The following is a 70,177-nucleotide window of genomic DNA, read 5'->3' as shown; positions in this document are numbered from 1 at the left end:
GAGCGGGAATGTGGTGTGCTCAGGGGAGGAGGTGGGGAACAGGCAGAGCCGGGGTGGAGATTTGTTGCAGAAGTTGGAATGGGGCAGGGAGTGGGCGGAGTTGGTGCGGGGACTTTGGGGAAGGGGTTGGAATGGGGGCAGGGAAGGGGTGGGAAGAGGCAGGGCAGGATGGGGCCTCATGGAAGGAGTGGAGGGGGGGTGGGGCCAGAGGCAGAGGGAGGGGGTCAAGCACTCATGGGAAAGAGGGGAAGTCGGCCTTATGGGTGGGGGTGCCTAAATTAACTGGGTTATGCCTTGAACCCACAGAAGGTTAAAGGTGAGGTGCCCTAGAGTGTGTGGATAACAAGAGAGACTAGCTTTTAAGCTTACACAGAACTCTTCCTGAGGTCTGGGAAAGGTCCCAGAGTGTCACAAGGTGGAACAGATTCATAAGCATAAGGATCATTTTTCTGTCAGTTCATTCAAAAGTGTAGTGATTGTTGGTGGGGCATTTAGTGCACAGGATGAGGTACACCACATGTTGTGACAGGCATGTGCAGGGCCCATGGATTTTGAAAGGTGTGTTGTGGGGGGGTGTTGATCATCATATCAGGGGCACTACATCTACATGTTTTGCATCTGTTGTTATGATAGGCGCTGGTACCACTTTGAGTTGGTGTGCCCTGGTCTGTGGGGAGCTTGCTTCTGATGATGAACTTAGTGAAGCTGGGGGGTTGTTTGAAACCCAGAAGAGAGGGATTGGGAAAAATTTCTTTCAGAACATGGCTACCATCCAGTGTGGGTTGTAACTGTTTAATGCTACACCATATGAGTTCCAGTGTGGGATGATAGGTGACAAGAAGTGGTGTGTCAGTGGGGTTTGTTTCTACATGGGAATTACTTCTCTGGGGTTTGGTGAAGGCAGTTTTAAGTGTGTTAAGGTGTGTAGCCTGGACTTTCTCCAAGGAACATATTCTGTGGTATCTGAGTGCCTGGCTGTAACTAACAGATTTCCTGGTATGTTTGGGGTGGTTACTGGATCTGTGGAGGTAGGTGTGGTGACCCATGTGTTTCTTGTATATAGTTGTGTGTAGGGTTCCATTGCTAAAGCTGATCATGGTGCCTAGGTATGGGAGTTCTCTAGAGAGAGTCTGATGGGTGGTGGTTGTTGAAGTTGTGGTGGAAAGCTATGAGGAAGTTTAAGTTGTCTGTCCAGAGGATATAAATATCATTGATGTATCTCAGGTGTATCATTGGGTTTCGTGGTGCATTTGTCTGGATATTCTTCCTCAAGGTGGCCCATGAAGAAGCTGCAATATTGGGAGCCATCCTAATACCCATGGTTGTGCCCATGGTTTGGACAAAGTGTTTGTTGTTGAATGTAAAATGGTTATGGATGAGGATGAAACGGATGAGTCTGGCACTGTGTTTGGGGTGGTATCTGAGGGGTATCTATTGTCTTTAGATAGTTGAGGCAGGCAGCGATGCCGTCATTGTGAGGGCTGTTGGTGTATAGGGAGGTGACATGCATGGTAGCGAGGATGGTGTTCTGAGGAAGGTTATTAATGTTGCAGAGTTTCTGGAGGAAGCCAGTTGTGTCCTGGAGGAAGCCAGCCCTTTGTGTGGTGAGTGGTCCGAGGATGGTTCTATGAGTCCCCATATTCCTTCTGCAAGGGTTCCATGGCCAGATATGATGGATCTGCCTGGGGTCCCTTGTCTGTAGAAGGTCTCTGGGATGGGTTCGTGGGGATGAGGTTGTCGAGTTTCTCTTGGAGTTGTTTAGGGAAGGATTCAATGATATCCCTTAAATTCCTGGGTGGACTGTGGTGTGGGGTCTCTGAGTTCTTTATAGTAGGCAGTGTCGGAGAGTTGTCGGTTGGCCTCATTTGATGTAGTCTTCATGGTTGAGGACTATGATAGAGACAATCACTATGCTCTCAAATGAACTCAAACAGAAAAATGATAAAACACCCTATCACCTGTAGGCCAACACTTTTCACAGAACGATCATTCCATATCTGACCTCTCAGTCTTTGTCCTCAAAGGAAACCTGCACACCTGCCAAAGTTGAGCCTGGGAGTTTAAATTCATAACTCTGCTAGACACTATAAATCATGGACTGAATAGAGAGATACTGGATTTATGGCTTATTACAAGAACCTATAATCCACTAACCTCCTCCGTCCTATGACTGCAGAGGCGCTAATTTCACCATGAATGGTTTCTTGCAACATGTGTTAACTTCTTATGCTCAACAATCTGTTCCACCTTGTGTTTAGCTGTGACACTCATACCTCTCCCAAACCTGAAGAGCTCTGTGTAAGCTTGAATGAATGCTTGTCTCCCTCACCAGCAGAAGCTGGTCCAATAAAATGTATCGCCACACCCACCTTGTCTCGCTAATATCCTGGGACTGACACAGCTACAACACTGCAAACAACATTTAATTTTGTCACAAACAACTTGTATTTGCTGAATCAGTGATTCTTGGCTACAGTCCGGAAGCTGCTGTTCACTGACATTCCTACCAACCGCCCTGTGGGGTGTGAGTGCTCACAAACAGCGCATGAAGAAGGGGCAGGCTCGACAGCCAGGTTCTAACTCAGGGTCTGTCTACACTTAAAGTGTTACAGTAGCACAGCAGGAGCTGTGTCTGCACTGCTGGAGCACTTCAGTATAGACACTCATGGCAGCAGTTAGAGTGGGTCTCCCATCGCCAAGGTTAATTTACCTCCCCAAGAGCTGGTAGCTAGGTCAATGGAAGAATTTTTCTTTTGACTTAGTACAGTCCACACCGGGGGTTAGGTCGGCATAGCAATATCTCTCCGGGGTGTGGACTGTTCACACCTCAGAGAAACATAGCTATGCCAATGTCAGCTTGTAGTGTAGAGCAGCCCTCAGTGAGCTGTACACAAAGAGGGCTGTTCAAAGCAGAGAGTCTGGGCAGGAGCCTGGGACTCAGGAGGAGACCTGGAGTCCATTCCCTTCTCTGCCACAGACTTTCTGTGTGACCTTGGGCAAGTCACTTAGCCTCTCTGGGCCTCAGTTCTTGAATCTTTGCCCTGCCCTGGTGCATTGAGGATGTGAGGGTAAATGTGTTAGGTTATGACGCGCCCAGATTCCATGGTAAAGGAGGCTGACTAAGTATTGTTGCCCCTTGGCCCAAGAAGTGAGGGGCCTTGCTAGGTTGTTTCCATCAGGGGGAGAAGCTGATGACGAGTCAGGTATTTCTTTGGCACAATCCCATTTATTCACCAAGCACATCTTCAAATGTTGCTCTTCCTGAAAACAGCAGGAACAAACAGCTGCAGGCAGTTTCCTAGCTCATACTTCCCAACCCTGCCTTTCCAGCCAGTCCTGTGCCCCTAGCAAGCTCTGTCTGTGCTCCCGCTCAGAGCCATGCTCACGGCTGTGTCTCTCCCACACACCCCAACAAGCAATCCCCTAGCCACAGGATTTGCAACCAGGCCCATGGAAACCCTCAGACCATATGGCTTAGTCCTGCTCAGGCTTCGTCCTGGGGCTGACTGCCTTGGGTGGTAGCATCAATTGTCTCCAGTTATCTCAGTTCCTGAGGAGGCTTAACTGCTCTTTCCTGTTATCTTGAAGCAGCGTGGTTGGCCCACCCCTCAGCTTTAACCAGGTCCTTGGGGCTGGTGGCTGAATTTATTTGGCCATCACAGTTAAATAAATAATGTCCTGGTTACTAACTTTGCTGGCTTCTGTGTGCAGATTATTATTTTTATGACAAGTTTTTTAAATTGTGCCTTACGTGTGTAGTTATGTATGCCTGGTATTTTAAAATACCAATGTTGCCTTGGTTACCAGCGTCTACGGCTCTCTAGTGAAATGTGCACTGAAGATTCACCAGACAGGCTTGGCTGTCCCTAGCAGGGTTAGTATTGATTAAAGGGGGTTCCACAGTGTGGGACTGAAAAAGCCACCCAGCCATCCTAAAACCTGGCTGTACTGATGGGGTTATCAGCACAGACGTCAGTGTGTTCCCAGGCACCTCTGGCCAAGAGGAATGCAGCCTAGCCTGCGATCCTGGCCTAGCAGCCATCTGGCAATAAACATACTGGGGAAGTGGGTCTCAACCTTCACCCTGACTCAGAGTCAGCCATTTGCCCAGCCCCCTCACCTTTGCCCTCAGAGTCAAACACATGTGACTGAGTCCAAGGCTACCCCTATAGAATGGAGGGGGTGTGCATGGGGGGGGTGCAGTGGGACGCTGGCAGAGAATGCTCAGCCCTGAAGAAGCAGGGCATGCGGGGAGTGGGGGGAATAAGATTTGCTTTTCTCTAGGCTATAAGATTTTCAGCACCTCCTCCCCACCCCAACTGCCTTTTGTGACACCCTGATAACTATGGAACTTTCTCCTCAAGGGACACCGCTCTTTTCCTGTTGTGAGCATGGTCTTAAGGCTCAGCACCCATTCCTGCAGCTGCACCTGACACAGCAGCTTGCTTCTCCCCGTCTGGGCCACTGGTTTTTCGTTTCATAGAGGCACAGAGTTTGAGCCCAGGCGGGACCATGAAGCCATAAGCTAGGACAACCTCCTATATAGCACAGGCCATTCTGTTAAATAAACTGTCCTTTTGTTACTATTGACACATCTACATGCCTTGTGCTAAGTGGGGTGTTGAACTGAGGTGAAACCAGGGTGCACTGCTTTCCTGGCAGCAAGGGTGTCCAGAAGACAAGGGACTGGACACTCAAGTGTAACAAAGGGGGTGTGTAAATTGCTAGTCTGAAGCAAGACAGAGCAGGGCTAGCAGAGCCCTTGTGCTGCCAGGGGCTGGCAGAATTGGGAGGCACTAGGTGTGGGCACAGATAAGGCTGGAACCTGGAGGCAGTGATGCACCCCAGGGAACCCTGAAATGTGTCACCTTTCCGAAAGGCAGCCAGTTTGGATCTGAAGACATCAAGAAATGGAGAAGTCCATCATGTTTCTTGGAAGCTTGATCCAATGGTGCCTTATTTCTAACCTGAATTGTCTGGTTTCAGCTTCCAACCATCGGTTCTTGTTCTGCCTTTCTCCACTAGATTAACAAGCCCATTAGTACCCACCATTTTCTCCCTGTGAAGATATTGATGCAGCATAGTTAAGCCACCTCTCTACCCTCATTTAAATTCACTGACTAGATTAAGCTCTTTAAGTTTTTCACTGTCAGGGCAATTTTTCCAACCCTTGAATACTTTTTGTGATTCATCTCTACATCCTCTCAAATTTGTCAATATTCTTTTTAAAACTTGCACATGAGAACTGGACACAGTGTTCAGTATCGTTCTCACCAACACCATACAGAAAGATCACATCTCTTCCCTGCTCCTCCACACCTCTCTTCTATTTATACACCCAAGGATAGTACTAGCCCCTTTTCTGACAGCATCGCTCAGGGCACTCATGTTGGGTGGCTTGTCCACTAGGATCCCTGGATCCTTTTCACAGTCACCGCTGCCCAGGATACAGTCCCCCAGTCTCTAAGAATGGCCTTCATTCCTTGTTACTAGATGTATTACTTTGCTTTTAGCTGTACTCATCGGTTCCAAGGTCAGAAAGGACCATTGTGATCATCTAGTCTGACCTCCTGTGTGACACAGGCCAGAGAGCTGCCCCACAATAATCCCTAGACAAGAGCTTTTAGAAAAAAATCCAATCTTGACTTTAAAATTGTCAGTGATGGTGAGTCCACCTGAGCCCTGGGTAAGTTGTTCCAGTGGTTAATTACCCTCCTTGTTAAAAATGTATGCCTTATTTCCAGCCTGAATTGGTCTAGCTTCAACTTCCAGCCATTGGATCGTGTTAGACCTTTCTCTGCTAGACTGAAGAGCCCATTGCTAAATATTTGTTCCCCATGTAGGCAGAGGCAGATTAGGAGTTTGTGGGACCCTGGGCCACAGCAAGTAGAACCCCTCCCCACCCCTTCCACCTGCAGTCCCCTATGCCCCACAGCACTCCTGCCGGGGAGCTGGGTCAAGGTGCGGGGGTGCCCATTTTTCGGAAGGCCTTCCAATTGGCTGGGGCCCCTGGGCATGGGCCCCGTTGGCCCAGTGGTTAATCCGCGACTGCATGTAGGTATTATAGACTGATCAAGTCACCCCTTAACCTTCTCTTTGTTAAGCTAAACAGACAGAGCTCCTTGAGTCTATCACTATAAGGCAGGTTTTCTAATCCTTTTGTCCGTCTCATGGCTCTTCTCTGACCCCTCCCCAATTGATCAACATCCTGTATTGAAGCAGGGCTAATGGTCTATAATTATCCAGGCTGTCCTTTTCAGATGTTGGCATAATATTCGCCCTCTTCCAGCCATTTGGCATTGTCAGGTCACTTCCCTGTGCACTGGATTCATGCACCCTTCATGGCTCGGGTGTTGCCCTATTTATAAACACAAGGTATTTAACAGGTGTAGAATTGCCAGTGCCAGCTGGTCAGAAAATGTAGAACATACAATGAATATTGGTCATTTGCATGATGCTAGCAGGTGTTGTGGGAGATACCAACATGGGGGATATTTTACCACCCAGATCCGTGTCCCCGGGAACCATAGGTTGGTGCGGGGAGCAGCTCCCCCAAGAAATGCTCCCAGAGCTGACCTTATGAGCACCCAGCACCTCCCAAGTGGGTGAACTTGGTGATAGTCACTGTTCTGCGGTTTGCTTCAGTCATTCCAAGCTCAAGGGTCAGAACATGGTGGCCCTGGTTCTGGGTCTGGCTACTTATCACCAGGCTAGACAAAAGGTGTAGCGGTGAGGCTGCATAGCCAGCTTTGGATGCAGCCTGGCTGGCTCAAGAGAGTGAGCATGTCACCCTCTAGTGGCTGCTGCCCCCCCCCCAAGGGGTTACAGCTCAGTACCAGCGGTGTGGTGGTTGGGAGGGAGCTGGTGAGGCACCTGTCTGAGGCACCAGTGTGCTGGAGGAGCCAGCAAAGCCCATGGTGCTGGTTTTTCCTGCTCGACTCAGCACCCTTAAATCCTCCCCTAATGTCAGCAGTCACAGTAGCTGCACCATGGCTGTTAGCCAATGGCCATCAGTGGTGAGCCCTGGCCAAATGGAGAGGTATTGGAGTCATTCTTGCTGTGCTCTGGACCATGTAGCTAGTGTGATGCTGTCTGACTGGGTTTTTAGCATTCCAGGAGGAAGGCTGCACTGGTTTAAACAGGACTCCTGGAAATGCTTTCATTCATAGGATTTTGTAAGTCACCAGCAACCCCCTCTGCCCCCTGGGGGATTTCAGCCACACCTGTATTTTGGAGCAAAGTCTAATTGAGAAACAATAGCAAACACCAAACCAGATCTGGAGCACCCCCCTGCCACACCCTGCCGAAGGACAAGCCAACAGAGCATGTGTGAAGAAGTGGGGATTTTCCTTTATGTTGCATGTGAGCCTACGTGAGTCTTACTGTTTTGCATCAATGCATTGCTATGCATGCCTCAGTTTACCTGTGTATTGCACCAGTCTAGTTGGTGGGAATAAGGGTGTGTGACTTTTGCAGGGGCTGCTCCAACTGCCTGCATGGATGCTATGGCCTCCCCTTCATAACCTGAGACCCAGGAGGGGGATTCTTGGCCCAGGAAGCAAGACAAAGGCCGGAGGAGGAGCAACAGACAGGGCAGGGGCCAGGCAGCTGGAAGCGAGTGTCTCAGCTGGCTTGGGGCACAGAGGGAGGTCCAGAGCCCTGGCTCTGGGCTCCCCTCCCCCTAAGATGGACTTGGCTGAAAGTCACTGGTTTCTGTGCTAACAGGTTCTGTTCTATGCTGTGTTCCTATCAATTTATAAATCTTCTGTTTTACTGGCTGGCTGAGAGTCACGTCTGACTGCAGAATTGGGGTGCAGGGCCCTCTGACTTCCCCAGGAGCCCCACCCAGGTGAACTCGCTGCAGGAAGCGCACGGTGTGGAAGGGGATGCTGAATGCTCTGAGGTCAGATCCAGGAAGGGCGAAGCTGTGTAAGCTTCTTGCCCTGGTGACAGTATGCTCAAAGAGAGGAGGCATGGTCCCCGCAGAGTCCTGGCTGGCTTCATGCAGAGTAGTTCCAGAGCATCATCTCAGGTGACTCCTTGACAGCATGAATGGAGGATTCAGGTGCATGCATAGACCAGTCAGCTTTGGCGTACCTCGTACCACCCCCTGCCTGCCAATGGGTACCGGAAGGCTTCCCTGGATTTTTAACTGGCATCTATTCAGCTCAGGTATGAGAGAGGGTAATGCCGCGTGCCAAGCAGAGTGACCTGAAGGGCACTTGACAGAATTATTTGCATTGCTGTGACACCGCCGAGCTGTCTCCACTGCCCTGGGGCGAGGTAGGCAGGGGCTTCCTTCTCCAGAGGCTTTTGTTTATTAAAACACAGCTCAAGTGACCCCAGCCCAGGAACCAAGCAAACCTGCATATACCTGAATCCCAATAGCCTGGATCCTGCAGAACCCCCACAGCCCTAACCGGTGTTGCAACCCCCCCTGGAGAATCACCTTCACCCTCCTGCTAACACATGAAATCATAGGCAGAGAGCCACAAACACAGATCCCCAGCTGGGCGCATGCCCCCACCCCCGGCCCTGGGAGCAGTGAGCACCCATCACAGAGGACTCTGCCCATGGTGTCAGCGGGAGATGGGGGTTCACCCACTCACTCAGCATGGCCACACCTGCCCAGAGGCCTGGGTCACACACACCAGCCCACACCCCATCACTGCCCCTCAGTGCCCCAGGGACACATTCCCCCCCATGTAGCCTCTACTCCTGCCCACCCTGGTCCTCACATACTGCCAGGGCCAGCCTGAGAGCAGGCTCTGGCTCCTGAGCCAGCCCACCCTGAGCCACTGCACCCCTCTAACATGCTCCATAGCCAGCATGCTAATCCCACGTTGGTGGGGCCAGAGGCAGCAGCACCGCAGCAGCCTGGCCCAGGCCAGCTTGGTGCCAGGGTGCCTGGGTGGAACATTCAGCATTGCAGATCCACTGGACTCGGCCGCAGCACTCGCCCTGCCCTGGGGAGCGAGAGCTGGGCATGCAGGGGGCTAGCATCCCTGGGAGAGCAGAAACTGGAGCCAGGAAGCAAAGGATGAACGACAAGGAGGTCAGGCCAAAGCATCCCGCCACCCAGGGCCGGCTCCAGGCACCAGCTTTCCAAGCAGGTTCTTGGGGCGGCAATTACAATGGGGCGGCAGTACGTGCCCCCTGCCGCGGCGGCAATTCGGCGGCAGCTCCGCCACTGTTGTGGCAGCGGCACTTCGGCGGTGACCGCTTGGGGAGGCAAAATTGCTAGAGCTGCCCCTGCCCCCACCCCTTGGGATGCCCCAGCAGAAAACTCAACAAAACTCCCCAAGGACAGAGAGTCCATGGCCCCAAGTGCCTGGGGCCCTTCCCACTGCTACATCCCTTTAGGCAGTGGTAGAGGCATCTGGATGCTGAGCAGTGGTCCCTCTAGTGGCACCAGCCGGGCACTGCTGGGAGACACTGACTGTTCCCTCCCCGGGAGGGGTGAGATCGTTCCCCCCACTCCCAGACCTCCTCCCCTCCCCCTGTTGCTGCACCAGCCACTCTCCCACTCCCGCCCTCAATACTGGCTGTCCCCCAGCACAGCCTGTGCACCTGGCCCCAGGGCAGTGACAAGGGCCAGAGGGGCCCAGCCAAGCAGAGGGCAAGGGGCTCTGTGCAGACACACGCGGGCAGGGTGGGGCCCAGAAAGGCCCAGGGAGCAGCTCCCGAGCATTTGGGCTGGAGCTGGGGGGCAGGGTGTCTCTGAAGAGGTGGGGCTCAGCCACTTCCCAACCTCTCCGGCCAGGGCCAGCTCCAGCAGGTGCTTGGAGCGGCATTCAGAATGGGGCGGCAGTCCGTGTCCCGCAGCGGCAATTCGGCGGCAGCTCCACTGCTCTTCCCGCAGCAGCAGCTTTTGGGCGGCAGCTCCACCGCTCTTCCGGGCGCGGCGGCAATTTGGCAGCAGCTCTGCCGCTGTTGTGGTGGTGGCAATTCAGTGGCGACTGCTTGGGGTGGCAAAATTGGTAGAGCCGCCCCGTCTCCGGCTGCAGCGGGAATGCTGTGGGCACCTAGCTCCCCCGAGCAGGCCTTGGACCTTCCAGGCGGCCACGCAGGGACTAACCTCCCAGGAGCAGGAGCACCCAGAAAGCAAGGGTGTACCTTGCCTTCCGCCCCCCTCCTGGCAGGATGTGTCTTTGCTGTGCTCCCAGCTGGGAATGAACCCTGATCCTGCAGCTAGGAGTCTGGCTCCACAGCCAGCTTGGGCATAGCTCGGCCACAGCTCCCTCCCACGGGCAGTACACTCTCAGCCGCAGCAGCCCCAGCCACCATCTTCCCTAGCGTTCCCGTGGCCCCACTGGACTCTGTTTGCTTGACAGGGGCCTTTTCACCCTCTCCACTGCAGGGGGCTGGTGACTCTGCCAGAATTCACATGCCAGGCCTGCGTTGGTGGCTGGCTCCTGTGATGGAGAGCAGAGGCCACACACGAGGTCAGCAGGAAGAGGGTTAACCCTGCTGCTGGGAGAAGTGGACAGTCCCCATCTGCAGGGTTCAGTGCAGGGACTGGGGCCAGCCACGGGGGAGTCGGCTGGGTGCATTTCATCCCCCAGGCCCTAGGAGAAGGCTGTGCTAGGAGTCCACGCCCCCCCATGAACCAATGCCAGGCGTCCCGCCCCTGCTGCTTGCTGGCCCTGAGCACTCCCAGGCAGCCTGCAGAGAGTGTCATCCGTCATGCCAATCATGTGGGTCAGACTAATCTCCTCTCAGGTTCTTGGCATCCCGGGGACCTCCCAGCAAAGCAGCCCAGTCTGGGTACCGGCCAAATCCCTGCCCCTTCCCCACGGCCTGCAGGCATCTCTCCTCTTGCACCCCCTCACATTCCAACCCCCAGGTGTTTGTCTAGGGGCCGGGGAGGTGGGGGCAGCCTGGTGCTGGAGTTAGACTGGAGCTTGCTCTGGTCCCCTGTGGCAAGGATTTCCGCAGCCCCTTGGGACCGAGCTCAGTCTTGGTACTGACAGGCCCAGCACACACACCCCATGCTTCTTGGGAGAGCTAGACCAGGGTCGGGAGAGGCCGGGGGGCTGGTGATCAGAGCACTGTGGGTTGGTCCCTGGACAAGGCCTTAGGCTCCAGCTGCGCTGCTCTGGGGACTGAAAGATGGGCTCAGCCTAGTGTGCTGAAACCAGCAGCATGGCTGTTGCAGCACCAGCAAAGGCTTGGGCCAGCCACCTGAGCACAGAGCCACTCTGCTTCCTGGGCTGGTGCGAGCAGGGCTGGCCCTCACTGCTAGTTCTAGTGCGCGTCTGTCTCCCCAGGTGGGGAGGCTGGCACCCCACTGAAGTGCAGGCACCCTTCTGTGTGCAGCAGGTCCCTGGCTGTAGAATGGCCATGAGCCTGCATGCAGTCTGGGGTGTGGGGCACAGACCCAGCGGCGCTGGAGGCTGGCTAAGTGTTTGATGGAGAGCGCATGCCATGCCCAGAGCGGTGGGGGCTGGGTATGGTGCATGGCAGCAGCCCAGCCCTCACGGGGATCCCCATGGCAGGGCTGCCTCTGTCTGGAAAGGGCACCAGCGCCGCCAGCTGCCAGCATTCGGTCTCCCATAGTAGGCAGGAGGTTGCTGGGTGGCGGCGAGGCTGCTGTTACAGGGCAAATGATTTTTAGAACCATCCCCCACCACCAGCCCCATCTTGCCAGGTCCAGCTTCATCCTGGGCTGGGAGGTGTCTGTGCTGCTGAATTTGGGACTATTGCATCTCCCAGGCCCCGTGGAGGGAGATGCTGAGCCGGCTGGGGGAGCGGGGCACAGTGAGAGCTCTGCCGGCAGAGATGCTGCTGCGTAGGGAGGGGAGGCTCACAGCCAGCCCGGCCCAGCCCCTACAGCAAATCAGCAGCACATTGCAAATGTCTGTCAGGCTGCGCAGAGGAAGCCATGAGGAGCAGGGATGCCCGTCCATTGTGCAAGGCTGCAGGACCAGCCACTGGCATACGTGTCGTCACTGTGCCACTGGCTGGCCAGCTTGGGGTGGGTGGGATACTGGTGAGGGAGACAGCTCTCTGCCAGCTTCTTCAGTTTCCCGCTCCGTGAGGGAGGCTCAGGGCTAGTGCTGGGATGGGTCAGTGCCTGACTTTGTACACCCGGCCTTTCGGCGCAGGAGGGCCCAAACAGGGCACTGGTGCCGGGACTCGCACTCACCCCCAGCATGCTGGGATTTACATGGCTCCAGCACATTCTGGCTCCATCTCGCATCTTTGTCTCACTCTCCTTAAGATTCCTGCCATAGTTCTGGCCTTTCCCGGCCCTGAGGCTGCAGGGGCAGGGACTGGCAGATCCCTGGCAGGACTTCTGAGCATTGCAGCCAGACAGGAAAAGGAGGGAGGTCACCAAAGCAAACCCCTCCCAGCTACACTCTGCTCCCTGGACCCTCCTGCCCCAGGAAAGCAGACCCAGGGCACTGCACAGGCCTGAGAAGGAAACTGAGGCAGTGCTGCTAGAGTGGGCACAGCTCTTGCAGCTCCACCCAGCGCCATGTGCCAAGGGGCTGATGGGCAATGGGGCTGGGGCTACCCTGCCCAGGCGCAGTGGCGCTGCCAGCAGTGGTGCTCCCATATCCAGGTGCTCAGCTGGCTGGAAGGGTGGGTGGAAAGGAGAATGGGCACACAGTCTGATGGCCTGGGCTGGAGCCAGAGGCATGGAGCTCAGACTCTCGGGTTCCTATGGTGATGACACCACAGTGTCGTTACCTTGGCATGCACACAGCTCCAGAATTGACCTGATGCTGGCAACCCCCAGCGAGACCCCCCCCAACACCAATTCCAACACCCATCTCCAAGCCCCCTGCCCCAGTGCACCTGACTCACCCAACCCCTTATGGCAAAGTCCCCATCCTCAATCACCCCACACCCCAGTGCAAATGCCCCTCAGCCTGCACTCCACCCCAGGGCACCACCAGTCCCAGCCCTCCCCTGCTGTCAGCACTGCCCATGGCCACAGGGGGAGAGAAGTGGGAGGGGTCAGGCTCAGGGCAGGTCCACAGGACATCACTGGCGCCATGAGCTGTATTGCCAACCCCAAAACAGTTAAAAATCATGTGTCAGGCACCACAAAAATCATGAGATTGTGTAAAACTTGCAGCTGTGGGGGGCTCTGTATTTCCCTTCTGCTATTTGAGCCCTAGGGTGCCCTGGGGTCACATCTGGAAGCTTTCTCCACAGCCACAAGGGATAGAAACTCACTTTTTCTTTAAGTGTGAAGGCTGAAATCATCAGATCCACTTGGCTCCAGGAGCTGGGGCTTTAAGAAAAACAAGAATTATCATGAGACTCATGACACAATCATGAAAGTTGGCAACACTGCAGAAATTCATAAGAAAAGGCAGATGTGGACCAGGTCTTTCAGTCACAGGGCAAAAGCCCCTCTGCCCCATGGCTCCCTCTGGGGCCCCCCAGGGTCTGCTCCTCTGTCCCATGGCTCCTGCTGGGCCCTCCAGGGTTTGCCCCTCTGCCCTACCACTCCTGCTGGATCCCCCATGGTTTGCCCCTCTGCCCCATGGCTCCCACTGGGCCCCCCGCCGGGGTCTGCCACTCTGTCCCAAAGCTCCCGCTCGGCCCCCCGGGTCTGCCCCTCAACTCCTGCTGGATCCCCCAGGGTCTGCCCCTCTGCCCCACAGCTCCTATCAGGTCTGCCCCATGGCTCTTACTGGGCTCCCAGGGCCTGCCCCTCTGCCAGTGAGAAGATGGAAATCGCAGCTCCAAGTCTGGCCAAGAATCAGAGGCTGGGCCCAGGGTTTTCCCTTTGCTGGGTCTCCTGGGCTCTGCCTCTCTGCTGAGTAGGATCAGCCTGATCCCCATTCAACCCACCCCGTCTCTCCACTCCCATCTGCAGCTGGTCTGCCCCAAGCCCCGTGCAGCCGAGGGCCTGCCAGCAAGGGGGCATTTGCTGCAGTTACCAGTCTAGCTCCCCATCGCTCCACGAACCAGCCATCCCAAGGGTCCTGAAGCCATGTGCATCTGACACTCCCCTTCCCCTGAAATACAGCCACCTCTGGAGGGGACCGGGAATTGCAGCCCCTGACAGAGCCCAGAGCAACAGGCCCCTTTCAGACAAACAGCAGAGGTGGCTGCAGTGCCAGACTCAGCTGGGGGCCAGTGAGCCAGGATGCGTTTGCTCTGGCTGGTCCCTGGCCCTACAGAAAGTCCTGAGAGCTTGTGTTCAGAGCCATGCACCTCCAGCCCATCGGTAAGGCAGCAGAGCGCCCCCTGGCATCAGGCTGGGGTGTTAGCACAGTACTGAGAGATAAGGGGTCACCTATTGCAACCCCAAACACTCCCTTCCTAGGGCTGACTCAGTCCTGCCCTCCTGCACTTGCGGGGCTGTGGGGCTAACACTGCAGAGTGGAACTGAGGGGCTGAGCTGCACTGAGCACTGGCCCAGCGGCGGGAGGTGAGTGTGGGACAGCGTGGCCAGCACGGAGCAGACTGTGCAGACCGGTCAGCTGGGCCCAGGCCTTGCCCCGCAGTGAAGGCTCAGCAGGAGGTGGGAGGCGTTCGCCCTGGGTGGGGCTTGCACCCAGGGTGTATGCGCAGCTCTGCACTGGTGCTCACATACTTCACTGTCCCAGTCCCCTGGCAGGCGACAGGGGCCTGGCGGGGCCTTGGGTTTACAGCTGGCATTTCTTGGGGGGGGGGGTTGGCAGGGCTCATATGCTTAGCACCCTGAAAGCTTGGGCTGGGAGAGGCTGAAGGGAGCCGCTCTCAGCTCACTGAGGTTTTACAAGTCGGGATAACTTGTGTTACAGTTACCATAAGGTGGCAGCACAGCCTGGTGGTTAGAGTATGGGAGTGGAAAGCAGGACCACTGGCTCCTATTCCCAGCTTGGCTAGCAGCCTCCTCTGAGATCTACTCCTGGGGGAATTCTGTGCCATTGTGCAATGCAGAGTTTTGCAGAAATTAACATTGTGTGGGCAGAATTTTCTTTCCCCCACAGAAATAGATAGAAGACGGGGAGAGAGCTAGAGGGTTCCTGGCAGCTGCAGTACCCCACATGCCCTGAGGGAAGGAGACAGCGCACAGGAAACTCCATGCAAGCCTGGGACCCAGCGTCAGGCTGTTTCTCCCTCTGGATCCCTGGGCTCTGAGGGTAGGGGGGAGAGTATCTGGGCTGGGGGGGCAAAGCTTGGCTCTGGGGGGTAGGGGGGTGAGTATCTGGGCAAGGGGGAGTGTGGCTGGGGTGTGTTTGTGTGTGTGTGTGTGTATCTGGGCCAGGGAAGCACCACAGCTGGGCTCGGGGGGGGGCGGGGGTAGGGGGGCCCCATGGCTGGGCTCTGCAGGGGGAGAGATTGTGTGTGTCTGGCCCCCAGGGTGAGTTCTGAGGGGGGGAAGCCACCATCCCCAGACGATGGTGCCCCCATGCCCCCTCCCCAGACAACGATGCCCCCCCGCTCCCTCCCATAAAATTGGACCTGTCCCACCCCTCTCCCCAGACTACTGAGCCTCCCCCCTGCCCCTCCCCCAAACTGGACAATTCCTGCCCATCTCCCCAGACTGGCGCCCCCCCATGCCCTCCCCCCTCTCCAGATGAAGGTGCCCCCCGCGCCCTCCCCCAAATTGGACCTGTCCCACTGCCCTCCCCAGATTACAGTGCCCCCCACCCCCTCCCCTAAATTGGACACATTCTGCCCCACTCCCCAGATGATGGTGCCACCCGCCCCAAACAGGATACATCCCCCCCTCCCCAGATGACAGTGCTCCCCTGCCCCCCTCCCCAGACAACGGCGACCCCCCCTTACCCCAAACTGGATCCCTGCCTCCCCTGTTCCCAGCTAACAGCACCCCCTGCCACCCTCCAAACTGGACCTATCCCGCCCCCTTCCCAGACAATGTCCCCTACCCCTCTCCCCAGACGACAGCCCCCTACCCCTCTCCCAAACTGGATGCCTCCCTCCCCCCTCCACAGATGACAGCGCACCTCTGCCCCAAACTGGACCCCCCCCCGAAAACAGTACCCCCCTGCCAAAAACTGGACATGTCCTGCCCCCATCCCCAGATGATGACACCCCCCACTCTAAAGCTGGACCCATCCTGCCCCCTCCCCAGACATCAATGCCCCCCCCCCGCAAACTTGACTCATTCCGCTCTCTCCTCTGTCTACGGTGCGTCCCCCTCCCCAAACTCAATCCATCCCACCTCCCGACGACTGTGTCCTCCGCACCCTCCCCCAAACTGGACCCATCCCGCTCTCTTCCTCAGAAAACGATGGCGCCCCCCCGCCCCAATCTGGACTCTTCCTGCTCCCCTCCGCAGATGACGACGGCGCCCCCCTCACCCCAATCTTGACACTTCCCACCCCCATCCCCAGATGATGGCCCAACACACGTCTTCCCCCAAACTGGAACCATCCCACCCCCATGACACGATGGTGCCCAACGCCCCCCTCCTCCAAACGACCCGTACCGCCCACCTCCCCAGACGATGACAGCGCCCACACTCCCTCCCCCAAACTGGACCCATCACAACCCCTCCCCAGACAACGGCGCCCCTGCTCCATACCCCGAACTGGACACTTACCACCTCCCTCCCCAGATGACGATGGCGCCACCCCTCCCTCCGCCAAACTGGACCCGACCCGCTTCCCTCCACAGATGACAGCTCCGCCATCCCCCAAACTCGATCCGTCCTACCCATTTCACCAGATGTCCCCCCGCCCCCCTTTCCCAAACTGGACCCATCCCACCCACTTCCCAAGACAACAGCGCCCCCTCGCCCAAACTGGACCCGCTACACCCACTTCCCCAGACTACAATGCCCCCCCGCCCCTCCCCCAAATTGGACCCCCTCCCACCCCCCCCACCCCAGATGGCGGCGCCCACCCGCACCCTCCCCCAAACTGGACCTGTCCTGCCACCCTCCCTAGACGACGACAGTGCCTCGCCGCTCCAATATGGACACTTCTCTCCACCTCCCCAGACAACAATGGTGCCTCCCCAAAACTGAACCCATCCCGTGCCCCTCCCCAGATGTTGACAGCACCCCATCCCCCAAACTGGACCTGTCCCGCCTCCCTCCCCAGACTATGGCACCCCCTTCCCCCTCCCCCACATTGAATGCGTCTCAGCCCACCCCAGACAACGGTGCGCCCCGCACCCTCCTCCAAACTGGACTTGTCCCGCCCCACTTCCTAGATGATGACGGAGGCCCCACTTCCTTCAGCGAACTGGACCCATCTTGCTCCCCTACACAATGATGATGACACCCCCATACCCCAGGATGGACACTTCCCGCCCCCCTCCCTAGATGACAATGGCAGCCCCCTCCCCCAAACTGGACCGTCCCATCCCTCTCCCCAGACTACCAGGGGTCATGGCCCTTTCCATCATGTCCCTTGATATCTGCCTGAAGGTATCGTAATTCCTATGGCTGGAGCGCAGCTGGGACTGGACAGCTTCCTCCCCCAAACAAGGATGAGGTCCAGCACCTCGCCATTGCTCCATACTGGGGATCGCCTGGTGCAGGAGGCATAGTCACCTGGAAAGATGCACTGAGAGCACTCCACGCCTGGCTGAGCAAACAGGAGGCGGATTTTCAGAATTCCCAGAGAATTTAAAGGGCAGGTCTGCCGGTTGGTCAGCTGGGGCTGGGCAGTAGAGTTCAAAGTGATGACCAGAGTGGCTAGAACAGGCATTGTGGGCCTCTTCTGGAGGTCGATCAGGCACATTAATAGACCAGGGCGTCCACACTGGTGCCGCGGACCTCCACCCAGGGCGCAGCAAGCGTTATGCTTCTTGTGGAGGTGAATTACCAGGGGTGCTCAGCTGCGGAGTCCGGACTCTCTACGTGCCTTGCCAGTGTGGACACCTCAGGGGTTAGGGCATCCGGGGCTGACTTAATGCACTCTAACTTGCAAGTGTAGCCAAGCCCTCATGATTTAGTTATACAGATGCAACTGTGTGTGTGGACACTCTTCCATCAATTTAAATCTGGCATGTATTGGTTTAGGTTGCACATGTAAGGCCTGGTCTTATGCTGAAAAATTAGGTCAACTTAATTATGCCGGTCAGGGGTATGAGAAATCCACACTCATGGAGCCAAACCTGTGCTGAACTAACTCTTGATGTAAGCGCAACTATGTTGACAGAAGAATGCTTCTATCAGTGTAGATGCAACTTCCATCAACCTAGTTCCCCATGCTTGGGTGTGTGTGTTTTCCTACACCAATGGAAAACCCCTTCTCTTGGTGTAGGCTGTGTCTACACTATGGGATTAGGCTGGCATAGCTACAGCGATATCAGTGTAGACAAACCCTGAATTAGCAGGAAAGGTTGAGTAAAGATCTACATAAATATTTGGCACTAGCTGATTTGGCATCAATTTGTTTAAAGATGAGTCTGATCGTTCCACCTAGTTCTGTTCCCAGGTGGAAGATCAACAGCCTCCCAACATCAAGTCCAATCCAAGAGCAGTGTGGAAGCCTGGACAATGGTTGTGTTATGCACATCTCCCCACATCAGCTGTGCCGGGAATCCACTGAATCCCCACTGAAGTCTCCCTACCCCCTTCTGTGAGGTTTTTCACCAGAAGGGGGCAATTTGACCCAAGTAACCCTAGCTGTGACTGCTGCAGGTGGTGGCGGTGCCAGATATACTATAGGGATGGTGGATGCTATATAGATTCCTAGTCTAAGGTGAGATTGTGACTTTGCCACCAGGCCTGAGCAAGGGGCAGCACATCTGAATCTCACTATAGTCCTTGTGGGGAAGCTTGCTCCATAGGGAAGCAATCCCTGTCACAGGCACAGATTACTTCCCACTCCATGCAGGCTCAGTGGTGCTGGTTGGTGCACTGGGGGAGAGCAGAATGAAGGCTCTACCCATGACCTTGCCCACCTGTGCAGGAGGGAAAGGAGCAGCCTCAGAGAGGCTACTGCCTGCAGTAAGGGTAGCCTGTGCAGGGGGCTGAAGCGCTTTACATCCCCTTACTGGCCTGTTCTGAGGGGGAGTCAGAAAATGATTCTTAGATTAACACCTGGGCAGCCCACCTAGGCCCTGCGGGGTGGCAGGGGAGATGATACCCAAACTCAGAAAAGGAGGAGGGCGAAGAAGATGAGGACTGAATGATGGGGATAATGATTGTCCACTCAAAATCAGGATGATGATCCCTTGCTAACAAAGCCCAGCGTCAAAAGAGGTCTGGGCCCACCTAGCAATTCTGGGGCTGCTGTATCGGAAAGGCAGGAGCACAGTTAGGAGATCAGCAGCAGCAAGGGGAAGAAGAAGGGGAGGTGAAACGGGCAGGAGGAGCTGGGTAGCTCACTCTTAGCTTCTGCAGCTATCCAGGCTGCGGGTGAAGATTCACTCATGTGTAGGGTGACCATATGTCCTGTCTGGGCTGGGACAGTCCTTTTTTTAAGCCCTGTCCCGGCTGGCCCAATGTTTTAGGCAAAACTGGGCATTTGTCCCGTTTGCTCTCAGCAGCTGAGCATCAAGTGCCCCCCCTCCGCCGATTGCCCTGCAGGGGCAGGGAGGGAGAGGGGCTCTACCTTCTCTCCCTGTGCCTCCTATTCCCCCCCAAAAAAAACTTTGGCTACAAGGGCTGCTCTCCCTGGCAGCCGGGTGGGGAGCAGGGCAGAGCCGCATCTGTCTGAGAGAGCCTGGCTGGGAGGCAGTGGGGCCTGCTCCCTGCTCCCTGGCTGGGCTCGGCTGGGTGGGGGGGAGAAGAGGGGACTCTAGCTCGCTCGGCCCCAGTCCCCGCAGCATGGCCCGGCCCAGTTGCCGGGGACAGGGGCTGAGCGAGCCAGAAACCTGCTGGCGGGGAGGGAGGGGGACTCTGGTTCACTCAACCCTGTTCCTGGGAACTGGAGCGGCAGTGGGCTGGCCCCCACCCGGGCCCTGCTGCAGATCCAGGGGCCGAGCGAGCTGGGAGCCCCGCTCCCTCCAGCTGGCAGCCGAGCCCAGGCTGCCTCCCAGCCAGGCTCTGTCAGGCAGAAGCGGCTCTGTCCCGCTCCCTGCCCGGCTGCCAGGAGAGTGGGTCAAACTTGCTTGGGAGAGGGGGGAGGCACAGGGAGAGAAAGACAGAACCCCCCGGACCCCTCCCTGCAGGTAACATGGGGCAGGGAGAACGCGGCGGCCTGGGGCTGGGGGGGTCGCTCAGCAGGGGAGACATGTGGGGGGGGGTCACATTTCCTCCCCTTTAGCTTGTGCCCCCCCAGTCATAATTTGGGGGGGAACAGCAGAAATGGGAGCAGTGGCTCCTCCTAGGGCTTCGGCCTCTGGGAGCCCCCAGACCCATCTCCCAGCTTCCCAGAACCCTGGGACTCCATCTCCTCATGCTGCCTCCTCCAGCCCTGCTGCAGCCAGGCCCACTCTGGGAGGAGAGGCGGTGGCTTGGCGAGGACATACATGTATCAAGTGACAATGTGAAGGGGGGGACCCCTCAGGACACAACGCCCCCAGGCACTTGGTGTGGGGACAGGAGGGCTAAATCCCCACAGCCCCCCTACCAAGTCACCTGGTGGGGGGAGATGGGACACTGGGTTCCCACAGGCCCCCTCTGGGGGCACCGGGCGTTGGGGGGGGATGGGGGAGCTGTGTCAAATGTCTCACAAAATTCTAAGTATACTACATCAGTGTTATTACCTTTATCAACCAAAGTTGTAATCACATCAAAAAAAGATATCAAGTTAGTTTGAGCGGATCTATTTTCTATAAACCCATGCTATTGACATTAATCCTATTACCCTCCTTTAATTCTTTATTGATTGAGTTGGATATCTATCATTCCATTGTTTTGCCTGGAATCAGTGCTAGTCTGACAGGCCTACAATTACTTAGGGTGTCCTATTTACCCTTTTAAACTCAACATTTAGCTCAACATTAGCTTTCTTCCAGTTGTCTGGAACTTCCCCTGTGTACTAAGACTTGTCAAAAATCAGCATTAATGGATGAGCAAGCTCCTTGGCCAGCTCTTTTAAAACTCCTAGATGCAAGTTATCTGGATCTGCTGTTTTAAAAGTAGCTGTTGTTAACATTCTCCTTAGTCACTGTTGGAAAAGAAAGTATTTCTCACCATCATATAACATGAATATATTATCTGGCATTTTCCCAAATGGAAAAGAGAAATATTTATTGAACACTTTCGTCTCTTCTACGTTACTATTGTCAGCTCTACCATTTCCACCTAGTAATGGTCAAATACCATTGTTAGGTTTCCTTTTGTTCTCAATATTCTTAAAATGTGTTTTTATTGTTCTTAACTCAGCTGGCCATAGATAATCTCTTTGTGTTCTTTTGCTTCCCTTAGCAATTTTCTACAATTCCTGGTATCTAATTTATATTTTCCCCCAATATGTTACATATTGTATTTTTTTCAGCTGCTTTCACTTTTCCTCCTAGCCAAGTTGTTGTTTGTTTGTTTTCCACCTGTGTAGCCTTCTTTCTTGCTTGGGGACTTTTGGCTTTTTGGACATCTAGTACAATGTTCTTATACAACTCCAAAATAGCATTCACAATTTTCTGATTAAATCCTTTCTCCCAGCTCATTTTACTCATCACAGTTTTCAGCTTTGAGAAACTGGCCCTTTTAAAGCACAAGTGTAGATATAATTATACTGGTTTGGACATTATTCTGTTTGCACATGACAAATGTAATCAAGTCATGATCACGGGCACCTAAGCAATGATCAATAAGCCCAAGATGCTGCTCCTTAATAATAAAATAATAATAAGACCCAACTCTTATCTAGTGCTTTTCATCACTAGACCTCAAAGTGTTTTACAAAGGTCAGTAACATTATCCCCATTTTACCGATAGAGGAACTTAGGCAGAGAACAGGGCAGTGACTTTCCCAAGATCACCCTGCAGGCCAGTGGTTCAGCCAGGAATTCTTCTCCTCTGGTTTCCACCCAAATGCCCCCTGTTACATGATTCCCAAGCAATCAATCACCCCAGGAAAGTGCTCCTTTCCCCCGAGCTCACAACTCACGGCTGACCCCACATGTCTCGAATAGTACGTGAGGCAGAATGTATCTGGTGGGATGGGGCCCCATGTGCCCAGAGGATGTGGCTCTGCTGGTTTCTATCTGGCAGGGTGTCTCTCATGCAACACCAGTTCTGATGCCCCCACAGTCAGTGCATGGAGGGGGTTTCTCTCTATGCGGCTCCAGAGGGTGCCCACTGCTTCGCTCGCTCTTCAGTTGGGTTTCCCAGTGAGGACTCTTGAGTTGGAGACACAATCCCGTCATCATCTGGGATAAAGGGGCTATCTAGGCATGAGCCAACCCTGGAGGTGGGAGACAGGGAAACTCAGAAATAGGAACCACACACAGGAGTGTCACCGATAACCACTTCTCCCAGGGCACGAACCCCAGAGTTGTATGCACAACATCCATCTGCCGAGAGGAGAAGATGGGAGAGGACAGCTAAGAAAGGGAACAGTGAAGGGAAGGTGACAGAGTGGGGATGGGGGAACTGCAGGGGTCTCTCTCTCTTTGGATCCCTAAGATCCTTTCTGACTCAGTCACTAGCCACTGGGTGGGATGCAGGATTCTCCAGGGGCGGTTCTCTGGCCTAGGTGATTGAGGAGACCAGACTGGATGGGTGTAATGGTCCCTTCTGGCCTCAGGACTCTACGTCTATAATTTGTTTTAGGGCTCCAGAAATCTCTGGTACTCAGGGGGCGAATCCCCCCAGGCATGGGTTCGGAGATGTTTTATCCCATCACTCACCTGTGTAGATGCCTCTCAGGATCTTTGGTTTCTCAAGGCCCTGGGCAGCTGGGACAAAGGGCTCCTCTCCTCGCTCCAGACAGGAGATGATTTCAGGCTTGTGAATGGGAATCCCTGCTCATGGGAAACTCAGCAGATAAGCTCGCAGCCTGCCAAATGTCTCAGCATTCATTGTTCCATTATTTTAACCCAGCCACCTTTCCCATGCTCACAAGGACCTGGGATCCGCACAGCGGGGGAAATACCATGGAAGACTTCTGGGGAAGCGAAGTGTCTGCGAGGGGAGTTGACCTCTCCTGTTAAGACACCAGCACCTCTGTTAATGCTGATGGACCCTCTATCTCTAACTCAGAGGGCTAAATGCAATTCCTGCACAGCCACTACTGTCCCTCCCCACTGCCCCTCGACAAGTTATGACTGGGGGGGCACAAGCTAAAGGGGAGGAAATGTGACCCTCCCCCATGTATCCCCTGCTGAGCGACACCCCCAGCCCCAGGCTGCCGTGTTCTCCCTGCCCCATGTTGCCTGCGGGGAGGGGCCCGGGGGTTCTGTCTTTCTCTCCCTGTGCCTCCCCCCTCTCCCAAGTTTGACCCGATCTCCTGGCAGCCGGGCAGGGAGCGGGACAGAGCCGCTTCTGCCTGACAGAGCCTGGCTGGGAGGCAGCCTGGGCTCGGCTGCCAGCTGGAGGGAGCGGGGCTCCCAGCTCTCTCGGCCCCTGGATCTGCAGCAGGGCCCAGGTGGGGGGCAGCCCACTGCCGCTCCAGTTCCCAGGAACAGGGTTGAGTGAACCAGAGTCCCCCTCCCTCCCCGCCAGCAGGTTTCTGGCTCGCTCAGCCCCTGTCTCTGGCAACTGGGCCGGGCCATGCTGCGGGGACTGGGGCTGAGCGAGCTAGAGTCCCCTCTTCTCCCCCCACCCAGCCGAGCCCAGCCAGGGAGCAGGCCCCACTGCCTCCCAGCCAGGCTCTCTCAGACAGATGTGGCTCTGCCCTGCTCCCCACCCGGCTGCCAGGGAGAGCAGCCCTTGTAGCCAAAGTTTTTTTTGGGGGGGGAACAGGAGGCACAGGGAGAGAAGGTAGAGCCCCTCTCCCTCCCTGCCCGTGCAGGGGAATCGGGGGGCGCACTTGACCCCCCCCGCAACCCCCCGCATCACTTCTGGGATGCAGACTTGAGCTGGGAAACGCTTGGACAATAGAATCAAGAGCCAACCTGGCTGCACAGCAACCGGACAGGACAGGGTTACCCCCGAGCGACCAGCTGTGTTAGCGCTGCCGTGTGTACACTGACTCCCTGTAGCAGGGACACTCATTCACTCCCCGTAAAGAGACACAGGCCAGGAGCGCAGAGACCCCCACATCGCTAGACTGGAGGCTGAAACCAGAGGCAAGCCCCACCGAGAAAAGGGGATCTCCGAGTTAAACAGGCTCCAGGTGCTCAAGGCCGTTCCCTGCAAGAATTAACCAGAATTCGCCCATCCATCCATCCCCCATCCATCCATCCATCCATCTCAGAGTGAGCGCTTCCCCTCCCCCATCTCCCCCCCAGCTCTACACTGCAACCCTAAACATTCTCTTAGGGTTTCCATTGCAGTGCCCACCGGGATGTTCAGAAACCCCAGTCCCAGGATACAGGGCACTCTTCTTTGTGACTGGCCCCGTCTGAGGGCCGGGGTATCTCCACCCCACCCTGAGAGGCTTTATGACGCTGGCACAGAGCACGTGTTTATCCCCTACCTCCCCACTCCACCCAAAACCACAGCTAGAGACTTTCTGAATACGGGCAGTAGGCAAGACACCCAGAAGTCTCCTCTTCCAAGCACAGTGCTGTGTTCTGGGGACACATAATGGAGACCCTAATGACTATAATCCACTCTCAAGCTGCATGGCTTCAGCCAGGCACCTGAAGAGGTCAGGAAGGATTTCCCCCCACTGATACTCAACTGTAATCTAGGGAATTTTTCCATCTTCCTCTGAAGCATCAGAGATCTTAGACTTGAAATCAGACGAAGGTTTTTAACCATCAGAGGAGTGAAGTTTTGGAATAGCCTTCCAAGGGAAGCAGTGGGGGCAAAAGATCTATCTGGTTTTAAGATTCTACTTGATAAGTTTATGGAAGAGATGGTATGATGGGATAATGGGATTTTGGTAAGTAATTGATCTTTAAATATTCAGGGTAAATAGGCCAAATCCCCTGAGATGGGATATTAGATGGATGGGATCTGAATTACCCAGGAAAGAATTTTCTGTAGTATCTGGCTGGTGAATCTTGCCCATATGCTCAGGGTTTAGCTGATCGCTATATGTGGGGTCGGGAAGGAATTTTCCTCCAGGGCAGATTGGAGAGGCCCTGGAGGTTTTTCGCCTTCCTCTGTAGCATGGGGCAAGGTCGACTTGAGGGAGGCTTCTCTGCTCCTTGAAGTCTTTAAACCATGATTTAAGGACTTCAATAGTTCAAACATGGGTGAGGTTTTTCATAGGAGTGGGTGGGTCAGATTCTGTGGCCTGCGCTGTGCAGGAGGTCGGACTAGATGATCAGAATGGTCCCTTCTGACCTTAGTATCTATGAATCTGGCCACAGCTGGAGACGGGATCTTGGTTGGGGTGGGCTGGTGGTTTGAGGTGATGCAGAGAATCCTCTCTCTAGATGCCCGGCTGGTCCCTCACTCACAAGCTCAGGGTCATACTGATACCGGATTTGGGGTTGGGAAGGAATCTTCCCCTTGATCAGAGTGGCAGGGACTGTGGAGATTTTTGACCTTCCGCTGCAGTATGGGGCGAGGGTCACCTGCTCGGATCACCCCTAACCAATTCGCTGCCATTGCAGGGGCCTCGGGTGCTGGTGATGCCTGGATTGCTCCTGTTCTCTGTCTCTGATTCACAATAGTATAGTGTCTCAAGGGCTTTAGTTTAACTGAAGTCACAGGGTTCAAAACTGGGATATTGGGGTGACATGTCAGGGCCTGTGACACACAGGAAGTCAGACTGGATGATCTAATGATCCCATCTGCCTGTAAACGCTATGAAACTAGGAAATCTGGCCTGTCCCGTCTCCTGCTGGCGTGGCTGTAGGAGTGGGGGGATGACAGCCTCTCACACAGGTTCTGGGGACTACTGTAGCTGAGCCCTAGGAAGTCTAAGGGATAACAAGAAAACTTGAGGCAAGGCCTGGACTCCCAGCCCTCCCAGCTTCTAACACACGTGCCCTGGAGCGAGGGGAGGGGACCCAGCACCCCCGTCTCCCCCACCAGCACCTCTGGGCCCCTGCAGGTTGCCCCCAGGGATGGAAGGGAACCCAGTGCCCCCAGAGGTTGCCTCTGGGAGGAGGGGTGGAGAGGGGACCCAGCGCCCCATACCCCCCCGTCAGATGTCCCAATTTTATAGGGACAGTCCCAATTTTTGGGTCTTTTTCTTATATAGGCTCCTATTACCCCCCACCCCATCCTGATTTTTCGCATTTGCTGTCTGGTCACCCTACCGAGGGTGGATGACAAGGGGACCCAACATCCCTGTGCCATCCGTCAGGTACCTGGGGGGGATGAGGGGACCAAGCGCACCCGGCCCTCCCGCCGGGTGCCTCGAGGGAGTGGGGATCCAGTGCCCCCATCTCCCCTGCCAGGTGCCTCGGGGGACCCAGCGCACCCATCCCCCCCTTTGCCAGGTGCCCTGGAAGGGGAGGGCACCCAGCGCCCCCATCCACCCCCCACACTGGGTGCCCTGGGGGGGGTAGGGGACACAGCATGCAGTGCCCCATCCCACACTGCTGGGTGCCCTGGTGGGGAAGGGGAGAGGACCCAGCACCTCCATTCCCCCCTGCCAGTTGCCCTGGAGGGGGGGAAGGGTACCCTGAGCCCCTGTCCCCACCCCACACCTGGTGCCCTGGGAGGGAGGGGACCCAGCACCTCCATCTCCCTTCAGGGGCCCTGGCGGGAGGGGAGGGGACCCAGTGCTCTTGTCCCCCTGCTAGGTACCTCAGGGGGAGGAGGGGAACCAGCATCTCCATTGTCCGGTGCCTCAGGGCAGGAGGAGACTTGGAGGGGGGGTGCCAGTCGGGCCGGACCTAGCCCAGTAGTGGGGGGGGGGGTGCAGGATGGGCTCAGTTTTGGGGTGGGGGTGGGACATGCCCAGTTTGGGGGTTGCGATCTGGGGGGGTGCAGGATGGATCCAGTTTGGGGGCTGGGGGGGTGCCGTCGTCTGGAGAGGGGGCGGGATGGTTCCAGTTTGGGGGGAGAGAGTGGGAGGCACTGTTGTATCAGGAGGGCAGACCCCCCCCTTCCCAAAGGAAGGTGGGACACTGAGGTCTCCCTTCCACACAGGGTGAGGGGTTGTGCCGCTCAATCCTCCCTCAGAGCTGGGGAAAGGCCTGGAGGGATGGGGCTGGGGCAGAGGGGGGACCCCACCTTGCAAGGGCCTCCTCTCCCAGGCTGGCCTTTAAGAGAGCCAGTCCTAGAGCATCCTAGAGAGGCTGGGTCACAGCACCCCCTACAGGCTGGCACCAGCACAGGTTACTTTCTTGCCATGACATTGCCCCTCCCTCACCCAACACCTCCCCTGCTGCTAACAGCCAGCGTCACTGCACTGGGGCAGGCTGGAGGCAGCCCGTGGTGACCCAGACGGGCTGTTTCTTGCTGGAGGGCTTTAGATGACACACAGGCTGGCTGGAGACACGAGTCCCTGGTCCAATTTGCCTGGGGCAGGGAGTCCCCCGGGGCCTTCACAGCTAACCTCTGCACTGCTTGAAGCCCCATTGGCGGGAGCACGTCACTCAGTGTTCCCAGCCTATCAGTCTTCCACACGGCGGGGCAGGGCTCCCCAGCTCTGACACTCCCTGGCCTGAGAGCTGGCAGGGAAGGCCCTGGTGCCCGCCCTGCTCCGGGGGAAAGGGAGCTGGTGGGGCAGGCTCTGGTTCCCACCCTGGTCTGGGGGAAAGGGGCAGGACCTTGACCTGACCCCTCTGGAGCTGCCTTAAAGCAGTGGTGTGCCTGCTCCTATCTGCATGTCCTAGGGCACCCCTCAGTCCCCACTGAGCCCAGTGGCCTGGCCAGGGCTGTCTGTGCTTCAGCCAGGTTGCTGTGCTCTCACTTGGCAGCCTGTACAGAGAGCATGAGCCTAGCAGGCATATATGGCCCCCCCGCCATCCGGGGGCAGGATACAAGGGGTTCCCGCGGGCTGGGTTGTAGGGTGCATGGGGGCAGCCAGGGGTCAGCCTGGGAGGGTGTCCCATAGCATTGAACACCGTGCAGCCTTGGTCTCTCTCTGTCCACCAGACACACAGCTGGGCTCTGACCCGAGCTGTGCTGTGTTTGCCTGCACTCAGCCAGGGCGTGGGAGGACCCAAGGCTCAGATTGTCCAGCAGGAGCGGGGCGGAAAAGGTTCCCCATGTGGGAAGCCCAGCAGGGAGTGCTGGAATCTCTGGCCTTTCCTGGCCTGGCTCTCTGCCCGCAGCCCTGCTCCGCTGCGTCTCCAAGGCCGAGCAGATGGGGCCAGCAGGGCTTTTCCAAAGCCCTTGGCTTCTGCACTGTGCTTAAAAGCAACTGAGCTCTGCTTTTCCCTCTGCTCGTGGCTTCCTGTCTGCAGGGGCCAAGGAGCCCCGTCCCACCATGGGGGGAGGCAGGCTCAGTTCCAGTGCCCCAAGACGGGGCAAAGCTTCCCATTCAGAGCATGGTGGGGCACTGCCTGGGCAATGGGGCTGGCATCAGACAGCAGCACCCTCACTAGGCATCACTGGTATAGGCCTGTTGGCAAACTCAGGGCTGTGCAGGGGCACGCAGTGCCAGAGAGACCAACAGGGCCCAGCCAGGGAAGACAGAGGAGTTGGCACATGCCAGAGGGGAGGTCCTTCCAGGTGTGGGTGGCACAGAGAAAGGGCCGCAGGAGGCTGGTGTATGGACCAGGAGTAGGAGTGAGCCACCCTGCGGGAGGCAGAGCCAGAGGTCTGTGGAAGGGAAGAGGAGCGGCTGGAACCCAGTGCAGACAGATGCCCACAGAGACGTGGCCAGAGAAGTGGGCGGAAGGGAGACCTGGCAGCTGCAGTTCGGGGTGGCTAGCGATAGGCCCAAGAGACAGAGACCAGCAGGAGGGTCGTCCAGAGCAGGGAGGGGATCTGAGGACTCAGCCCAGAGGTGATGGCCAAGCCCAGGAGCTAATGACCTGGGAAAGGGGCAGAGTGCGGGAGAACAGAGCCCTGCGGGCACTAAATGAGCCGCTGGGCAATGGTGCCCCTGCCAGGAGAGCACAGTGAGTCACACGCCCAAGAAGAGAGTCAGTGTCAGCAGAGACCCAGCGAAGGAGGCTGGTGGCATGGCCATGAGACAGCCAGGACGCCAGCAGGGCTGGTGAAGCAGCCGGAGTGACACCAGGAAAGGGCAAGGCAGATTGCAGGGGGCTGGGGAGAGATGGACGGGAGCCATGCCCGGGTCAGGGTGCAGGGAGTGTAAATGTATTGCCACAGTGGAACCCCCTGCCAAGGGGCAGCATAATGTGGGCAATGTACCCAGAGGGGCAGGTTTAAATGACTTGCTGCAGCAGAATGCAGATTAGCGGGAGCAGCTCCATGCTGGGGGATGGGGGCTGATCCGATGGGATGGATGCTTGTCTCTGAGGATTGTAGATCAAAGAGGGATTAACACAGGAAACAGTTCCAGGCTATGCTCAGAGCTGGCAGCTTCCACACCTTGTACTCACACACCATGTGAGCATGTGTTCGCGCACGCACACACACACACACACACACACCTACCTGTAAGTGCATACCCCCCAATGAGCACACACGCCCACACACATGAACACACCCATTCCCTGTGAGCATAAGCAAATGCACACACATACAGCCCCTGTGACCACACATACACACACCTCTCTGTGAGCACACATACCCACCCACCCACCCCTTGTGAGTGGATGTGAGCACACACATACACATCCTATGAGTGCACACACACACCCTGTGAGCATGAGTGCACACACATGCACACCCCCATGAGCATGTGCATGCACTACGCCCTGTGAGCACCCACCCACCCACACAGTGAGAGCACAAGCCTCCCCCCACACCCCATGAGCTGACATACACACACATGCATGCTGTGACCACAAACACACCCTGTGAGCAGACAGAAGCAGACCTTGTGAGCACATGCACACACTTACACATACACACGCACCTCCCCCCAATCACACACACACATACACGTGAGCTGATCCCATGGCCCCAGGGCAGGCATGCAGCTACAGCTGCCCAATGCTGGTGGGCTTCCGCACAGGGTCATTCCCTACTGTGCACTAGCCCTGCCTGGATCAGACTGTGAGCAACTTGGCTCCAATTCTCATTCCATTTCCTCCCAGCCTGTGCCAGGGCCAGGCTGGTGGGGGGCACAGCAAAGGCCCAGAATGGGCTGGGGCCTGAGGGTTCCTGCAGTGGCGGATGCCCCAGCTCTGTCATACTGTTGGCAGCTTATCAGGAGCCCAGTGCAACCCCACTTTAGCTGGCTCCTCCCTGAGAGGGGAGCGCTGCATCTGGCTGGGTCAGCAGCAATGAAAGCAAAGTGTCCACTGTACCATCAGAGGGGCTGGGCCTAGCTTGGCTCAGTCAGAGACCCCAACACGGTGCGGCGGCCACATCTTGACTCTGGAACTGTCCTGGAGCATCCCTGGATTAGCACAATACAGGAGAGAGATGTCAGAGGGAGCTGGTCCCAGTGCCCAAGAGACTGGGTCATAGCACCACCTATGGGCTGGAACCAGTGTCTGAGAGACTGGGTCACTGCACCACCTATGGACCAGAACCAGCGCCCGAGAGACTGGGTCACTGCACCACCTATGGACCAGAACCAGCGCCAGAGAGACTGGGTCACTGCACCACCTATGGGCCAGAACTAGCGCCCGAGAGACTGGGTCACAGCATCCCCTATGGACCAGAACCAGCGCCCGAGAGACTGGTTCACAGCACCCCCAATGGGCTGGAACCAGCGCCCGAGAGACTGGGTCACTGCTCCACCTATGGGCTGGAACCAGTGCCCGAGACACTGGTTCACAGCACTACCTATGGGCTGGAACCAGTGCCCAAGACACTGGTTCACAGCACCCCCAATGGGCTGGAACCAGTGCCCAAGACACTGGTTCACAGCACCACCTATGGGCTGGAACCAGTGCCCAAGACACTGGGTCACAGCACCCCCAATGGGCTGGAACCAGTGCCTGAGAGACTGGGTCACAGCACCCCCTAGGGGCTGGAACCAGTGCCCGAGAGACTGGGTCACAGCACCCCCTAGGGGCTGGAACCAGTGCCCAAGAGACTGGGTCACAGCACCACCTACTGCTCCCCATGACTCAGATGCCACAGTCCGCCTGCATCCCAGGATACCCCATAGATTCAGCCCTGTGCAGCCACCAACACTCCCCTACCCCTTGGTACCAGGACACCTCATGCCAGAGCCAGCCCAGTGCTGCCTGTGCTCCAGCCAGGCCAAGACCCTTGTCAAGATTCCCTGCCACAGTGATGACTTGAGGGGTTGGGATGAGTCCATGGCTGGCCACTGCCTGACTCCCACTGGGGGCTCTACTGGGAAGACTGGTTGTTCCGAGGCCAAGGAGTCTTGGTTGGATTCGCTGGTACAGGACCGAGAGGAGGCAGCTAGGGCCCCGCAGAGGAACCTGGACCAGGCTGCCCGCTGCCTGCTCCGTTGGTGCGGCCGTGCACTGCCCTGCGGCCCCTCTGGCACATCCCGCCTGCTCTGGCATTTCCTCTCCTCAGCCTGAGGAATGCGGCTGGTGTGCAGAACAATGGGCTTACCTTGCCTGGGTTCCGGGATGCTGGCCAGGGCACCCAGCTGCTGCGGGGGGCCAGGAGTGGCCCTGCAGGAGCCCTGCAAGGAGGTGGCAGGAAGCAGCTGGAGATGACACTGCCTGAGACTTCCTGCGGCAGGACGCACTCGGCTTTCTCCACTGCCGCCCCAGCTGCTCTCCCTCCCATGCAGGATGTGTCTGGGGACCAGAGCAGGGCAAGGCCGAGGAGAGCACTCGCCTCGTGCTCCAGGCTCTGGGGGCCGGCTGGGGCCCACGCAGTGGGCAAGACCCCTGGAGGGTGGGCTGGCCCCGCTCAAGCACCCAAATCTTTAGCTGGGACCTCCTGACCAGTCAGGCTCCCAGCTCCAAAGTGCAACTCTGTTCTCTGCAGCAGGGGCTTAGCCAGTGCCCATCACCGCAGTGTCTGGGCACCTTCCACCATGACTAATTCTCCAGGCCCATGTGCCCCGGAGCCCAGTGCAGCCCCATAAGCGGTTGGCAGGACATTGCACAGGCAAGGCTGTGCTCCACGGGGACAGGCACATGGAACCGGGGTTTCCCAAGAGCTCTGCCCCCATGTAGGCAATAAAACAGGGCCAGACGCCCCTAAACACCCAGCTCGCTGGGCCCCTGGCGTGCAGCTTCTAGCCCTTACATAATGGCTGCCATCTTGGGCTACTCCAGAGACGGAATTAGGGTATGTGGCCCTGGCATTGGGTAATGGCTGGGGCCGGGGGCTCTCTAGGGGGGGAGGTCCCATCTGGGGCAAGGTGCTGCAGGGGGTGGGGGTTCCCAGCTGGGTCAGGGGGCTATGGGGTGTGGGGTTCTAGCTGGGGCAGGGGGACTATGGGGTGTGGGATCCCAACTGGGGTAGGGGCTATGTGTGTGGGGGCACCCTAGCTGGAGCAGGGTGCTGCAGGGGGTGGGGGTTCCTGGCTGGGGCAGGGGGTTATGAGGTGTGGAGTCTTAGTTGGGGCAGGGTGCAGCAGAGATGTGGGGTCTGGCTAGGTCAGAGGTCTGGGGGGTCCCCGCTGGGGCAGGGGGGTCCCAGCTGAGGTGCTGCTCTGAGCACAGTGCTGGGGCTAGAGTGGGTTTGTCCTTGCCACCGAGGCCTTGTTCACATGGGCCATTTTCCCAGGACAAGCTGAGGGTGGATTCAATCCACTGGCCTCAGCTGGCCTCGTGCTGGCTGGCCATGGTTCCCCAGGGCGGTTTCAGTTTCACTTGCAGCTTGCTGAGGAGTTAAATATGGGCAGGGAAGCTTCTAATGGCCCCTGGGGCCGGGGGTCTAACATGGGCTCAGGCCTCAGCCCAGCTGTTGGGGTCCACGCGTGTCCCAGGCCCCTGGCTCTTCAGCCCATTGGGAGCTGCCAGGAGCCCCAGTGTACCACCAGAGCTGCCCATTTGCCAGGGCCATTTGCCGTCCCCAGACCTGACAACTGAAGCTGGCTGCTGAGCTGCTCCTGGGCAGCAGGGCAGGCCCTGGCCCAGGCTGGCACCTGTGTGGGAGCCACACAGCAGCTAGGAGCATCTGGCTCTAGGCCAGCTAGTGGCCTTTGTGGGCAGTGCCAGGTGAGGATTGATGAGTGATGCTGTCCCCTGAAGCTCTGCACAGCTCCCAAAAGCAGCGGCATGTCCCCCCTCTGGCTCCTATGCATAGGGGCAGTCAGGGGGCTCCACGTGCTGTCCCCGCCCCAAGAGCTAGCTATGCAGTTCCCATGGCCTGGCTGATCCCCACCTAGGAGTTGGAGGGGGGACATGCCGCTGCTTTCGGAAGCCGCTTTCAGTAAGTGCCACCTGGAGCCTGCACCCCTGACCCCCTCCCACCCTCCAAACCCCTCGGTCCTAGCACAGAGCACTCTCCTATACCCCAAACTCTTCATCCCCAACCCCATCTCAGAGTCTACAACCCCCAGCCAGAGCCCTCACACCCCCTGCACCCCAACTCCCTGCCCCAGCTCAGAGCTCCCTCCCATATTCCGAACTGCTCAGCGCCAGCCTGGAGCTCCCTCCTGTACCCCAAATCCCTCATTCCTGTACCCCAAATCCCTCATCCCTGGCCCCACACCAGAGCCTGCAACCTCAGCCGGAGTCCTCACCCTCCCCACATATACTCCAACCTCCTGCCCCAGCCCACTCCTGCACCCTGAACCCCTAATTTCTGGCCCCACCCCAGAACCCACACCCCCATCCTAGAGCCCATACCCCCTCCCACACCCAACCCCTTTCCTCAGTCCATACCCCCTCCCATACTCCAAACCCCTCGGTTCTACCCCCAGCCCAGAGCCCCCTCCTATACCCAAACCGTTCATCCCTGGCCCCACCCCAGAGCCCACACCAGCTGGAGCCCTCACCCCCTCCCGCATCCCAACCCACTGCCTCAGCCCGGAGCCCCCTTCCGCACCCTGAACTCCTAATTTCTGGCCGCATCCCAGAGCCAGCACCTGCAGCCAGAGCCCTCACCCCCTCCCACACCCCAACCTCCTAAGCCAGCCCAGTGAAAGTGAGTGAGTGAGTGAGTGAGGGTGGGAAGAGTGAGCTACAGAGGGAGGGGGGGATGGATTGAGTGGGAAGTGGGATCTTGAAAAAAAAGGCAGGGTAGGGGCAGGGCCTCAGAGGAGGGGCAGGACTAGAGGCGGAGCAAGAGTGTTCAGTTTTGTGTTAGTAGAAAGTTGGTAACCCTACCACCGTGGGGCCTGAAGCTTGGCCTCAGGGTTTGCTAGGAAGGGGACCAGGGGATTGACTTAGCCCACAGATCAGCAGGAGCCACTTAGCCAGGGTCTTTGCCTCCCACCCCAGCCCAGCCCAGCCCCTGGGCTCCACATGCAAAGCAGAGGCTGGGCAGGTCTGCCTTGTGCTGCTTATGCCACGACCCCAGCCAGTATCTGCCCAGGCTCCCCCGCTGTGAGGGGGCAGGTGCAGCTCTGTGGCCCAGACTCTCTGTGGGCTTCAGAGCAGCCTGGCTCTTGAAGAGCCACAGAGAGGAGAGACGGACGCCCTGCTAGTCCAGCCTCGTGTCAGTGCTGGATTGGCCCCAGTGCCAGGGTCCTCTCTACACCAGGGGGCACTCGACAGGGCACTGTGTGTGACCCAGCCAAACCCAGCTGCACTAGGGCTCCCAGCCAGGGCAGTGTTCAGGCCTCGTCCTGCCCGGGGCTCTACCCGACTGCTTCTCTCAAACCTCAGCAGGCTCAGGGCATGCAGCCAAGGAGCTGCTGGGGGCAGGGCCAGTTTGCTGGCAGCTCTCCCTGCTTGGTGGAGAGGGCCGGGGACTGGATCATCTATCGTCATGGAACAGTTATACAGGGCCTTGATGAGGGCAGAGCCCTGCTGTACTGGGTGCTGTATGCACGTAGAGCAAAGATACACCCCCCTGCCCCAGGGCACTCACAGTCTAAGGCAGCTGGGCTGCTCCAAACATCAGTCACGCCATCCCGAGAGCAGCCAGCACCAGGGCAGACTGGTGTGCTGCAAGGGGCAGGCAGTGGTTGCATTGAGCGAGTGACGCTGCCCTGCTGAACGCAGACGGGACCTACCTGCAGGGGTTACGTTGTGGCGTGGTGTACAGGAGATCCGTCCAGGTGATCCTCGAGGGACCGTTGCCAGGCTCCATGCCGTCTTCAGCTCAGTGGCAGAGACCTGTTGCAGCACCAGAACCGGGAGCTGGCGCCAGCTGCGAGTGACTGTTTCTGGTGTATTCTTCCCCTGAGGCCGGGAGCACAGGCAGGGGTGGGGGGGAGGCAGAGCACAAATCCCAGGTCTGGGCGCTGAGACCCAGCACATGGACCTGTACAATGTCCTGGGGGCTGCAGTGGGGCTTTAGCTCAGAGGGAGTGGGGAAGGCAGGCCGCTGGGCTGTGAAGCTGCCGCCCAGCAGCAGGGTCTAAGGGACCAGGCAGGCTGGGACAATGCAGCCGCTTCCCACTGTGTCGCCCGGCCTTACCTTTCGCTGGGTGTAAGGGGAAGGGAAAGTAGTGCTCTTGTGCCATCTGCTGGCTGCGTGTGGAATTGCTCTTCTCCCAGCCCTACCCTGCCAGGCATCCCTGTCCCCCACCGGCCACTCCCAAGGCTTCAGCTTCAATATCCCACCACCCTGCTCTGAGGTCTCCGTCCTCAATGCTCCGCCACATGCACCTACAGCCCCCCAGCCTGAAGGGGGGGCAGGGTAGTAAAATAATCTGTGAGTTGACAGAGATTTGCAATGCGGGGGAGAGGAAAGGGACAGTTGACTAAGTCAGATTTCAGCAGCCTTCAGAGTGCCCTGGCCTGGTGCCTACTGCAGCTGGGGAGAGGGCAGAACAAGTCCCGTCTCTCCAGAAGTGGCCCAGCCTCCCCTGTTGGCCTGACCTTATAGGGGAGGGTGCTCACATGATGGGCACCATGCGCAAAGGAGCAGCCTCCTGCATGAGCCTCCTGGCAGCAGTCCTGCAGTGTAGCACATCAGACATGGACCGGCAGCTCCTTCGGCAGCAACCGCGGCTCAGTTCTCTGTAACATGCCACTCACACCCATGCTGCTGGGTGTGATACGACACGTGCCTTGCCACTAACCACAGCACAAACCGAGCAAAGACAAAGGGAGGCTGAACGGGAGAAGGTTGGTTCCCCAGCACAGGGCTAGGGGTCCCATTGTTAGGACTGGTATGAACTCGACAACTAGCAGTAAACCTCCATGGCATGGCAGGGACCCTCAGAGCATCTGTCTGCACGATAGGCAGGGGCTGGTCCTGTGAGCTACTCATGGCACCACTCCCAGCTCCCACAGCCATAAAATCTATCAGCTGGGCCAATGGTGCTGGGGGCACTTGAGGAGACACTGTGGAATATGCTGCCACTTATGTCTCCAAAGCAGGTGCTCCTTTGAAATGTTCTAGCTTACAAAACTGGGGCCCAGGCACCTCTGGAGTGAGTCCCCAACCCCCATCTGGCTTAGCTTAGTGACTGAGCAGCCTTCCCCATGGATCTGGAGATGCACGGAGGTGCATGGGCTCCATGAAAGCAGTGGGGACTGCACGTGTGTGAACAATGGCCTAGGGGGCAGTCGAGTGGAGTGCTGAGGCTGCTGCCACTTTGGGCCATGCCCTGTGGCGCTTCCAGGGGTACCCAGGGCTGTGGGGCACCTCGCTAGCACCTGCCCTTAGTGCAAGGGAGCCTTTTCTGTGCCTTCTGGGGATCAGTTCCCTGCCACCATCACCCTTGGGCAGCACCCTGCTCCTGATCCGCTGGACACTTGCCCAATTCCAAGCTCCTCTGTCGCTAAAGGAACAGCACACCCCAGCTTAGCAGTGACACACCATGGAACTTGCACTTACCTACTTTCTCAATAAACAGATCTAAGTGTATTAAACAAAGCCTAGAGATTCAAATGCTAGCCAGCAGAAACCAAGGGTTACATATAAACTGAAGTCACAACATACCTACTAGAGCAGTGGTTCTCAAACTTGTGTACTGGTGACCCCTTTCACATAGCAAGCTCTGAGTGCGACTCCCCTTATGAATTAAAAACACTTTTTTATATATTTAACACCATTATAAATCCTGTAGGCAAAGCAGGGTTTGGGGTGGAATCTGACAGCTCACGACCCCCCATGTAATAACCTCACAACCCCCTGAGGCGTCCTAATCTCCAGTTTGAGAACCCCTGTACTAGAGCCTAAAGTTAACTAACCAGTTCCCCTCCTGGCCAATGAATTCATTTCTCCCCAAGTTCTTCTTGCAGCGGTTCATTGGCTGTGAGACTTTGTTAGTGAAGCAACCCCCTGCTGGCTAACTGCCTAGCGGAAGGATGCCACATGAGTCTCTGGCCCTACAGTTACAGTCCAAAACTCCACTGTCTGCACTTACGACCAGGCTAGCTTCTGTCCCGCCACTTGGGTTTCCCTGGCTGGAATCTCCCCGGGAGACTGAGTCATGTGGTGAGCCTGTGGCTCAGATTGTAACTTGGAGCTCACTAGGAAGCGTGCAACACTCAATGTACGTGCAGACAACCTGAGAGAAGGAAACTTAACCAAGTTTCTTTCTTTTATCAACTTCCTGTGGCTGGTCCCACTTTCCAGACCCTATGAAGAGAACCATCAACACCTAACTCCTCCTGTGGTGTCCACACATCCATCTCACCATGGTTATGACAGCCACAGAGACCTCAGGACACTAGTATGTAAATACCAGACCCAGAGGCTCCTTGTGACCCTAATGCACCCTTGTGCCCTCTGCCAGTGGGCATCAAGACATCCCTGGGTCACCAGTACCCCTCCCATTGCAAGCCCCAACAAGCCACCCCTGCAGTGTACACAGGTGCCATGAGAGCCTCCTGCGTCATGGCTGAGCCCAGCTAAGCAGCTGCTGCCACTGATCAATTCCCACTGTGTGCAGTGGGAGTTACCTGGATGCAGCATCTGTCTAGCAGGGCTCCACAAGGCAAACACTTGGGAGGAAGTTGAAACAGCCTGATCCAGCACCAGCCCCTGGAGCCTCCCCAGCCCTAGGGTCCCTCAACAGCCTGCATTTATGGCCCTTGGGGCTGGGTTTAAGGCAGTGTGTATCTAGGGCAGGAGTTTCCAATGTGGGGAGTGCATGAGCCCTTGGGGCCACCTGCTCCTCTGTCCCTACTGCTGCCTCATGCCCTGTCCCCTGCAGCAGGGTTGCACTGGCGGTGCAAAGGTGGTGAGCCTACAGAAGGGAAAGGAACTGGCCCACCTGGGAAGCTGTGACGCTGTGCGGGGAAGCTCTGCTCCAGGGCTTTGAGGCTGTAGTCTCTCTGTGGATTTGAAAGGCCCTGAGCCAACTCCTCTCAGGGCCCGTCTGCTGCAGGGCCACAGGGAAACTTTCCCCAGCATGTAGGGAGAGGACAGGATCCCTTTCAGTAGCGGGAGCCCTGTGATGGTGACGTTCATGACCGAAGCACCCATTAGCAGTGGGCTGCGCATGGCTGGAAGTTGTTTACTGCTGTTGTGTAAAGACCCTAAACTGGGGAGCACGGGCTCAGCTGCACACAGCCTGGGGAGCCCTGGTGCAGAGGCTGCTGGCTCAGTGCAGGTCAGCCCAACATGGCATCTTTGCTAGGTTCTCTGCATGGCTGAAAGGGGTTGGCAATGGGGAGAGATGGCAGGGCCCGTGAGGCAGTGCCAAGTGCCGCAGCCATGGCAGAGAGCTGAGACCACTTGCCACAGGCCATACCCAGATACAGAGCAGATGTGTAGATAAAGCTTATCTGGTCCCCGCAGGGGACAGTGGGTGGGTGTGGGTCACATCCCAGCCAATAGGGGATGCTAGCTAGCAAGTGCCCAGACCACTCAGTGATCCCTGTAGGAGGCACCTGGCCTCGCCTTTGCAGAGTGGTCTGCGCACAGCCAAAGCCCCCATCTGTCTGAACTACAGGCAGCGGGAGAGGAGGCTAAGGTAGTTATTCCCCCTACTCAGGCACTTTTGCCTTGGTGAGGATGGGCGCACAGTGCCAGGATTCCTGCCTCCAGCTGTTGTGTGGAGGCTCCCCACCCCACACCTATAGCACCTGCACTTTGCCCTCCTTGCTGCTGGGGAGCAGGGCAGGTTTGCAGGGCAGTTTCATGAGGACATAGTCCTGGGAGAGAGGGGAGCAACAAGGTGCTGGGAAGCGGGTGGCACATGGGAGCTCCTGCCATGCAGCTGGATCTCAGCCCCCTTCTTTGGGGCAGGGACAGGCTCAGGAGCAGACCTTGGGGATCCCTTTCACAGTAGAGTGGCCTGGAGCAGGAGCACGCTAGAGGCTGGAGCATGCTGCAAGGCCAGCTCCGCTAAGTGCCCAAGTCAGCCACAGCACCGTGCTTGCTGGGAACCCCCAACTGGGCTGCCTGACAGCCATTCTCTCCCAACGCCTGGAAGGTTTCCTATCTCAGAAAGCACAGCTGCTGCTGGCAGTATTGAGTGACAGTGGTGGAGCCAGTCCTGAGGCCCTGCCTGGAGGTGCCAACTCCATAGCCTGACCTAGGGAGTGCTCCAGTTCAGATCAGCTACCTTCAGCCTCCTCCACTGTCTGGGATACCAGCTGGACGGCGAGGCCCAAGCCTTAGCATGGGCACCCTGCTGCATGGTGTAGAGGTGAGCTGGCAGACACCCCAACACCATCCCAGCTCCCAGGCTGGGCCAGGCTGCAGGTTCCGCAAGCAGGTACCATTGGCGGCAGCAGTAAGCATAAGCCCCTTGCATGCCATGTAGGCCTGGGGACAATGTGCAGCTCCGAGCTGCTGCCCTAGGAGAGCCCAAAGCACTTACTGCCCCACTGGGCAGCACGGGGAAAGGCAGGTCTGGGAGCTCGTGACACCACTTTACTCATTGCACAATGGAGGTTTATTTGGAAGAAACAGTTTTCTAATAAATTATGTAATAAAAAAGAAACAGCCCAAGGTATAGGAGCCCCGGGCAGCTCCGAGCAACAGGACAACGCACAGAGCAGCACAGGAAACGGAGGGGAGAGCCCCACAGGATAGCCTGAGTGCAGAGCCCTCCCTTGGGGTGTGGGGGGGGAACATGGGCCTTCCCCTCTCCTGGTAGAGAGAGAGAGAGAATGGGGGGGGGGAGAGAGGGGAATCTTCCTCCAGACACTTACCAGAGCCACTGAACCCCCAGGGCCTGCTGCTGACCAGGACCCACTCCCTCCCCCCAAACTACTGAGCTGCCTGGGCCCTGAGGTTCCTTTCTGCTGTGGCTCCGGCCCACATCTCAGCTCCTGGTGCTGGAGCTGCCAGGCTGGGCCTGTGGCCAAAGCTGGCAGGTCTTAGTGTTCTGCACTAAGACCCATGCACCCCCACCTCCCCCCCAGCCTCAGACACAGACAGGAAGCACACAGCTGGGAGAACCCCACCAGCACTGGTACTGGGAGCAGCACCAACCCCCCAGCATTTCAGCCCTTCCTCCCTGCCCGGGGGAAACGGAGCAGCAGAGGGGTGAGCACTAGGGAACAGAGCAGTGTAGAAGGATGTAAGCCTGCAACTAGTCTCTTCCCCAGGCACCGGGCAGGGCACATGGCACGTCCTCCCTCCCCTCCTAGGTCTCAGCTTTAGGTGAGCACCAGCACAAAAAAGGGAACAAGTGCCAAAGAGCCTAAAATCTTCCGTCCCCTTGGAGAGCAGGGCAAGGGCTCTGCACAGACAGCAGTGAACCCAGCATGCACAGGCAGGAGTGAGGTGCCGGGCTCAACTGTAGCAGAAAGCACAGGGCTGGGGCACAGCCAGCGCCACACACAGGAAGGGGGATCCCCTCCTCGGTGGCTGACAGCAGAGGGCTGGAGGGCGCCACGGGCGAGCATTGAGGAGGCTGCAGCGTTCTGACCTGCCAGAGAATCGGCAGCCCTGCCAAATGCCCACAGTCCCACTGAGCTACCCCAGCACACCCCCAGGAGGCTGAGCCCTCCCCCTGTTCCCACGGGAGACTAAACTGCTCCCCACAACCCGACTATGCAGACACCCCCCCTTCCCTGCAGCCTTCCCCAGTGAGCCTTCCCCATAATTCCACCAGCAACCCCACTGGCACCCCAGAAGGAAGTTGGGCCAGGGTCCCCATGCTCACTGCCCCAGCACTGGACCAGGTGCCAACAAGCCACAGTAAGGCTGCCCTGCTTGGGGGAGGGGCAGAGTGAGCAATGCAGGGGCAGGGGTTGCATCACACAAACCATAGAGCACAGAAGAAAGGCCAGGCAGCCCTGAAGGGACTGGAGAGGCCAAAGGACTGATTAACCCTTTCAGTGCTGCTGCTGGCACACACAGGACCCAAGACCAGGGATGCACACTTGGGGAAGCCCCTTTGCGCAGCTGGCAAGACACACAGTTGTCAGTATGTGCACATACATATACACATAGAGCAGCAGAGTCCAGCCAGGGGATACCATGGCCAACCTCCAGGCCCTCGGGGAGCTCCTGGTCTGCCCTTGCCATAAATAAGTCCACTGCCAGGGAAGGGATGCTGGGGGATGAACTAGCACAGCCCCCAGAGAGCCAGGCTCACGCTCAACCCCGTCCCTTGGAGGGCTCTGGCTTGGGTGGCAGTGTGATGAGCGTACAAGTCCTCTGCAGCGTAGGTGCAGCAGGGGGAAGGATGGGAGGCCACTTCCTTTCTGAAGATAAACACGACCATAGCATAGCTTAGAGACTTCTCCCATACCCCCTCAAGGGCTATGGGGTGGGCCTGGCCCTCACCAAACCACCAGCAGTGGGTCCCACGCATCAACACTGTGGGCAGGGAGGTCACTCCTCGTCCCCGCCGAGCAGGAAGCCCAGGAGGAAGCTGATGGCACGCTGGCGATCTTGTGGAGTCTGTTTCAACATCAGGTTGGGCGGAGGCCGCAGGAGGAGGCTGGTGAACAGGGTGGCTGCAAAGACAGGCAAAATCCTGCATTAGACATGCAGGCAAGGGCTTGTGCGGACACTGCACGATGGCAGCAGGCGCGGGGGCAGGCTGGGCTCTTACCGATCATATTGGCACTGACATTGTTGTCCTCTGAGTATTTCAGGAGCTCCCGCAAGAACGCCATCAGGTAGCGGAAGACGTTGCGGTGACACCGGGGCAGGTGAGAAATCACCTGCAAGGGGGGGAAGGTAAGTTTCCCCAGCAGCACGCGTTCCTCCTTCCCCCACACCCACAGTCTGCTACGGCCCTTCCTGCCGGTCCAGATCAGGCTGCGTGTGTCCCCCTGGAACAGCACAGCTCCGGGATGCCCAATACCACCTGCCAGGCCTCACTGTCCTTCCTCAGCAGCAGGACTCCTGTCTCAGCCCCTGCCTCAAGCGCACGTCAGAGGAGATGCATGTGCCTGCAGCCGCTGGACCCAAACCTCCCAAGCCAGCTTCCCCAGCCCCCACAGCAGGCACGTGCCACCACAGAATACCGGCCGTGCACCCCAGGAGAGGGTCTTGGGCCAAAGGCCTGGGTGGGTGAGGGGGCAGCGGTACATCCTGCTCCTGCTCCAGCCCCAGGGGCCGTGCTGCTAACCGCAGTGGGGGGGAGCCCAAGCAACCCTGTGACGGGGGGGGGAGGCGCACACCTGTCGACACAGCCGGCTGTCGTGGGAACAGTCCAGGCATCGCTGATACAGCTCGTAACAAATGACTGGCTCCGGCAGAGCCTCCAGGAAGATGAGGAGTGCCTCAGCCACCGAGTGGTTGCTGCCCGCTGTGCCACACCCAGTCAAGGAGCAATCCCCTCCAGCATGGCCCTGCGCAGTGCCCAGCCGCCCCCACGACTGCCACCCCTTCTTCAGCCTCCTCCCCACCCTTCTCTGGCATTGGGTTCCCCCTTTCCTCAGGCAGCCTCCTCAACTGTGCTTCCCTCTACCCCCTTCTATTCAAACAGCCAGGGCCCAGCACAGCCCACTGTGCACCCCCCGTCCTCCTCCGACACCCCCTCTGTGCACCCCCCCTGCCATACGCACCCCTGCCCCCTCCAACACCTCCTGCCACACGCACCCCTGCCCCTTCCGAGACCCCCGCTATGCACCCCCCACACCCCCTGCCATATGCACCCCTGCCCCCTCCGAGACCCCTGCTGTGCACCCGTCCCTCTCCAAGACCTCTGCTGTGTACCCCCCCCACACCCCTTGCCATACGCACCCCTGCCCCCTCCGACACCCCCGCTGTGCACACCCCGTCCCTCTTTGAGGCCCCTGAAAACATGCCCCATGAACACCCCTGCCCACTCGTACACCCCTATGGTGCATCCCTTCAACTCTCATGCACTCCACCCCCTGCCCACCCCCTCCGGCACCCCCCACACTCCCTGCGGTACGCATCCCCAGCCCCTCCAATACCCCCTTAACACCTTGCCGTACAGACCCCCAGCCCCTCCGGCACCCCGTCACATCCGCTGCCATACGCACCCCCTTCCAACAACCCTGCTGTGCACACCCCCCACTGTACACACCCCAGCCCCTTCCAGCACTCCTGCCATGTACCCCCCGTCACCCTGCTGTATGCACCCCCAGCCCCTCCGGCACCCCACACACATCCCCTGCTGTAAACACCCCTGCCCCTTCTGACACCTCCACCTTGCACCTTCCATGTGTGTGTGCACCCCTCACCCTCCCTCAGACGCCCTCTGCCGTGCACACCTCAACACTCCTGTCATGCACTCCAACCACACACACTCTGCCATAGCCACCCTTGCCCCCTCTGACCCCTCTGCTTTTGCACTCCCTCATGCGCGCGCACACCCCCACCCTCCCTCCCCTTCTGACCTGGGGCCCTGTGGTGGCTTTGGTGTTTTCGAGTGGCTCCCTGGAGAGGGGTGAGATGGAGGCAGCTCCCCCCGCAGGGAGCCTGCCCCAGGGAAGGCAAGAGAACAGGATCTCCATGGGAGGGGCAAGGAGCCAGGCTCCACCCTCAGCACTGGGAAGGATACGGATTGTCTCAGGGATACTGGTGTCCAGGCAGTCGATGATCATCTGCAGCTCTTCCTGCATGCCAGGCGTCTGGAACAGGTCCTCCTGCCAATGACAGTGCAGTCAGGGCACCCTCCCGAGAGCTGCAGTGCAGAGAGTGCAGCCGAGGGAGGCTGCAGCTGAGCACAGGCACAATGGCCAAGCCCTTGGGGAGCCAGCCTCGCCCTTGCAAACACCCAGCCTGAATTGTGTCTGAGTACTACCGACTCACTGAGCCGGGGTGTCTCCCCTGGTCACCAACAGTGGGGAGCTCTCTGTGCAGGCATATGCCCTTTCTGTTCACCTGGTGGCAAGCACACTTGAACAGGTGGTCCACCAGCAGCCAGATCTCCTTGGGCACCTGCAGGGGTCTCTCGCTGGCATCCTCGCTGTCCAAGGGGCCCATCTGCAAAAGTGATTTCTCCTGGTGGGAAAGAGCAGACCCAGGGTCAGGGAGCCCCAATCCCTCTACAGCACAGACACCAACACCACCAGAACCTGGGAAAGCATGCGCCCTACCGGCATTCACCCAGGCCAGCCAGCTCCCACCTGCCTTCCCAGCACCCAGCCCACTAGACCAGGGCCTCAGAGTCCTTTAGATAAATTCTGCCACTCCAACAGGCTCTGCTCTTCCCCCCCGCCCACTCTGTTAGGACCCTGTACAGCACAGCCTCCCTCTCACACGAGATCTGCACCATGCAGCTTCCCTAGACCCTAACCCTCCTCCACACCAGGCTGGCTTGCGTGGATCACCTGATCCACTACTAGCAAGGGTGGGAATGCAAAAAGCTCATGTGCTAGGCAGGAAAATAACCCGTTAGAGAGGCCAATACAAACCCGCCCCCCTTCCAGGCCACCTGTCTCCACCAGAATGCAAAAGGCTTCAATGCAGTATTTCCAACCAGGCCAGAGCCTACAAACCCCACCCATGACAGGCACAGGTCTCTGCTGCTCTGGCAGGTATCCATGCTGAGGATCCCCCGCTGGCAGGGCCAGCTCCTGCCCTGCCCCAGGGCAGACAACGCGTGCCAAAGCGCTACCATGAGGCTGCTCCAGGGTGAGGGAGCTTTAGCCAGCTCCTGTGCAGTATGCTGACCTTTGGCTCTAGAGCTCTCATCCAAACCAGCTAGTGCCAAATGCTGTTCCCAGCCTCTGAGCAAGCCTGGCAAGCCAGCTGAAGCTCAGCATGCCAGGAGATGCCAGAAGATGTGACAATGGCCTAGACTCCCCTCTGCACCTGGAGAAGGGCAACACCCACAAACACCCCCTTCTTTTGGGGGCACTTTTCTATCTCCCCCCAAAAGAACCCTCTTCTTCTTCACCCCACCCCCACCAAAGACAAGATCCAAATCTAACTTCCTGCCCAGCTCCGCCTTCAGGCATGGAGACCCACAGCACTCTGGGCTGGACACATGCTGGGAGACCACTATCCTTCTCCTCCTACATCCAGCCTGTTTCTGCGGAGAACTAGTCACCTGCTCCTAGAGGCTGCTCACGCTCTCAAATCAGCCATCCTTAGAAAGGAAACCAGCAAATTGCAGCCAACCACTTAGCCAACCTGAGAAGAGCTCTGTGTAGCTCGAAAGCTTCTCTCTCCTCTCTCGCACCAACAGAAGCTGGTCCAATAAGAGGACCTTCCCCCACCTTGTCTCTCTCATATCCTGGGACTGAAACGTCTACACCATCACTGCAAGCTAGGGAGTTAGCATTCCCCTGCCCCAGAGCATGCTGAAGGGGGCCCAGCAATACACACTGGGTCCTGGGCAGGTATTGCTGACATGGTGATGGGACTCCCTGTGCATCTCCAAGCCTCTGCCAGGCTAACACCTCTCAGCAGAAGAGAACCTGCTCATTGTTCCTTTGGGCAATGCCATCCCCTTATTACACCCCCTTGGGCCACACTAGGATGTTTACCCCCACCCAGGATTGAGAGATGGCTCCAGCTCCTACACCATAGCTGCAAGTCCCGGTGAATGTCTCCTTTTAATCCAGCCCTGCTGCTCTACTCTTCACTCTAACAGGCTGACATCCTGAATGTCCAGCTCCCTGCTGTCTGGCGGCTCAAGCGCTGTGTAGTGAGACTTCGTCTGGCCTTCCACATGGTGCTTCTGCACATTCAGCCCCAAGGTCCCACCGGCTGCTACAGAACTGGCTATTTACTAGCAGCTCTAGCGCGCTCTCATACGTCAGGCACGTTTTGCTCTATAGCTGAATCCCTGGTTTGGATCACGTGTTCTCTCCCCTCCCCTCAGATGTACTGGCTTTCATTTGTCCAGGTTCAATCCCACTGCTGTTTCCTTCCCGCCCAGCTAGCTGCCCATGACTGCGGGTTTAGCACAGTCATTCACTAATGCCCTTAGCACTCTGACATGCATGTTCTCAACCTGCTGAACTGCCCCCATTCAGTGCCCCCAATGCCCACCCTGCTGGTGGTGAATAGCTATATTCAGGCTCCACTCTGCACAGAGTGCCTGCACCTCCCTTTGCCTCATTTTCCTTGCTACTCATGTGAAGCAGCTGAGACACTACATTGCTTTGGACTCTCTATTCACTTCCCAAGGGACAGGGCTTCACCCGCAGTGTGTGTTCCCAGTTTTAGATCACCCTGGAGGAGTGCCGCTAGCTGCATGCAGCGCTGACCCGCAGGAACTGTTACTGGGAATACACCTGCCACCCAGAGCGAACCCTGTCCTATACACACACGTGTGGCAACCCAAATGCCAAGTGGACTTGCTTGGCAATTGCCCTTTTCCAGACCTGCTGGGAAGGGTTTCCCATGCACAGCCTTAGGGATTCCCCTCAATCAAGGATGCACTTTCACAGAGGCTGTCTGAATGAGCTTTAGCTTTACAGTGCTAGAAATCGTGTGCAGGTGAAGGCTTTATCTCTCTCATGGCTCTAAACACACAGGGCCACAGATCTGGAGCAGCACATTGACAGCAGTGAGCATGCTTCAACTACAACTTTTATCCTGCAAAGCAAAGGCCAGAGCTTGAAATCCTTATCCCAGGGCTGAATCTACACCACAGGCTGTTTATCCCATCTAAGGGCTCGTCTACGCTTAACAAGCAGCTGCATCACTGTAGCGCTTCCGTGTAGCCACTACCAACACTGACAGGAGGGGTTCTCCTGTTGGCATCGGTACTCCACCTCCCTGACAGGATCCTCCCATCAACTAGTGCTGTCTACACCAGAAGTTAGGGCAGTTCAACTGTGTTGCTTGGGGGGGGTTGATTTTTCACACCCCTGAGAGACAGTTATAACAACCTAATTTCCTATTGTAGACCAGGGCTAAGGGATTACATGGACGTGACGGCTGCATAACACTGGCAGGTGCCTGCTCACGCCAAGACTGAACACTGAAAAATGCATAGCTGGGCTTTGGCTCACCTGTGGGTTAGTACAGTTAAAAAAGATAGTATTGTTACAAGAATGTGTTTAATGCTTGTAGGATGCTGCACGTATTAATCCTACTTAGAACAGCTGCTCCCATGGTACAAGGTAATGTTTAAAACATTTGCTCAGACTGTAAATCCCCCCAGGCAGGGGAGAAGCATTGTCCAGTGTGAATTACTCATTCACCACAAGAGTTGTTATCCCCTGCCCATCACGAAGCACTACTGTGTCCAAATGGGCCATTGTGGAATAAGGACTTTGTTGATTGTTTCCCCCACAGTTCTGAGGAGGGGACATGCCCAAGCCCTCATCCCATCCCAGCTTGATTGTTGGGGAAGGGAATAAAAAGGCCTGTTAAGGAGAACTGATTATTCCTTTCTTTGCTGCTTGAACTCTGAGGGGTGAGGATTTCTAAGGGCTTGTCTATACTGGCACTTTACAGTGCTGCAACCTTCTCACTCAAGGGGGTGAAAAAACACTCCCTGAGCGCTGCAAGTTTCAGCGCTGTAAAGTGCCAGTGTAGACAGTGCACCAGCGCTGGGAGCTATTCCCCTCGTGGAAGTGATTTTTTTTTATAGCGCTGGTGCCACAACTACACAGCCACATTAAACCGCTGCCGTGGCAGCACTTTAACATTGCTAGTGAAGGCATGTCCTTAGGCTAAGCAAGGCGTCCCCAACAACTGAGCTCGCGTTAGCCCTAAAGGACATACAGAGTCTGCTTACTATAGAAGTTGCTTTTGAAACTGACTGTAACTCATTTGTGTGTATGTGCATACAAGGTTAAAGCAGGTAAGCAAACAATTCATTTCTTTTTCATAGTTAATAAATCCTTGGTTTAGACAAGCATTGTCTTTGGTATTTCAGAGTAGCAGCCGTGTTAGTCTGTATTCGCAAAAAAGAAAAGGAGTACTTGTGGCACCTTAGAGTAACAAATTTATGCATCCGATGAAGTGAGCTGTCGCTCACGAAAGCTTATGCTCAAATAATTTGTTAGTCTCTAAGGTGCCACAAGTACTCCTTTTCTTTTTTGTCTTTGGTATGAGATCTACGGTGCAAATTGCCCTGGGGTAAGTAACTGGTCCTTTATCTTTGGTGTAAAGTGACTATCAAAGAGGCAATGCTTGCCTGGGGTGGTACGATAGACCAGAGTGCTAAGGAGTCTGTGACTCCATGGAAAGGCTGCTAGTGCTTCGGGAGTTCACACTTATTATTTGGCTGGTGAATCTATTTGAAGAACACATAACGAATTGGGGCTTGTGCCCTGTTCCTGGACAGTCTGCTCTCGGGTTGGCACTCATGCTTGTGAGCTCTCCAGACAGCGTGACAGGCTGCACTTGAAACAGGTGGAAAGACAGGCCCTGGGCTGACTTGAGCAGCAGCCTGTTGAAAAAGCTGGCACAGTCCATCCCTTGCTGCTGGGAATGGTGACAGGCTGCACTGGATTCCTACCAGGGCACTCTTCACTTTGGCTTGTAGATGTCTGACTAACTTGGAGCGCCCTCTCCTCCTGTGCTGGCAGGGAGGAAGGAATTTCTCCTTTCCTCCCTTCTTCATCCCATTAGCCAGCTGCTCCAAAGTCAGCAACCCTGGGAGACAGGTCGTCCTGTTGTTCCCCTCCTCCCTGCTGGACGAGAGGCAGGGGCTTTCTTGTCCCACAAGATCACTCCGATTCCTCACCTTCTCTCCTGGTTCGCTCTGCTCTGTGAGCATAGCCTAGGGAGCAGCACAACTTCGCACGTTAGCAAGCCTCTGAGCAGCTGCAGGAGGAAACAAGAGTCTGGGGCAATCCTCTGAGGATGAGTTGGAAGAATGAGGGAGAGGGAAGGACAGTGGCTCCTTGCCTCATCTCCCTCAGGCAGCAGTGGGATTTGAGTCCCTGACTCTGCAGTACAATCAGCACATGTAGAACAACGGTTCCTAGCACTGCCCTGGCTTTGCTGCCACTGCTCAGCTAGTGGTAGTTGCGAGAATAACCAGATTGCTTCATTCTGCTACTGTGGCAAGCATCAGGCAGAAAGCGTGCCTAAGGGCTTTCCTCAAGCTCTGGCAAGGCCCTCCCCAGCCCCAGGCCTCCACACAGACATGCAGAGATGGAAGCCATCCCACCAAACTCTTTTTGCAGCTAATAGAGACCTCTCCCCCAGGAAAAACATAACCTTCGAAAAACCTTCCTCAATTCTGAAACCCATTTCCCATGCATTGATTCAACTCACTCATGGGGGGTAAAGCCAAGTCAGATTTTGCAGACAGATTCACCTTGGGCATTGGGATCCGTCAGGAGAATCTCTTACACAATAGAAAATGTTCTAAGGAAATTACACACACCTGAAAGGTGACATCTCCACCTTAACTAGAGTCACTATAAGGCACCCAGGGGCTAATTCAGTACTGTAGAGTGTACCTGTCTGTTCTAGGCCCACAGCAGTGCCTTCTGGCACCAATACTCCCTCTGCAGCAGTCTCCCCCTGTGCTCACCAGGAAAATGGGAAAAAAGTCTAAGTTCTCATTTTTTACAGCGAGTCAAACAAAAACCACTGAGAAAGCCCCCCAGCATTGGCTTGCATTACCTTCTCTAGGAAGCTGTCTTCTCCCTGAGAGGAGAGCAGGATGAGAGAGGGAGAGAGAGAGGAGGAGAGCATGATTAACAGAAAGAACCTGATTTAGGATTAAGCTGAAAAGAAACAGACTCGGAAGCCTGAGACTCCACCAGCTACTTCTCAGATGTTTTGCTGACACCACTGCTGTTAAAGCTGCAGCAGGAGATTTAGATCCCAGTTAGCAGGAATGCTGCTCACATGATGTAAAGGACTGTTAGGATTCCAGTGAGCACCCCCAGTGACCTTGTAGCATTGCTCAGCACTCAGCAGACTCCCATGGCCAGAGGTGGAAACAGGCACCTACCTGGAAGATTTCTCTGTCCACTCCCCGAGTCTTCACAATCAACATCAAGTGTGCCTGTACAATCTGACCTGCCCAATTTCTCCTGTGACTATTTCTGTATGTGTGGCAGCGGGTGAGTTAAAGATGGCCATCAGGAACTTTGTGCAGACAGGGGCAGGAAAACGCATGCTCCAAAGGCCCAGAGTGAGTCAGCCTCAACCTAACAGTACTACATGATAACGCCTCCTCTTTCAACTAGCAGGGTTCTCCCGCACCTTCCAGCCTGTGTACATAGGGACCCCTCAGCCACCATGGAAAGCCAGCAAAGCCCAAGGGGACCTGGGGTCGGGAACCCCCAAAACCTAGACAAAGTGGGCTCCCCTTCCACAGCACTAGGTGATTGGGAGCAGAGATAGGCAACAATCTTAGGCTCTGGTGACACCCGACAGCCACATCACAGAGAGAGTGGTTCACTTTATTGCCTGTCCCATCAGGGCACTGGCCTTCTGCTTGCCTGTCCCCTTTCTGTGGTCAGTACAGTTACAGTTTTTTTTATTTTTTCAATTTTGCTGCGTGAACACCATCCGCTCCTGTGGATGCAAACCTTCCAACAGGCTGCTCTGGGTCCTGGACTGGCATTCCAGCTGACAGCAGAAATGGTGCTGGTTCTTAAAACACAACAAATCATTATCACCTGACCCTTGCAAGCACATTCAAAACTGGAGAGAACCATGCACAAACACGTCTCCAGCTACACTCGCTATTCCACACCAATCCAATTTCCAGACCCTCCTTCAATCATTCTGTCCTGTTGCCTTTTAGAGATTATCTCCATTCCGGATCACAGTCCAACTCAAGTTGGCCTTAATTTGTGCAAAGCTTTTGATGCAGTAGGCTTGTTTCACTATCTAAACTCAACAACACCGGAGAGATAACAGATCTCTTCTCATGACCTCCTACAGCTTAGTCTCTGTATCTATAGCAGGAACTCAAAGATCACTCTGCTCATACACAGAACAAGCACATCTGCCAAATGTGCATGCTTGGTGTGAAGCCATCAAGTGTGTTGAGGGTGCTATCGCTAGTGTCTGTTACTATCAGTCTCTCTGAGCTTGCTCTCAGCCTCAGAGCAAGCCCCATAAGTCCAGTGCCAGAATAAATATGGGGAATTGATTTTGGCTTTAGAAGAGCCCAACAGTTTGTTCAGGTAAGTCACTGGCAGCATTTGGAAAGGACCTGTATTTCCTTGTGCACCCAAATCAGGGCCAGCCTCTGGCATTTTCTGACAGCCTCTCTAACAGCTACTCACAGGACTGCTTGGAGGTAATGTCTGGAAATGGCAGACTCATCTTACACTGTGCCCTGAGCTGACCATAATCAGCACCCCCTAGAATAAAGGTTTCCATAAGGAAACCCAGGCAATTCTAAAGATGCAGCGGGAACTCGACCATGAGGGTTTGGATTAGCTTTTCATCCCGTTAAATATGAGAAGTGAAGCTCTCAAGAGAGGTTGGGGTTGAAAGCACAGAGCAGCAAAGAGTCCTTAGGGGAACGTGAGGAAAGCCAGGTTGCAGTATGTGGAGGGGAAGAAGTGGCGAGCCAGGACCATTACCCAAGCGAGGGAGGTTAGCACTTGGGAAATGCGGCCATTTTTAGGAGGGGGAGAGTTCAGTGTCTGGTTAACAAACCACAGTGCAAATCTCAGGAAGCAAGTTCCCAGGAGCTTCAAGTCCACTGCTCCTTACCAGATCGACAAGTTTGGTGACAGGAACTTCACGGATTGGTCGTCTCATTCGGCACAGAGCCTCCAGGGAGGTGCCGAAGCAGCTGGGCAAGTAGCTCCCACTGATTGTGAGGAAGTAATCCTTGCCTCGGTCCAGGTGAAGGACAAGGATATCCTCAATTCTGTCCTCCCCTGAGTTTAGGAGGGTCACAGAGTCCTTACTGACATACACATCCAGGGAGATGTCCACAGTCTCATCTGAAACAGGCAAAGGGCACACATGGACTTGTAGAACCCCACAGTGGAAAAGCAATGGAGACTTCATGGACAGACACAGAGCACAGGAGAAAGTTGGGCAGAGAGGCAGAAATCCAAAGGGGAAAGGGAGACAGACGGCTCGTGATGGTGGGAATGGTGACAAACAACAGGAGAGAGGGAAAGGACAGAATGGTGGTGGCCTTAGCCAAGACACTACAGAGACAGTGTGTAAAACTCACTCGGCTCCAGGTACCCCTCACAGGGCTCGGCCCGAAGCCATGGTTTACAGTACTGGCTATCATTAAGTTTGGGGATGAAGAAGAAGTGACAGGTGACCTGCCCGTTGTTGGTGATCTGGAACTTCTCCTTCTGTAGCTGCCGGAACTTCACTTTCTCAAACACAAACTGCAGAGCAAAGAGAAAACAACTTATTACCTGCAGGGAACTGTAGTTAGGTATAAGGACTCCACATCGCCATCAACAATGGGAGGTAAGTACACCTACCAGCGTGCTTGCTGAGAGGTTAGGGCAATGCACAATTTCTAACCCAATACCTGGTTGTTGGGAAGTGACTGAAGTTAGTTTTTGGCACATTTGTCCACATTGGCGTTTAATAAAACATTACCAGGCCATGTCTACACTACAGCTGCTATAGGCCGTGCAGCTGTGCCACTGAAACACCGTAACGTAGACGCTTCCTACACTGACAGAAGGAGTTTTTCCATCGATATAGGTGGTAACTAGGTTGACAGAAGAATCCTTCTGTTGACCGAGCTGTGTCTACATTGGGGTTAGATCAACCTAATGGTGGTACTCACAGCGTGACATTTTTCACAGCCCTGAGAGATGCAGCTAGGTCAGCCTAAGTTTTAAGTGTAGACCAGGGCCTCAGACTCCTTTAGAGAAATTCTAGTCCTTCTGCAGCTGCTGCTCTTCAGGAAGCAGACAAGGAATCCATTTCTGTTCTCACCTCTCTCCGGCTAAGCTCCAGTGAAGGAAGGAAGTCATTCTCCATTCTGTCCATCATACGAACAATATCCTCAAACAACCTCCGGTACCTCTGCTCATCCACAATCTTCACCTGCAGGAGATCAGATCACACTCACTGAAGGTGTAGGCCTTAAGAGTGTAAACTCCCTTAGTGGTTTGTAAATAACTGCAGCAGAAACTGAGGAGATTCTTGGGCATTTCGCGTGTGAAGCTTTGAAGGCTGAAGATTCGTCCAGTTGCTCCCCCAAGTCTCATGGGTAACTTCATGCAAGTTATTATACCTGGAGTAATGGTATTGGTGTCTTTTTCTGGCCAATGGGCACCAGGAAGGATCTGCTATTTGCAGGAAATGCTCTAAGGCCATCCTGCACCTAATAGCAGAGGCACTCTGCAGTCTTACCCCAAATTCCTCAGGATTTCAGCCTGCTTGATTGGGTAAGAGGAGAAAGTAATGAGTTGTATAGGAGACCACCCTAGTTCAGAGAGTGGGGGAGAGGAATACTGGACACACATGCTGGCTCCACCCAACAGGCCAGGGATCTCAAGTCTCTTCCCTCCCACCGCTTATATTCAGCCATTCACAACTCCCCCCCGGCAAACCAGAAGCACCCCAGAGTTCCTGTTTCTCCAAGAAGAGCAGAAGCAGCATCATGGGAGTGGGTGCAATCGTTTACAGGTAGCTCGTGGCCCTGAGGAGGAGCCAGCTGCAAACAGCTCAGTGCACCCGTCCCAGTGACAGACACATTGGGGTCACACCTTAGAACCTAAGAAACACTGTTAAAGTAATCAATGGCTGGCGCCTTCCTGCTGAATACTCTGCATGTCTGCTGCGTAAACTCCAACCATTGTCTGTGTCAACATGGCACAAAGCTGCTCTGGCGCTGCACAGCCGACCTGTGCTGCATATGAGAACAGCTCTTGTGAGTCCCCTGCTGCAGAGACTGAGGTAAGTGAGGCTGCCCAGCTCCAGCTGCCGAGCGGCTATTACTCATTTCTGCTCACCCCCCTCTCTTTTATATCAATACAAACATGGGTGTTTGTATCCCTTGCTTCAGCAGATGAATCCTTTAACTTGGAACTTCAACCAAGCATTCTCCCCTAGCACATCAAGTGACAGTTACCCCGATAAGGAACAGCGAGCTGACTGGCTTGTGGTCGCTGGTTTTCAGGTCCATGTGACTGCGGTACCGGAGCTGATTAATGTTCCCCCCTCTCCAGAGGATTCGATCGCACCAGGCTGGTAAGCGACACTTCCCACTGCAGATATACAAGTTAACAGGAAATCAGACAGTCCTCCTGTCCATCTGACCATTCCCCTCCTCAGCCAGATTGGTCCTTGCAGGACACACTTCCTAGAGAAGCATCTGGAGTGACAGGGCTCCCTCCACGTTCCTCATCCAAAATGTTACCATTCTGAAATTGCATCCCATTACTTCTGTTCTCCTCTCTCTGCCCCCCTCCCAGGGTCACAGTCCTACGCTGGGGGTGGCACCCTTCTAATACCTAGTTAGGCTCCCTGTCCCAGTTGTCAGCTAGCCCATATACATGGATTTAATGCCCCATATCTATTCGTCGTCCCCGCAATCACTCGGTTGCTCTTCTTAGCGCCTGTTAACATCTTGCTGGTACTACAGTGCTAAGAAGTTGAATGGGCTCAGTGGGGGCTATCACCATAACCTGAGGCTTCTGCATATGTGGCCCCAAGTTGCATTAGCTTCTTTTGTTGCCACACTCCGGTGCAAGCTACAGTTTAATTTACTGCCCCCACTGCTGAAAGTCTATTCAGCTGTTCCTGCTTTCCAGGGTCCTCGAGTCTGTGTTTTGGATTATCTTTCCCCAGATGAATTTGCATGGGTAAGAATAGCAGGGTGGTCTTTCCTTTTAAGGGCCTGCAGAGCCAGGGAGCAGCAAGCCCTGGCCTAAGGAGAAGCCAAACAGGCAGGTGTTGGGATCCAGCTGAGCAGCAGCTAATGATTGGGTCTGATTCCCAGCTGGAAGATATAAGACCCAATTCTGTAAGGGGGGGGGGGGGCCAGTAGAGAGAGAGACTTTCCTGAACAGCAGCAGAAGGCTGCAATGGGGCAGGTAGGCCCCGTGGTGCCCCTGAGGCTAAGCGAGGTCTGTGATCCTTGAGTTTCATAGATTCATAGATACTAAGGTCAGAAGGAACCATTCTGATCATCTAGTCTGACCTCCTGTGCAACAGGAGTTCCTGGGGGGGAAAGAGGACCCTGCAGTGCCAGCCCAGGACAGGACTATCATTTTTGTTTCCTGTCAATAATTCTTGCCTTTGTGTGGTAGAGGAATCAAAGAGCCTGTGCTGAAGGCTAAACCAGAGTTCGGCATGGCTGATTGTTCTGTCCTCAGGCCCACCAGACTACAGCAAAGCTGACTCCTTCTGAGACTATCTGCACTTACTCCTAACCCCTCAAGTGCCTTGTGTGTTGTGTCTCTGTCCTCAGAGGTATTCCCCACACCTCTCAGAAGAATATCAACTGTATGTTTCATTCATTAGCCTCCCTGACGTTCTGCATCAGCAAAAAGCTCCATCCCAGATAACGAGTCTAGTCCATTTGTGAGGGATCCACTAGGCTATTCAATGTCATGCTGATGGCTCTAGGCGTGTTTCCAGGATAAGGATCAGAGTCTAATAATTCAGCCAGGGAAGGAAGCTGTTGGTGTCACAGGTTAACAGGCCACCATCAACAGACTTACCTGGAATCCCAGCGGTCCGTTTTAGAGTCAAATTTGTACGTGGGGATGAATTTAATCTCTCCCTCTGTGAAATCAGCAAAAGCTTTCTTATGAGTCCGCTGAATATTCAACTAAAGGCAAAAAAGGAACAGCCTGTCAGCACAACAGCCAAGTTTTCACAACTCCACAGAGCAGAGTTACAGGCAGGGCCCTTTTACTCCACAGCCACGGACTCTGTCATAGAACAGTGCCCCCAGACAGACACTTTCATTACAAAACAGAGCTGCTCTGAGTGCAAAGACAAATCAGGTGCAAACTGACATAGTGCTGCCTGCCTGAGTCTGTACACAGCATGAACCAATAGACAAGGGAGCCAAGCTGTTCATCTCAACCAAGCGTTAACTTTGAAACCTAATGATGACAGTTAAGCAACTCCATTGCTAACTACTTCACTGTTGGTCATTTTAACAGAACCCTACAGCTGATGTGCTTGGCCGACAACGCCAAACAAGCTCTCATAAGTCTCCTTCCCAGTTACAAAACCTCCTAAGTTCCCCTAACAGCATCAAAAATTCAGTTACTTATTTTCAATACAAAATTCTGCAGCATCCTGGAAATTAAGTAGTAAGAGGCAGCATGAAGTCAGATTTACTATCACCATAAATACTCCAAGGGACACTGCCCTGATTGTATTGTTCCTTTTGTGTTTCATTGGATAAACCCCCCTTTTTGCAATGTATCTAACGCTGCCCCAGAATTTCCAATGTGCTGCAGGGACATACTTCACAGCCCAAACCCATCACAGAACTCAGGTCCAGCTTGTTGAGGAGCACACAGGCCTCAGTTACAGGCAGAAACCCCCAGCGCTCCTGCAACACACTTTCCAGGGTCCCTCTGAGCTGTGACTGACCTCTGTCAGTGTTCCCGCTCTGTCCTCAAGAGCTGGTGAGAGGAGCTGTTGAGCATGCAGCATGTATCTCTAAGCTTTAAGACACATTCCTACAGCCTAAACATCACATCTTTCGGCCAGAGACACTTTTTAATATTTTTAATGGGAACTAAAACGGCAAGAAACAAAAACACCCTAGAGCCGTGTCTAGATCTCATCATCACAGGATACATGCCAGCCTTCCCAAGTGTAGGGATATATTAAAACAGGATGACCCAATACCCACATGGCTGAAGTTCTCTTACCTGGTCATATGTCAACAGCTTCTGAAGCTCATTCTTACTGATCAGAGTTTTCACCTCACTAGCATCAGGGAGGCACAGCCTGTAGTTTAGGTCTCCCAGCCAGATGACAACACTACGCACAAAAGCAAACATGGAAAAGAAAAACCTGCAGTTTGTATCAGAACTCCCTTGGAAGAGAGAGATGGGGGTGTCAGATTGAAAAAGGGGTCTCTCGGGATAGCTAGAGCACAACAGGACATATAAGAGAATCAAAATATGCTAGCAGCTGTCACTCCTGTAAGTGTCTACAGAGATAGCATCCCAAAGTGGATGATCTATATGGGATCAAGCAGTCAGCTAGCTAACAACGCAGAGATTCCAAGGACAGAAGGACCCATTGTAACCATCCAGTCTGACCCACTGGACAGCATAGGACAGAGAACTGCCCCACAATAATTCTTGTGTGAACTAGAGCAGATCTTTTAGATAAAAAGCCAATCCTGATTTAAAAATGCCAGTGATTGAGAATCCACCAGGATCCTCAGGAAGGGCTGCTGACATTTTCCTTAGCCTGAAAACAATGTGGAAAAACCCACCAATGTTTTCATGAAATAACACAAATAAGAGGAACAACACAATTCACTGAACAGTGATATTTATCTCTCCAACACAAGGCACACACATCACCCACAAGGAAGAGCTTGCAATTCTGTAAGGCACGCATAAGAACACAGCACCAGAGTCCCCTGCCTATCCAGCAGTTAGGCCTTTTGCTGCTGCCCTTGGATCCCACACAAGTCTACCAGTTTGTTTGCTTTTCCAGTACCTAGTACATTACCAAGATCTGACCAACCCAAGGTACCTATGGTGAGCGCACAGACTGGTGCTGAGCTGGCAAGACACACATGCAGGTCTCTTAAAAATTCACAAAGATCTAAATGCAGCTGTCCTATTTCATTGTTCCACCCACTAATCACATCCCTCTCTGCAATCACCACACCAATGACGACTTCTGTTCCCCTCACACATAGGCTTCCAGGCAGTCCTATAGCCTTCTCATCACTTCCCAACAGGTATAACAAGAACTTTGACACTCTCATAATTTTCTTATCCTTTTACAACAAAGTTTATATTCACAGATTCAAATCTGAGCTCACTTCTAGAATCAAAAACCTTGCAGCCTACGTGAGCTGTTCATGTAAATCCTTCCAAGTAACAAGAGCTCAAAAATGAACAAACCAGAAAAACCTGGAATAAAACCCACAGTTTGTCTGTTGTTCTAGAAACGCCCCAGGTTTTGCACAACCATGTAATAATCCGCCTTTAACTCAAGAGTGCCAGCTGCTGAGATGAGCACGTTACAGACTTCTTGCAAGGGAAGGGTACTAGAGTCAGGCTGGCCCGGTGAGCCACTACAAGAACACTGCCCACTAGTGCAATCACTGGTTCAGCTGCACCAACAGGAGCGTAAGTGCAGACAAGGCTCTGGCATTTTCCTCACCATGTCAATTAACCTGCAGGTTTGTCTACACTTGGGCTCTTGTTGGTAGCAATTTCTAGCTAAGATTCCCTAGACCTTGGAGAAGGAATGTGGAGTTGGAGACTCACTCGTGTTTCATGATGCTTAGCTGAGGCAAGCCCTGGTCAGGAGGCAGGAAGCTTAACCGGGCACAGATATCCTTGTAATCCTGGTTCCGCCGCTCAAAGTCCTCCACATGAGCGGCAAGGTGGGAATTGACGATGCAGAAGGTGGTGTTGTGGAATACAAATCTCACAGCCACACCGCCCTTGTTACCCTGGGGACAGAGTTACTGGTGAGACTGTTACACAAACACATACAGAAGAGGTTGGGTAACAGACTGAACAGGGGAGAGCTGGGGAAAGGCACGGAGACAATGAAAAGAAGAGGCACACTGACAGGAAAAGAGGCAGCAGGGATGAGAGAGTAAGGCAAGACACTGTACCACAGACCACATTTCACACAAACATACACCAGAATCAGCTATTCTGAGGCCATGCACCCACTGACCAAGACCACGCACCATTTTCCCCATGAGTCCAGTCCCCACACTCTCTGCCATGACATCCGTGATATAATTCAGTTGATCCTTCCTGGCAAACACAACCAGCATCATCCCAACCAGACGGACCACCTGCACCTGCAAAACAAATAAATAAATATTCATAAAAACTCATAAAAATGAGTTTCCAGGTCAGCCATAATGCAATCCCCAATTTCTTACCCTCTGTGCTGCCTGTTTCCAGAGTCTCTTCCCATCTCCCATGGTCCCCCAATACTCCACATACCGCACTAGCTTGGGGACTCCCTGCATGACAGGTGGAGACTTGGGAAGTCTATGGCCCTCCGACAGCACCCGCAGGGGATGCTGCTGAGCTCATGGCTGTTCAGGTTCTGGTGTATTCCCTTGAAGCAGTGCCCCACTGTGAAAAATTTGAGGCTTCCCAGGTGCATTGTAGGATACAGATTGGAGCTATAGCAGCAATACTAAACTAAGCTCTCACCAACACCATCTCGAGGAAGGAACTGACTGAACTAGTCCTGAACCTCACAAAAGGCCTGAGCTCAGGTTCCAGGATGGCTGGAGTTTATTTCTGCTCATCTTTGCTTATACAGAAGTACAGCAACCTGGTGGTGGAGCTCATGGTTTAAATTTCCAACTCTTTGCATGAGTGGTTTCAATGTAGGGGAAACAGCCAGCAAGTGAAGCATCCACAGAATCAGATATGCCTGACCTGCAGGCACCACAAAGCTGCATCTCTGGGGTCCTATGCACTGCCTGCCTCCAGAGAGCATTTGCTCCTTCTGCAGGACGGAACAAGGGAGGTCATTCTCCACTGTTCAGCTCATCCTACAGCCATTAACATGGCACCTGCGTGCACCGTCTCTTGCTGCATGGATCCCGGCTCTGCCACTGTCTCGTCTGGGTGACTCTGGGCAAGTCACTTCACCTCTCAGTCCAGGATTTCCCGATCTTCTAAATGGGGGTGTTACTTCCCCCAGCTCAGCGGGTTGTAAGGCATAATTGACCAATGTGTGTGAAATGCTTTGAAATGCTCACTAGATAAGTGCAAAGTGTTATTAATGTTAATGGGAAGGAAGCCTCCACATCAAGAGGGTGCAAAGAAATGCCCCATCAGTAGATGTTACCATCCCTCACTGAAGGAGGAGCTAGAGATGTAATATTTTGCAGGACTCTGAACTCTGCATCTTTAACTATGAACCTTATTTATGGTTTCAGTCACTTCCACCTTGCCTGCAGCTACCTCCTGTGTGATCAGCCTTACACATATGATGGAGAACACTATTTTAAAATTTAAATAATGCAAGAGGGGGGAAACCAGGCCTCCTTTATCAATTCCCCAAGTATTCAACTTGCCTGCTTTGAGCACCTGTGTCAAACATACAGCTAAGGGTAGCGTAAAATCCCTCCTGTAAAGGGTTAAGAAGCTCAGATAACCTGGTTGCCACCTTACTAAAAGGACCAATAATAACGGGAGAAGATACTTTCAAATCTGTGGGGGAAGGTTTTTGTTTTGTGAGGCACCAGGTCAAGGAAATCCATCTTCTCCAAACAATCCTGAAACAAGTCTCTGATATTACAAAAAGTGTAAGTAAACAAGGCAAGGCGCGTTAGGTTATCTTTTGTTTTAGCTTGTGAATTTTCCCTGTGCTAAGAGGGAGGTTTATTCCTGTTTTTTTGTAACTTTCAAGTTTTGCCTAGAGGGAAATCATCTATGTTTTGAATCTGATTAACCTGTAAAGTTACCTTCCATACTGTTTTTCCAAAGTGTTTCTTTACTTTTTTTCTTTATAATAAAGTTCTGTTTTTTAAGAATCTGATTGGTTTTTAGTGTCCTAAAAACCCAAGGATCTGATCTGTGCTCACCTGGTTTACTATTTGGTTGGTAGATTATTCTCAAGCCTCCCCAGGAAATGGGATGAAGGGGTTTGGGGGGATACTTTAGGGAAACAGGAACTCCAAGTGGTCCTTTTCCTGAATCTTTGTCTAACTCACTCAGTGGTGGCAGCAGTACCCATCCAAGGGCAAGGAAGGATTTGTGCCTTGGGGAAGTTTTTAACCTAAGCTGGTAGAAATAAGCTTAGGGGATCTTTCATGCGGGTCCCCACATCTGTACCTCAGAGTGAGGAGGGAACCCTGACAACCTGTAACTTGTGTCACTGGGCTCTACATAAAATAGTAGTGCACAGATGTCACAGCAAAACATGGTGGGGGAGGAGGAAGGGGAAATTAACTAATGTCTTAAGACAGAACCACCTGCCAGAAGGCCTGCTACGCCAGCAAGAAAAGCTGTAGTGACTCAGTCCTGACACGTCACAAAGGAGCCAGCTAGCAACATTACAACTAAAGTTACTCTTTCCCAAGGCACAGTCTCCTAGCTAACATCCCCTATACAAGCAATTTTGTTCCTTCAAGGAAAAGCTATTAGCTCCTTAGAACAAGACACACCCGGTTTTTATAGTTATGGAACTACCAAAACAAGGGAAATGTGGAATTTGACCCGCCTCTGCCTCTTATTGCCTGCGTGTAGGAGGGACACATCTCACACTGAGCACCTGTCCTGTCAGCTCTCCGGGGGGTATTTTTTTGTTGTTGCCCCACTCATGAGGCACCCACCGAATGGCCAGGGAGCTGTTACTGGAGGATATTTCTGCCCTACAACTATCTCCAGATTTATTCTAGTCCCACAGTGATTCTCCCTGCCCAGGAAACTATTCCATCAGCAGTGTCAGGTACACATCCTTGGAGACTCTGCTCTTGGTTGTTTTGGTTGGGTGACGTATGGACCATCTGAGTTGGGAAAGTGTGAGCTTCATTCCTGCCCCCCTTCCCAGTCCCACCAGCTTGGATACCAGAGGAGATAGTTGAGTAGGACTCACTTTCTTATATTTGGCCTTGGGGTGCAAGGCCTTCTCCACAGCAGCCAGCCACTCGTGCTCCTTCGCAGAGTCCAAATAGAAAAAAGCTTCTGTGCTGAGGTCCAACTCCTGGAACCTAAAAACAAGTCAATTTAGGACCCAACCCCTCTCTCTCAAACCAGTCTCCGCTCTGTACCCCCATCAGAAGATGGTGCTACAGGAGGCCCAGTCTGAATCTCTTTATTATCATTCATCCCGGAGGAAGGTCAACTGGGCCTAGCTCAAACGAAGGCACTATGGCTCTCTTGCAGTGCCTTACAGGCCCCTTCCAGAGACCATTTCCCTGAGGGGCATTAGTCTGGTCTGCTTTGCTAACGCCAGGGATGAGCTGGTTCTCAGCTGGTGCCTCACTGGAGGAAAGCTGCTCTGTTAGTTCAAGAATTCTACTCGACTTTTGGCTGCTTCTTTGCATCATCCTGAATACTCCAGCCCTGTGAAAGAGATTCCCCTCCCTTCCTACTCCCAGGGTACATGCTAGACAGCAGTGTAAAGTTTGGAGTCCACTAGGAAGCCTGGGAATTTGAAATGAATAAAATCCACCAGTGTTCAAGGGAAGGGAGCGAGACACAAGATGTGTATGTATAAATGAACAGGAGTTCATGCCTCACCCAACACAGTACACATCTGGGGGGTCTGAGTCACAGACTAGCCAGGGTTCCAATCCACTGTCCGGAGACTGGCCGTTCACATTCCACGTTCCCACAAAAAACCTGCAATACACACAAAAGCAGCCATGCCGCTGGGGCAGAGCTTTACTGAATAGGTCCAGACTCTCTAATGCACACAACATCCAAACAGGGAGTGTCTGAATTGCATGAGGGGCCTGTGTAAAAACTAGCTAAGGAGTGTGAACTACACGTAACATGAAGAGCTCTGTCCAAGACTGCAAAACACAGAGAATTCTGCGCATGCCACATTTCTAATGTACTAGGGATGTCACAGAGCTCTGCAAAGTAAAGGACACCTCACTGGGGGCCTAACAACATGACACACACCATGCTTTCTACATGCTGAAAGTCAATTCCATGTTGGCAAAAAGGCACCAGATTGGCAACCATGAAGGCCTTTGTATTTATAAGACGATGCAGTGTGGGCAAAGCAGTGCAAGCTCCTGCTACTGCCCCTCTGCCAACATGCTTCAGTTCTGCTTGGGGGAGTTCAACCCCCAGCCCCTGGGCTGAGATTACCCATAAGGACCCTGGGAAGTGCCAATAAGATGGGTGTAGGGTGCTACTGTGGCCACCTACGACTGGACTGAAACCCCACTACTTGTTTTGCATAGGCCATCCACCAGCAGGAGCTCATTTTGAGACCTGGGCTGGGTTCAAGGCAGTAGCCCACAGAAGCTGGGAAAATCTCTGCTTCTCACTACCCCTACGTACACTGTGCCAGGCAGCTATGGCTCTAGGGGCAGCACTGACCTGAAGCTCTGGATGTTGATGTATTCCTTCTCTCTTTTGGCAAGGATGTGTTTGATAAGACCCTCTCTTTGCCCAGACTGCGTGTTGGGCACAAACAGCTTGCGCATGGTGTTGGTTACTTTCGGCTGGTCTCTGGCCACACCTTCCCTCTCTCGATGAAACCTAGACAGGAGACAATGAAAGACTTCAAACTGGGGTTACTGCCTAGGATACTGGAGGGTAAAGGCAACAGCTCTGGGATGCTACTTACTGCCTATTTTGTGGAGGAAGAGGGGGAGGCGGGGGCTCTCGGCGAGATCCCATTTGCTGGTTTTGTAAGTTTCTTTTCTTCTCCAAACTTATGGCATTGAAATGATCTTCAAAGCCTAGAACCCCTGTAATGACAAAAGCCTAGGTGGTGAGATTGAGGCCCAGGTAAATGTTCTTCAGAAAGCAGCTTAACAAGAACCTAGAGGGGGCAACGTAACTCCAGAAGGGGGAAGAGAGATCCCCACAGGAATGTGGGTGTGGCAAGAGGTAGCAGTGTTATACCAACTCTGATGGTGCCAAGAGGGTGAGGGGAAGAGATGCTGACAGAGGCGAGAGTGAGGAGATGGACAGACCAAGGGAGTGGAGAGACAATTATGAACCAAGAGGGACTTTGGCAGAGGGAGATACAGTATGTCAATAAGACACCAGTCTGTAGTACCACCACACTAGGAGCAGGAGGTGGGCTTTTGTGCGAGCTAGTGGGGGGATGGAGGAAAAGCACTAACCAGGCTCCTACCTGACAGGACCAATGAAAATCAAAGCTCCTGCAGAGGCCATAGTTTTGTATGTATCCCACCCAACTATTCAAAACAAGAGCCCTATGACTGTGCCCTGAACACAGGGCAGCGACTGCCGAGGTGGGACTCATTCCAGTACCTGAAACAGACGACTGAGGAGGAGCTGGGAGGTTTTTCTCCACCTGATACCAGCTGGCTGGCTCCCTGTGCTCAGGAAGAGGCGCTTTCAACTGGGCTGGAGAAGGAAACATCACTGTCAGAAACTGCTCTTGAGCCCCAGAGACACACACATGGCTGTAAGTGTGGTTACCTTCTTGTATGTTCAGCACTTTGGTGAGGAACTGAAGGCAGCGCTCCTCATCGGGGATCTCAAAGAGGCGCTCTGGTGTGCAGTCTCCCTGTATTCTTATCTTACAGCCAGCTTCAGACATACAAAACACACACACCAAGACACAGACAGGTTCGGCTTCTTGACCTTTAAACCCCTCCCCTGAACAAGCCATTAGCTGCCATTTGCTCCTTTGGGCTCACGATGGAAGTCCTCATTTATTTGCCATCATCTTGACAATTAGTCTATTTTAAAAAGTGAGTTTGAGGCAGTGTCGGGTCCTCCTTGTGCCCCTGAGACTCCCACCAATTTGTGGGTGGGGGGTGGGGTTCCAGTGCCATTTTCCTGATTTTTAAAACTACTTCTCTCCCCTGCTGCTGTGTGAAAGATACTCACAAATAACAGGGGAAGCTGCCTTCACAAAGGAAACAGTGACACTGCAAGCACCAAATGCAGTTAAAGGCACAGTGTCAAATGGGGACAGGAATCCAAGGTGGTATTTGTAGCAGTAGATACACATTTTCAGACAGAGTGATTCCAGATCCCCAAGGCAAGCAGCCCACATGCTACCAAAGATAACCTAATCCTCAAGTGCATCTGTTCTCCCCACCTTCCACTGTGCAAAGCAAAGACAACCTATACTTGTCTATGCTGCATGCAAAGCACTGTGGGACCCTGCAGGGTATGAAAACCTCCTAAGAGGCCCTGATCAGGTTACACTTCCAATGTGGGCATCGTGTACTGCCCCTGCACTCCAACCAGGGGGCTGCTTCTGTGGCAGCAAGGAGTAGAGCAATAATATAGAACAGAAGCAGGAAAGCGAGGGGCTGGCAGGTTAAGTTCCGGGGAAAGTCTAACAGGCTCACAGGGAGGGATTTTGGGAGAAGCATTAAGGGAGAAGTCAAAACTCAGCCAAGTGACACCTTTTGATCTAAGTATTTAGATCATACTCCTTGAGGTAATGAGCATTTTCCAAAAGAGTAACAAAGCTAGCCAACCCCTCTACAGCCTTACAATCCACAACTAGCACAGGGACAGCAAGTGGGGTAGAGCAGAGGGCACAAGGGGAGGAGACAAGAGGGGGAGGCAGAGTGGGTGAAACAGGAAGGAGTGTGTGTCAGTGATGGAGAGATGATACATTTGTTGAAGAAAGCTCTCATCATAACAGACTCACTGTTTGTAGCTATATCAATCAACAGAGTTTCTTCAGCCTCTGGGAAACAAGAGAGAAGGATCAGGAAAGTTCAACCCTGCCCAGGAGCAGAGACTCAGTACATACAACACAAGTACAATGCCTGCCTTCAACACAAGAGATCCCAGGCCCCAGCTCTCTCACCACTAGTAGTGGCACTACTGGAGAGAGTTACGACCCCACAGGCTGGGCTAGACTGGACAGAGGTCCTCCTGCAAAAGGGTCTCTTCAAATTCAGGGAAGTTATACAGCTGTGTGTTTAAAATGAAAGGTACCAGCCTGTCAGTCCTGGAGACGGACTCCCCAAGCGCAGCATGAGCAGTAACAGGAGTGCTAACTCCCCACATACACAGGTCCACCAACAAGTCTCACGGCTTGTCTACATGGAGAAATTTACCAGCAGAAACATGCCGTAGCTATACTGGTATAATGCCCTTTGTGGACACTTATTGCAGAAAAAGTGTGTCGTCCCCTCCCCCCAAAGAAGTATCACAGGACAATTATAAGGTATAGTTCTGCTGGTAAATTTCCTCATGTAGACAAGCCCTCAGTCCGTTCAGATCCCATTTCCCGTTCTATCTTTGGCCTCTGTGGAGCTGCCAGTAGAGAGGGCCATTTGATGCCATTCCAGGCAGTGGTTTTTGACACCAACACCTACCAACGAGGAACTGGACAGAGGCTCCCCAACCCACATTTATGTTGAGATGGACCAAATCCCCACATCAGTTTGGGAGAAGTAGGAAGCTGTAATCATAAGCTCTGAGTTTTAGCTCCATGGGGAAGTCCCAATCTGTACAGTCAGGGGAAAAAAAGCAGTGGATTTCTGGCTGAGAGGTTGGTGTGGTAGGGTCAGTACCTTGCACACATCTAAATCGGCTGTTGATGGGAATGTTATCCTGGTTAGGTGTGTCCTTCTCTAGTGAACAGATAACCAACCTGGAAACAGAGAGAAGCCTCATAACAGCACAGAAACTAAAAGATTCTAGAGCAAAAGATGTTGCTGACCTCATGACTGTATTTCTCCTGGAACCAAAGAGACCACAGGCCCTGCTTTCTATCTCTATGTTGTTGGGGATAGTGAGGAGGAGCATTTATCACATGACATACAAGGAGATGCATGCAAAAATATGCATATGGAGGAACCGCTCCCAAAGATGCTCCCTGATTCGCACATGATAAAGGAAGCATGCTAAACTCCCTGGCCATGGGTCCACAAACTATACCAGAGGAGCTGGGGAGTTGACTGGGGACCCAGAACCAGAAAGCAGGGCCACTTTTCTGTCTGTTTAGAGCAGCAGTTCTCAAACTGTAGGTTGGGACCACATTTTAATGGGGTTGCCAAGACTGGCATTAGACTTGCTGGGTCTTGGGGCCAAAGCCCCAACCCCACTGCCTGGGGCCAAAGCCACAGCCCAAGGGCTTCAGCCCTGGGTGGTGCAGCTCAGGCTTCAGTCCCCACCCTCCCGGGTCATGTAGTAATTTTTCTTGTCAGAAGGAGGTCACGGTGCAATTAAGATTGAGAACCCTTGGTTTAAAGGACAGCACTCCAAAGTGATTGGGAAGACTCCAAGAGCAAATGTGCTGATGGCAGTGGCAGGGGTCATTCAATTTCTCAGGCCTTTGCTACCCTCAAAAGTTGTACAGCTTTAACTCATCTAGTGGTACAACCCATCTACTGTGGAGGCAGTTATAGTGGCATAAAGGGCCTTTACACTGGTAAAGCTATTCCTGTATGAGAATAAGTTATATGGACACAAGGTACCAGTGTAACACTATAGCTGTATCCACACTAGCAGTTATAGCAGAATAAAAACTTTAGTTAAAAAAAATCACTTTGTTAAGTGAACCAGTTAAATTGGCACAAAATCTGTTTGTATAACAGGCCACAGTGCTGTTCCAGCTACACCTAATAACTTGTACTCAGTGCAGGGAAGGATCTACCCTTAAGTCCTGCATGGAAAGGGCCTTTCCTGGGAAGCTCCAATATAAGTTCCTATTTTCAACTCTTTATGTTCCTCGAAGAAAAAAAGTCAAAAAACCTTCAACCACTGTTTCAGACATGCGAGTGATTTTCTCTTTTCACATGGATTTTAAATTGGTTTCATGAAGGTTAAAGCTTTAACTATTAATTGTAATAGGCTCACAACAATAGTTGTCAGTCTGACATTAAGAGTTCCACCTCAGCACTCAAGAGCATAGGGACGATCTGCTTTTAATTCCAAATGCAAGACAAGAGTTCAGCTACCCAGAGCAAAGCATCCCCAAGAACATATTGAAGAGTCACTGCAAACTTTCCAGATAGTTGCCTACCCACTAACAGCAACTAGGGAAAAAAATCCATCTGCATTTTTTTTTTAAACTATAAAAAGATAAAAACCTAGGCAAATGTTTCCTGTAACCTTCAGTATAACATCACCCTGGGGGGTGACACCATGGGGATTTCCCTGATGTACCCCATCTCCCAGGGAGCAACACTCCAGAAGGCGTCACTTCAGCAAACGATATTCACACAATGCTGCAGAGTCTATTCCAGAAAGACATCACTGTACTAACCAAATCACCCAGGCCCACACACCGGAGGCAAGGGATACTAATGGAATCAGGGCAAGGGCAGAGAGGCTCAGACAGCAGAGAAGAGGAACACAGTCCCACCAAAGCCTGCTCACCCCCTACAATAGTATGGGATATGCCCACCTTTGCCCAATACACTAACCCCGGGTGGGAATCTGTACACAGCTGCCCCTGCCAACATAGCCCAGGTGAAGACTGAATAATTCCCGTGCCTCACTCTGCCAATGGGCCCCCCGGGGGCGGGGGAAGGAAAAGGCCGTGCCACGACTCCAATCTGGCAGTATGCCCCACAGCGAGTCCCTGCCCCCTGCCAGCCTGGAGCCGTGTTCAAGCCTGCGCCTGGGAGCAAGAGTCGCTGTGGACCGGCAACCTCCCTGCGGAGCCGGGGCAGCCGTGTGTGCTACTCACTCGCGCGGCCCGTGGCGCTGGGAGAGGCTCAGGACACAGGGCTCCCTCCGTCCTGCTTTCAGCTCCACAGCATAGGCACACGGCTAAGGAACTCAGCAATGCCGCGGGCAGTAGCGTCCCCCCAGGCGCCCGCCCCGCACCCTTCCCCCAGCCGCCCGCCGGGGTCCCCCAGCCCGCCCCGCCCCGCCCCCACCTCGGGCTCCCCGGCCCAGCCGGCGGATACATCGAGGCTCCAGGCCGCGGGCGGCGGCTCCATGGGGAGCGGAGGGATCCGGGCCAGGCCACTCCCCGCGGCCCGGTCTCCTGGCGACACACTCCCGAACCGAGCGCGCAGCTCGCGGGGCCGGACAGAGCGGCGCCGGCTTGGCCCGCAGTGGCCGGTGCCCCCTGCCGGCCGGAGGAGCTCACCGCCCCGCGCCGTCTCCTCCCGCCCTGCCGCGCCGCCCCAGCCTCAGTCAGCTCTGGGCCCCGGGAGTCGCACGGGGGCTCAGAGCAGGGCGACCCAGCCCAGCCACGGGCCCGCCAGGCGACACCTCAGCCACAGAGCGGCCGGGAACCTGCTGGCTCACAGCAGGGCAATCGAGGCGCAGGCCCGCTGGGTGAGTCCCCAGGCACAGGCTGCTGCCGCAAGGCAGCAATGGCCCTCACCTCCCCAGCACTGATTGCAAAGCCCTGCTGCCACCCTGGAGGCTCCAGAGCGCTGCCAAATGAGCCTGCCCTTGCCACTTACAGCAATGCTAATGCGCGGGTCTCTGCCCTGCAGAAATGGGGGCGGCCGCTGAGTGATTCCGGGGCAGTGCCTCTGAAATGCTGGGTTCCTACAGCAGGATTTTTCATAGATACTAAGGCCAGAAGGGACCATTCTGATCATCTAGTCCCACCTCCTGCACAACGCAGGCCACAGAATCTCACCCACCCACCCCTACAAAAAACTTCACCTATGGCTGAGCTATTGAAGTCCTCAAATCGTGGTTTAAAGACTTCAAGGAGCAGAGAAGCCTCCCTCAAGTCGATCGTGCCCCATGCTACAGAGGAAGGCGAAAAACCTCCAGGGCCTCTCCAATCTGCCCTGGAGGAAAATTCCTTCCCGACCCCAAATATGGCGATCAGCTAAACCCTGAGCATATGGGCAAGATTCACCAGCCAGATACCCAGGAAAGAATTTTCTGTAGTAACTCAGATCCGATCCATCTAATATCCCATCTCAGGGGATTAGTCCTATTTACCCTGAATATTTAAAGATCAATTACTTAATTGATTACAATTAATTACAAAATCTCATTATCCCATCATACCATCTCCTCCATAAACTTATCGAATAGAATCTTAAAACCAGATAGATCTTTTGCCCCCACTGCTTCCCTTGGAAGGTTATTCCAAAACTTCACTCCTCTGATGGTTAAAAACCTTCGTCTGATTTCAAGTCTAAACTTCCTGGTGGCCAGTTTATACCCATTTGTTCTTGTGTCCACATTGGTGCTGAGCTGAAATAATTCCTCTCCCTCTCCTGTATTTATCCCTCTGATATATTTATAGAGAGCAATCATATCTCCCCTCAACCTTCTTTTAGTTAGGCTCAAC

General features: G+C 54.6%; 1 protein-coding gene across 7 annotated transcripts; it reads right to left on the bottom strand.

The window, feature by feature from the left end:
- Positions 1–39,750: 39,750 nt before the first annotated feature.
- Positions 39,751–69,442, bottom strand: OCRL (OCRL inositol polyphosphate-5-phosphatase). Of its 7 annotated transcripts, XM_038415941.2 has the most exons (24): positions 68,820–68,969; positions 68,597–68,667; positions 66,474–66,553; positions 65,600–65,638; positions 64,408–64,518; positions 64,237–64,332; positions 63,581–63,704; positions 63,331–63,492; positions 62,518–62,619; positions 61,871–61,985; positions 58,992–59,108; positions 58,558–58,745; positions 56,971–57,082; positions 55,798–55,907; positions 54,204–54,339; positions 53,063–53,173; positions 52,332–52,497; positions 51,857–52,092; positions 49,799–49,822; positions 44,138–44,257; positions 43,815–43,899; positions 42,463–42,590; positions 41,889–42,000; positions 39,751–41,790 (listed from the first exon to the last, which is right to left on the bottom strand). In XM_038415941.2, the coding sequence occupies exons 1-24, from the start codon at positions 68,850–68,852 to the stop codon at positions 41,666–41,668; spliced, it is 2,703 nt and encodes a 900-aa protein (XP_038271869.1). In that variant the 5' UTR covers positions 68,853–68,969; the 3' UTR covers positions 39,751–41,665. The 7 variants fall into 7 exon arrangements, with proteins under 7 accessions (XP_038271869.1, XP_043347975.1, XP_038271868.1 ...); XM_043492040.1 differs by lacking the exons at positions 68,597–68,667; positions 68,820–68,969 and adding an exon at positions 69,327–69,442 and having other exon boundaries at positions 39,751–41,810; XM_038415940.2 differs by lacking the exons at positions 68,597–68,667; positions 68,820–68,969 and adding an exon at positions 69,327–69,442.
- Positions 69,443–70,177: the final 735 nt, after the last annotated feature.

The sequence above is a fragment of the Dermochelys coriacea genome, chromosome 9, assembly GCF_009764565.3.
Source record: "Dermochelys coriacea isolate rDerCor1 chromosome 9, rDerCor1.pri.v4, whole genome shotgun sequence".
Lineage (NCBI taxonomy): Eukaryota > Metazoa > Chordata > Testudines > Dermochelyidae > Dermochelys > Dermochelys coriacea.
Note: the sequence above shows the minus strand (reverse complement) of the source record. Positions and strands in the feature narration are given on the sequence as shown.

Excerpts from the sequence above, each read along its gene's own strand:
- OCRL (XM_038415940.2), bottom strand. The coding sequence starts at position 69,433 with ATGAAAAATCCTGCTGTAGGAACCCAGCATTTCAGAGGCACTGCCCCG. Across the intron at positions 52,093-52,331 it reads TGAGGGGTACCTGGAGCCGA|ATGAGACTGTGGACATCTCC; the intron begins GTGAGTTTTACA and ends TGCCTGTTTCAG. Across the intron at positions 43,900-44,137 it reads TCAAGTGTGCTTGCCACCAG|GAGGACCTGTTCCAGACGCC; the intron begins GTGAACAGAAAG and ends TGTCATTGGCAG.